This window comes from Capsicum annuum, chromosome 7, assembly GCF_002878395.1.
Source record: "Capsicum annuum cultivar UCD-10X-F1 chromosome 7, UCD10Xv1.1, whole genome shotgun sequence".
Lineage (NCBI taxonomy): Eukaryota > Viridiplantae > Streptophyta > Magnoliopsida > Solanales > Solanaceae > Capsicum > Capsicum annuum.
Window position 1 is genome coordinate 156,949,850 of NC_061117.1, and position 72,089 is coordinate 157,021,938.

Below are 72,089 nucleotides of genomic sequence, written 5' to 3' on the forward strand. Positions count from 1 at the left end.
GTTGAGAATAAAAATAAAGAAACTAAAATTTTAAATCGTCTCAAATTATCGAGTTTATTCGGAAAAGAAAAGAAATGCTAAAACATTTAAAAATTCTGTCAAGTCTACCCAAGTGCTCGGTGGGGACTGGATGGAGTGACAATCCAGCTACTGACGGTGACCTTCTGTTCGTGGCTCTGGTTAGGATCTCATCCTTCCTCACTAATAATGACATGGCAACCATCTTCCTTGGTTAGAAAAAGGAGCTTCAAGCTCTTCGAGATCTCTTCTTCACTATGACCTAAAAAACCGGCGGCATAGAAAGATTCATACAGCGCAGGCAGTAGCCTTTCTGAGGCGATTCCTAGTTGAGGTAGTCTTCTATAGTGCACTTGTATCCCAAACTGTATGTATCCATCTTAAACTGCGGCTGTATGGGCTCAACGATTTCCTGCAGTTTTGCTCCCAAACCTTTCATCATCTTTTTGCTTGTATCTTTCCAAGTCTCTTCTTTGAGAATCATGTCTACTTTCATGGTTTCAATCTCATCTTGGCCTTCGGGAGTGAGGATGGTGTCTTCTGTCATGAAGAGACCTTTCAACATTTTTATTATTTCCTCAGCCTCATTTTCACTATCCTCGAGAAACCCCGCAGAATGGAAGATTTGATACAATAATAGTGCGGAGTCAAATATGTTTCCGCCTTTGCTTGCCTTTGCATTAATTCCATAGCCCAGTCCGCAAGTATACTCCTTCTCCTCAAATTCAATAGGATCAACTATTCCTTGCAATCTGGCATCGAGACCTTTATCCTCTTCGTATCCTAACCAGCTCATATAACTCAAAGTATTTAGAGGTTTCTGAAGTTGCATGCAACTTACTGCATCTTCTTCAACATTCCCAATCCATTCTTAAGCGTCGAGCCCTCCTTGTCCTTTTTCACCCTATATCAACAACTCTTGTAAAAGTATTCGAATCAAATACGTCGATGTAATGTAGAAGGGACCGCACTAGCCATGTGGATCCAAGGTCTCTCAAGAAGTAAATTGTACAAGGCTGGAATGTCCATCACTTGAAAGACTATGGGAAATATGGCAGGGCCCAGGGTAACATTCAGTACGATTTCCCCAATAGTGTTTCACTGGGAGCCATTATATGCCCTTATAACCCTTACTCGAGGTTGGATTCTGGCCATGTCAACTTTAAAACTTGTCAAGGTAGCCAAAGGACAGATGTTTACCCCTGAACCTGGATCAATCAACACACGTGAAATTACCCTTCCTTCATATTGTAAGGAGACAAACAATGCGTCATTATGCAGCCCTCCTTCGATGCTCCCCACTAACTGAAGGGTATGGAACATTTCTCTGTCCAGGTCTTCTTTTCTTTCAATGGTGTATATGGGATGCCCATTTTCCCCATGTATTACAACTTTTTGCTGATCATATTCAAACTTGAGACGTTAGTGAAGCATAGAGGATACTGCACCAGCCACATGAAGGCAAGGGCGCCCAAGCAGCAAGTTATAAGAGGCAGGGATATCCATCACTTAGAAGGTTATGGGGAAAGTGACAGGACCCATCACCATGTCCAATATGATCTCCCCAATAGTTCCCTTTTGGGAGCCATCGAACCCTTTCACGTTCATCTTCCAAGTCTACACTTTGGATATATCAACCTTCAATCTAGTCAAGGTGTTCAAAGGCAAATATTTAACCCTGAGCCTGGATCAATCAACACACAGGATATCATTCTCCCCTCATACTGCAATGTAATGTGTAGAGCCGATTGTGTGCTCTACCTTCGGGTGGCAACTCAATATTATGGAATGAAATCTTATAGGCCTCGAACACTTGCCCTACCATGTGGGCCATCTCCCTGTTTGTTATGGTAGTTGGCACATACGCTTCGCTTAGAACCCTCATCAAAGCCTTTTGATGATTCTCAGAAGTCTATAGTAATGTCAAGATTAATATTTAGGCCGGAGTCTTACTCAGTTGCTCAGCCACAAAATACTCTTTGGCTTGTACCTTCTTCCAGGTGCCATCTTCTTCAACCCCAACGGCGGGTTGCTTTTCCTTACTAGAACTTTCTTAGAATAAGTTTTTGGGCGAGTATATTCTACCTGATCTAGCCACCCCTTGTGCAACGTCTAACTCAGCTATCTTTATTTTTCCCAAAATATTGAGTTCATAATTCTACAAAACTGTATGAGGGTTGTACACGGCTGGGGAAGCTCTCACAATAGTAAAGAGAGCTTTGGGCGTGCCAACCTCGACTTCAAATGGCGTTTGCTTCTGTATACTGATAGGAGTACTGTTTTTCTTCTCAATGACCCAGATAGAATGCTCCAAGTCTACATCATCATCGGCATCGAGCATATTTACCTCATGAGCAGGGAGAGGATTATTGGTGACTTTGGGTTGCGGGTCCTTCAACTGAATCACCTTAGTATCAATCAGTTGCTGAATTTTATTTTTCAAGGCAAAACATGCCTCTATAGGATGTCCCCTCATGCCAGAATTGTAGGGACATGTCTGACTATGTTGATATCATGGGGATTTGGTATCGGCTTGCATGGCGGGAATAGATGCAATATGACCAGCATTTTTGAGTCGTTCATATAATTGATCCAAGGGTTCGGCTAAAGGCTTATATTGCCTTCTTTCAAAGTTGCCTTTGGATTTGGGAGTAACAGGCTTTGCAGCAGGAACATGAGTAGGTTGGGTTGTTTGGACTTGGATGGATTGGGCATTATATATGGGATATAAAGGATTTGAGAAATGTGAAGGCATTGGGTAAGGAGGGGGCATTTGGTATAGTGGGGCTTGATATGGTATTGGAGGTTGTAGTAGGTAGAGAGAGGTTAGATATGGTGTTTTGGGGTAAGATAAAAGAGGTAGAGCAGGGGTTTTATGGGTCAAAGCACTTTTTGAGGACTTTGCCGCCATCACCGACCCTATCTCTTTCTTCTTCTTATTTTCTATTGATACTACAGATGGAGCGCTTAAACGGATGATGCTACCATTCTTAAGATAATCCTCAAACATTTCTCCTATTCGGATATTCTTGGAGAAGCTTTTGTCTGTAACTGTCAATAACTTGTCAAGGTATTGTGGCTCTTGCGCCTTGACAAAGTATTTTTTTATTTGCTGCTCTTCAACTGAAGGCCGAGCTCTCACGGCCTTGGCCCTCCATCTCATGGCATACTCGCAGAAGGATTCATTTAGTTTCTTCCTCATCGCCTTCATGTAAGCCCAACTAGGAGCATTATCAATATTGTACCCAAATCTATAGACGAAGCTAGAGGCCAGGTTAAGCTAACCTGCCCACTTTTTCACATCTTGTTCAATGTACTATATGAGAGCCTCTCTCGTTAGGCTTCTCATAAACAACTTCATTCGAATCTTCTCATTCTTTCCTATACCTACTAGTTTTTCACAGTACACACGCAGATGTGCCTTAGGATCTCCGGTCCCATTGTACAACTCAAACTTGGGAGGTTTGTACCCCTCCGACAGTTCTAAGTCTGGATGGATGCATAAATCTTCACAGTTGAGACACTTCATTCTTTTGTTTCCCTCCAATTGTCTCAACCTCTCAACTACGGCCTGCATTATATAGTCATTCTCCAAGTTATCGAATGTGGGTTGAGGATAGTTGGGTGGAAGGGTTTCAACATAGATTGGATTCTGATTATGGCGGCCAGACAGGTGATGTTGGTATATGTTTGGATGTTGAGGCTTTCATGGAGAAGGATAAGCGGAGTTTTTAGGTTCTTGGGTAGGCATATATAGAGAAGCTGTGGTATTTTGGAGATTTTGGACATTGGTAGAAATGTGGGATTGGAGATGAGGTGTTGGATGGTCGGAAAGAGCTTGGGATTTTGGAATGGCATGGCTATCAGCTTGTAGTTTCAGAGTGTTTAAGTTAAGGGAAAGCTTAGCCAGGTTGAGTACTTGCTCTAGCTCCCTTTGCAGCTCAAAAATCTGTTGTTCCATTTTCAGTATTATTTCATTCTAACCGACGACACTGTCCCCTTCTGAACTAACACCTTCTTTGTCCCCAACATTGTGATGGTCAGCCATCGCTTCTTTTCCTTTGAAACTTGTAGGTATAAGAGGAAGAGCCCCTTTTGATCTAGTATGATAGGCCAGGATGCACAAATCAACCTATGGGAAGGGGAACAAAACAAACAAAAACAACAAAGGTGAAGAAATTAGCGTGTTAGTGATATAAAAGAATGAACCAAATTATCATATAGCAAGAACATTGTTCGACGTTGCCTACTTGGGGAGCCTCTTTTGTGCCAGAGGTAGGCCTATCGTTGTTTGAGAGATAATCATGTCATAGAAAAATATCATTTACTCAAAGACAAACCCCAAAAGAAAATTAAACTTTAATTCATTCAAAATGTTTCGAAACTGCGATAAAATAAATACAAGAGTGTCTAAAAAATATGAATGCTAAACTAAATTCTAAACATGTCCTCTTCTTGTTGCTCCTTCTTGTCAGCTTCTAATACCTTATCAAAACGGTGATGGCTTGTCTACACGGGTTGATGTTCATGAGGGAGGGCAAACTCTCTGATGCCTTCTCTACCATGCTCCATCCATAGTACCCCAAATCCGTCCACCAATGTTTCATGTGAGGTGGCATGCACTAAACCATGCAAAATTTTGGGTATGAAGTAGGTATGGCCATTTAATCTGCAAAACAAAACGTTAGTCTGACCTACCCCCCAAAGAGCAAATGACATTATTTTATCATAATTGTCTCTCAAAATGCACATAAATAGTGAGGCGTTCTTTTCGGGATCATGGAATCCCTTAAAACTTAGGGCCAGGTTTTCTAACATAACATCCTAGGTTTTGAGAGTGTTTATTCCTTAGTAAAGGGATAAACCGTTAGGTTCTAAGAATAAGAGTAGTTTTGACAAGGTCCCCTCAAGCGGATAACTTAAGAGTGGGAAAGCTTGTGGCTGTCGACGCACCTCTGATCGATCGATCCACAAGGTATTTTCCAAAGGATGTTTTAAGAAAGAACGTCCATGCAACCACGCAACCGTTCGTAAAAGAAAATAAGAGAGGTTTTCAAGTGGAGGAGAGTATGAGCAGAATATAGTTATATAAAGCAGTAACACATAGCAACATACAGTAGCATGCTTTAGCAATAGGGAAATAAACACTAAAGCACATAACTAATAAACAAAAAGTAGAAATGGAGAAATAACATATGAAAGAGAAAAGGGGTAGGGACCAATATGTATAAATTAAATCACCAATAAAATAAAAAGTAGACATGGAGAAACATGAATAACACATAAAAAGGGGAAAGGGAGAAGGTACTAACATGTATAAATCAATCACCAAAAGTAGACATAAAGAAATATGAATAACACATAAAAAGGGGAAAGGAGAAGGGACTAACATGTATAGATTAGGCATGAGACGGACAATAAAAAGGACGAAAAGGTAAAGTAATTATAGAACAATAAGACAAAGAAAGCAGTAGAATCCCACATAAGAAACTAATGATAACATAAGAAATTAACAAGAATATTAAAATACATTGCATGCTAAGGATGCAATGATGTACTTAATCTAGTGTTTAACTTGTTGAGAATGCCTAAAATCTTATTGTCTTAATCATGTTAAACACTAGATTAAGTACATTATTGTATAATGTAAACATGCTGTAATTTGTATAATAACATGCTGAAAATTCTGCAAACAGTACAGAAAATTAATGTTAACATGCTGTAATTTGTATAATAACACGCTGAAAGCAGTTTAATATGCTGAAATTATGCAGAAATAGGTTCTAGCAATGCTGAAATTATTTTAATATGCAAAAACACAGTTATGATAATGCAAACACGCAATTTAATACAGATATTTGGCTATTACTGGCATGCTGGAAATATGTTAATGTGCAGTAACTATATGTTAACATGCTGAAAATAGTTTTAACATGCTAAAATTGACTTAAACCTAATGTTTACATATTAATTATGCTAGAAAATATGTCAGAGACTTTTAACATATTGCCCTTCTAATGTTATCATGCTACAAATTATTAACATGCTAAAAATCATGATATTAACATGCAAAAATATGTTAACTATATTGTTGAGATAATACATCAAACACCCCTAAACTTGTAGCCAAAACTTACTTTAGATTCTAAGCTAATCGAGTAATTATTTACCCCCTTAACAACGTTAAAGTAAATTTTTTACCATCCTAATGGCTAACGTGACAATTTTTTAAAAGTCAGCGCGTTAATGTCTACAAAAAATGAAAAAAATGGGTCCCGGCTTATATATATATATATTATATAAATCTAAAGAAAAGAAGAAGTCAACTTCCACTTTCTTCTTCCTAACACCCCCCTTTTCCACCCCAACAACTCCATTTTTTCTTCTTCGTAACAGATTCATTGTTTTTGAAGCAAATAATCACCACAATCCATTTTCCGAACTCTTGAAAAAATAGCTTTCTTGTTTGATCATATCTACATTACAAAAGCACAAGCAGAAAAAGAAAGATCACATATAACTTCTTTCAATGTTTGAGCTAAAGGGTTGTTGAATAGAGCAAAAAGAAATCAAAGGGTTGTTGAATAAAGCAAAAAAAATCATTCATTAAGTTGGTGACATATATCGGAGATGGTCAACCACATATCAGAAATGGTCAACCACACTGAAAATGGCTTTGTTAGAAATTTTTTCGTCTCCAGTTTATCATTCACTTTAAATTGATCTACTTCCCAAATTTGATGAATAATTGGGTGAATGAGTTAATGAATTTGACTATTAAAAACATGGAGGAAGCTAAAATTGAAGGTTGAAATAATGATATTAATAAGGGATTTGACTGTTAAAGACGAAGAAAAGAAATCGGGGTGAGGATGGGGGCTGGGGTGCACTATTGGATGAAGTTATTTATCAATTTCTTGTTAATTTCGAATCAAATTATTGGTGTTAATGGTGAAATAATGACGTTAATAATTTTAATGGTGAAATCATTTTCGGTGAAGACTTTGTGGGATTCTTGAGACTTTGAGATTTTTTTAGTGGTAGTTGTGGCGTTTTTAGCTGATTCGAGGGAATTTGTTGGGTGGTTCACAGCAAAGGTGGATGTTTTTCAGTGAGTCATTAATTGAGTGAAAGTTATTGATGTTAATGATGTTAATGGTGGCAGGGACTGTTGAAACATAAGGAGAAAGAGGAAAGAGGGGGTGGGGGACTGTTGAAGCATAAGGAGAAGGAGGAACAACGGGGGTGGGGTGGGCTATTGAAGGAGGAAGGGGGTGAGGTCGGCTTTATATATATATATATATATATATATATATATATATATATATATATAGTATATATAAATATTTTTTTTGCTTTTTTTAAAAAGAAATATAAAAATAATGTGTGTTGGATTACTTTTAAAAAAAAAATTATAATTTCTTATGTGGCAATGACATGGCACTGAATTGGCAATGACGTGAGGCATGTGTACTTCACTCTCCGTAGTGAGAGTGGTATAATTTTTTTAGGGTGGTAAAAATTGCACTTTAAAGTTGTTAATGAGGGTAAATAATTTCCATACATGTTTAGGGTCTAAAGTAAGTCTTGACTACTAGTTTAGGAGTGTTTCAATGTATTATCTCCTATACTGTTTAGCATATTGGAAATATATTAATCCATTTTGACTAAATTTAACATGCTTAACACACTAAAATTACAATAACATGCTAAAAAATCTAATGCTAATATAATATGCTAAAGATACATTAACATGTTTTAATCTAATATGCAGAAAATATATTGATAGGTTTCATATCAAATTAATATGCTCAATATTGCTAAAATACATACTTAACGTCAAGTCAAGTTAATATGCTTAACTCTGTGTTAACATACTTGACATACAATAAATCATTTACGTCTAATGTTCAACATGCTAAAGCCGTGTTAATATGCCGGAACTGAATCAAATTTGTTAATAAACAGTTTAAGCATGTGTTAATAAATCTTAAATTTATGTGCCTAGATGAATTCACGTAGCACGTATCACACATAACCCAAGTTGTACCTAGCTATATTGTTCATAGCGCGTGTAAATCCTCACCCCACCCCCCGAAGCAGTCCCCAATATTTCTTATTACAACGATAGGAATAATGTTTTTACAATAATATTACAAACCAAATAAAAAAAATAAGAGGAAAGAAAAACAACTAGCTTTAAAGAATACATAGTTTAAACATTCCGGCGACTCTTCGGAACCCCATAAGTGTCTATTTAAACCTGCGAGACAATACATAATAGCAAACAAACAGGAACAAGCATCGAAATATTCCTATAAACATGTTACTAACGTGACGCAGTCAGCACGCACAAAGAATATATAATTGCATCAATTCGAGAACTTACCAGTGAACAGCAGTAAAAGAGATAATAAGAATAATAAAGCCAACCACTTGTAACAGTGAAATACGCAAGATGTTTTTTAGTAAACCACAAAGTAAAATCGAAGAACCTTCAAAATATATATGTTGCCTTCAATTAAAATAGCCAGTAATTCTTTTGTTTGTTTTAGAATAGTGGTAATTGTAAAGTGAAGTCAGTCTGTTAATGAAAAGGGAGGGGGGTTTATATAGTAAGAGGGTTGTTGACTACTTCTTGTTGTATAAAAGGAAAAGATATTGAAAAAAAAAATTCAAGAAATAAAAAAGGGAGAAGAAAATGTATTCAGAATCAATTAAAGAAGGGAAATCAGTCCGTTCCGCCAATCATGCAATAGTTTCCATAAATAAACAAGGGTCTGTCAAATTATAACATTTGAAATTTGCATAAATAGATCCAAGTAAAAAGAGATTCTCCTTACCTATTAAAGGAAATCAAGAAGAGGATATCTAAATTTACCATAATTAATTAACGTGTGAAAGAATATCGATCAGACAAGCAAAGGCAAGGAAAGAAATCAAACATCAATTACTGAGATGTTTTCCTCAAATCAAGTATAATCAAATTGATACAGGATCATAACCAAACAGTCAAACATGTGCACATATTAGCCTTGTTAAAGTTTTACGAAGAAATTCTCGAATTGTCACTTACTTTTTCCATACAAAATTATATTAAGCAGAGACTAATCAGACCAATATTGACGCAAATCGACATGTAACATTTAAGAAGTTAAAGTTTAAAGAATGACCACGAAAAAAAAGGATTTTACGTATGTTAACTAGAAGGCAAACACGACATCGAATCAAAATTCAAACATCGACTTTCACCAATTTCACATCCCATAATCTATCAAAGAAAAAGAAAAATGAGTAGAAAAGGGTAATGTTAAATTGAAGTAAATTCAAACAAAGAACAAACCTGAGACGTATTCCAAGAATCCATCGTGAACTTGAATTTCTCCGGTCGTGGCTCGGAGGCACCAAGGCAGGGGCATTTTCTTCGCCAAAGGAGGAGAGGAAATGTTGGCGAGCTTTCGCCTGCAGGTGGCGGCTGAAAGTGGCGGAAATGAGATGCGGTTATTGGCATCCGGAGCAGCGGCGATCGGAGTGGCTTCCTTGTCAGTGACACTGGAGGACCAGGAGGGGGAGGTCGTCCATGGGGTAAGGACAACAATGGCACCGGCGGCTCGCTGTTTTGCCAGCTGGAGCGATTGTTGGTTTCGACGGCCGGCGGCGACAGATCTGGGTGATGGGAGCGAACTGCTAGGGTGACGGTTAAAGAGCTGTTTATGATGGATTTGCTGGAGAAAAGGACGAGGGGAGAGAGAGAAAGATCGGAGAAAGTGTTGCGGCTTGAGGGTGGTGGTTCTCCGGCTTAGTGGCGGCAGCCATGGCTGCTTTCTTTTTCGAGCAAGAGAAAGAGTGAGAGACGAGGTAGAGAGAGAGAAATGGAGGCGGGCGATTTTTTGTGAAATAAAGTTAGGGTTAGGGTATGGAAATTTAGATTTAAAAGGAAAGAATATGCATATTTGATCTCAGCCGTTGGATCAGTTTTGATCGACGACTTATATTTAAAAGTTGAGAAATAGGTCAAATTATGAATATAATTCCAAATTGATTTGCTTATTTGGCTATAATTGTAATGGACTGAATAAATAGGCTGAAATTGTAAGAAATTGGAAAAATTGGGTTAAAAGGTAAATAAATTTAGGTAAAGTAATTTCAAATTAGGCTGTTATTTAAATAAAAAATAAAGATAGCAACAATAATAATAATGATAATAAGTAATAGTAAATAAGAATAAATAGTAAATAATAGATATTAATAAATAATAGATATTAATAATATTGATGATAATAATTATGATAAATGATAAAAAATAATAGTAATGAATAAATAATAATGATGATAATATTAATAATAAATAAATAATATTAAATAATGAAAAACTAAATTTTAATAAAATTACGTAAAAATGTTGTGTTTGAATGGATAAATATTGTAAAACTATATTAAAAAATAATAAAAATAATTTGTGCATTTTTAAAATATGAATGTGACACGTGAAAAATCTTTTTGATGCAAGAAAAAATACTACGTTTTAAAAATTAATTATTTTGTTAAAATAGCAGCCTAAACATAATATCGGGAGGTCAAAATTGGTTGTCAACACATCCTTTCATATCACTTGATAAATATTTAGATCCTCATATTCTTTTACAATATTGCGCCAATATTATATCAAAAATATCGTCGATGATATATATTTTGTATCAATTCACAACATGACATAACATTTTGAGATCTAATCACTTCATTATTTTCAGGTACCTAACCTCTTATAAGGTTTCATGAATTGTTATATTGTAGGCTCTTCAAGAACACATTTTCTCCTTATTATAATCATTCGCTTCTTTTTCTTTTTTCAAGAATTATTGAATTTAGAATCGATTGATCTACCATTCTTCATGCATGAAATAGATTTTTTCCTTCAGAGACATTCAATTTAGAGCATTTACAGCTAAATATGAGATTAACGTTAGGTCAGCAAATTCTCCTAGCATTTGAATTTAAACAATCTTTTGAATGAGGATTATATTGATAATAATTTGCAACATATTTCTTGGTTGTCTATATCTCCCCTCATGTTAGAAAAACTAACATAAATCTCAATTTACTTTGGAAAATCCATCTTTATGTATTATGGTATATCCACTGATCAAATACTACACATCAAAACTACTAGATGGAATAATTGGCTCCTGACCTTGAACCAATTGAGAGGAGAAAATTAATTATAATTTTTGGTCTAATACAAACAAGTGTTATTTTATGCAATATAACATACTTCACACTAACACATGAGGCTTTGTCCTTATAACCAATAATTTAGCTAATTTTCAGAAGGCATTTAATGTCGAACCAACATTATCAAGATAAATTATTTTGATTATAGAATCTAAAAATTTATAACGCCCCGAATCTGGTACCCGAAACGCTACACGGTACTCATGACCTCGAAGGACCACAAGCTAACCCATGACTAATATCTGTAACTGAGCACTAAATAATACATTATAAATATGCAGTATATAAGTTGTAAGGCCATAAGGTTCAAAACTGAACTAATACTAAATATAATATAATGTCTGTAATAGGGTATAACAATACCCAAAACTGAAATAAATTGTCTGAACACATGATGTAGTCTAAAAGCCTCTAAACTGTCTGACAAACTGTGGAGTTGATGGGACATGTCCCCAACTAACTCTGAACTACTGAAATAATAAAGTAATAAAATAATCATGTTATCCTCGAATGATGAGGACTCACTGTTAGTCTGGCTGCTGAACGTCTGATCTACTAAGTATGCTCGAGAGTTCGTGTTTCTAAACCTATGGTATAAAACACCATAGCGCAAATGCGTCAGTACGTTGAATGTACTGGTATGTAAGTGAGGTAGGCTAAATGCAAGGGTTCATATGCATAAACAATAATAACTGACTGTATAACATGAACGTGAGAATACATGCATAAATATGTAACTGTAACTGAGATCGTGATAACGCAGACTCATGAATTCTGATAACGTAGATTTACTGGTATCTGAGTATTGATACTGGAATACTGAATGACTGAGTCTACTGAATACTGAGGAACTAATGTCATATTACTAATAAAGGAATGACTATTTTTGACAATTCTGATTATGAAGAACTGGTTTGATTAACTGTATCTGACAATCCTGAAACTGAATACTGATAACATGGGTTTTGTATAATTAATATACTATTAATTGAGTTCGTGATAACATGATTACTGAGTCTGAATACTAATAACATGAGTGATTGTATCTGACAGTCCTGATACTAATAAAACTAGCTAGGTTCCTCACTGTACTGATTTGATTGTATCTGACAGTCCTGGATTTCTGTAGAACCGAACTGAGTTCTATTACTAAATTTGGATCTGAAACTGAGACTATGAGAGGTAATCATCTAACCGACATGCCCCAAAACTGAACTGGTGAGGTCCAACCTGTAACCCCAGCTGGAAGGGTGTCAGTACCGTGCCACGGGTAAAGATAAGCTGTGAGTATACCCTCTCTGACAGGGGAGCTCTTCCGTCAACCCCTCCTAGTAGAAAACTCAAACAAGATGTATAAATCCCTAAACGCGTAGGGTTCATCTTAACCTACGCTGGCTACGTAGTTCTGGAACACAAGGATTGCTTCTAAGGATCACACCCTCCACTGAATAATAGGTGAGTCCCCATTCTTGGGTTCACTCGGTGCTGAATCCTACTCCTAACTGAATAAACACTAAATTGATTAACTGAACTGATACTAATGGTATTGTTTAGCAGAGCTAAATTGAGTTCACTGAGTTTCGTTGACTGACGGAATGCTACTGAGATCTGAGGACTGATGGAGAGCACTAAAGTTACTGAGATTTCTGAGAATACTGAGGTTACCGAGATTACTGAGTACTGATGTTACTGAGACCACTGAGATCACTGAGATTACTGAGTAGGACTAGACTGATACTGAATTTACTGAGTTTTCTTGAGTCATGAGACTGACTGAATTCTAAGGATCATAGCTTGACTGAGAGTATCGTGAAAACATGACACTGGCTCTAGGCACACAGCTAAATTGTCAGGTACAAATACCCCCAGGACTCGATAGCATGAAACTGACATGACATGACACTTCTTGAACACATGACCAATATCAACAATTCATAATACATTAATTTGGGAATATTATGAAGCACATGGTTATTATGGTCTTGTACATGAATGGAATTGTATATAAACATGTCATACTTTCATCAACGACATTCCCTCAACCATTCATAATGCACACAATATCATGGAAGTCATTCTTAGTCATAGGGTAAAGCATACACTTATCACTTGGGTCACAATTAAGCTATAATGCATAATTTATATTCTCTTAGGCATTTTATCAAACACCTAGGATGCATGACTTAGAGCATAGGCATGACCATCAAATTAATACAACAAAACTATATATTTCAACTCAATTTCACATGTTTCAGACCACATATTAACATAGGTTCATGAACACATAAAGATTCCAACTTGGGAATCATACAACCATAATCACATGAACATAATTAACCCACAACAAAATATTCACAATACAAGATTTAAAACTTGTTTCTTGGGCTTCATGGATGAAAGAATCCATGAATGAATACTGTGCATACCTTAGTTCTTGGTTCTACGAAGATTGACGAAGAGATTCTTGAATTTGAATCTTGAATTCGAATCCCCAATTGAAAACCCTAGCTTATTCTTGAGAGAAACTTGAGAGAAACAATACATTTTGGGTGAATTATGGCTGAATCACGTGTTATTGGGTATATATAGGGGTGAGAAATCGACCCTTTTAATCCTTAGATGTGTATTTTAATTCTATGAAAATTTCCCGACCTGGACCCCTGGCGCGACGCGGCGCTATCGCGCCGTGTCACTGGAATTTGACAACTCTGAATTTGATCCTTGGTGCAACGCGCCATAATTGCGGAGGCTCACTGGATTTTGACGATTGCCATTTTGGCTGGCTCCGCTATTTGTTGATGGCTCAGGTGGCATACTGTCTTACTAAAATGACTCTAACTCTTCGTCTGGGTGTCGAATTTGGGCGAATTTGATATCGATGGAAAGCTTATTCATTTTACCACATGTTAAAAAGTGAAAATCTTAAAAATACCACATGTATAAAAGTGGATTCATCTTTGAAACAAGTCTTTAACATTTCTGAGACGATTTTAAGCTAGGTAGAAGTACGGGATATTACAAAATTATGCTCTTAACTCAATCTATATTAAGCAAGTAAATCTATGAATGTCAATTACAGGTTGAAAATAAACGTATATGTGATCATCTTATATTGATGCATCTTAATTTGTATATCACATGATATGTGAACGGGCCCATATTCACCTTTTATACTTTTCAGATTTAAGGAATTCAACCCCAACATTAGTTGGTCCAGCCTACTTATCATGAGAACAAACAACATGAACAATTCTTAAAGAATCTTCTAGTTCTTCAATATGTACTCAATATACACATCTTCGAGATATTACAATTGTTCGTGTCAACTTGTGAACTTATTTTTAGTAGTAAACTCCAAGTTTATCATAACATGTGTTTTTCTTATTTTAGTACATTTTAAATTTACTATTAGATAAAGAGAAAAGACATAAAATGACTATTGAAGTTGTCCCAAATTTGTAAAAAGATACTTCAACTTTGCGGGCGACCAATTACACCACAAAACTTGTACAAATCCTTGTAAATAGACCATTTAAATGATATTGAGCCTATGCTGTCACGGTTATGAAGCGGGTGAATGAAGAAAACTGGCAGCAACCAATAATTAGAAAATGCCACGTGTAATTAAATTTGACAAATATTTTAAAAGCCCTTCTTCTTCTTTTTAAAAATCCAATTTCCCCAACCTCCATTATTATAGCCTTAGAGCTTGATTTAAAAAAAAAAGTTACTCCCTTCTTAATTCAATCTCAACAAAATCAACCTTAAAATATATACGATTTCTCATTTATGTTCTAAATTTTCTTACTTTTCAGTCTTTGAAATTTTAATTTTGTTTTAGTTTGCTTAAAATTTTTGGAAATCAAGTTTTATATTCTGATTAGGTTTTGAGGAAAAAAGTTCAAGCAATTTATCTTTTTCTATTTCTCTTTCCTATCTGGTTATTACAGCTGACTTTAGTAATAGAAATTATGATTTTATAATTATCTTATCAAAATTGAAAAAGAAAATTTTTAGATTTTATCTGGCCCTATTGAATCGATTGTTGCAGATTTGTTTTGAAAAAACAATGTTAATTTCTCATATTTCTTATTTTTTCAAATATCAAAAAAAATATTTTAATGCTTTTTTTTCTCTTACAAAAAATGAAAACTGAAAGTAGTAAGGTGGTGGGAATATCTCATTTGAAGGTAAGTTGAAAAATATGGTGATTTCAATTGCAAGTTTAGTTTGGTGGTAACTTGAGTATTTTGATTTTGTTTAATTGATGGTAATTTGAGTATTCACATTTTGATTCTTCAATGGGTTTGATTTTCATAAATTAATTAGTGGTAGTTTGATAACTATTTGGTCACCCTACATCAGAATTGGTGATTGTTTCAGTAAAGGTGAAAAATGAGGTGGTTATGGTGAAGAAGACGAGGAGAAAAAGAACGAGAAAAAAAATCTTTATTAAATGAGTTAAATTTAAATAAATAAATAATAATATATAAATGGAAGTGTATTACACTTGCTGACTTTGAAAGTAAAGCTGGTGAAAAAATATGTCAAAAAGGAGTATTTATAATAATTTTAACTAGTTTTGTGGGGCAATAGGACGCCCTCAAACTTTAAGTGTCTTTTTGAAAATTCGAAACAACTTCAGTAGTGTGTTTATGTCTTTTCTCTTAGATAAATAAATTTTAGATTTACTACAACATGAATATATTTCAGATTTACTACTTCGAAAGTAGATTTCAAAATAACTCTTCTCAACTATTCTACCTCTTTCGAAGGTGAGTTGTGATACCACCACAATCAAGTGCACGTTTGTATTGATAAATTTTACTAAATATTATCACATTCACCTTAGGAAATGGATCTCTACTTAAAAAAATCAAAATTCTCATTTCCCAGGAATGGAATGTAATTGTACCTTTAGCCTATCAAATTTGATAACTTATAACCTCTTTAAGATATTGCTACTTCAGGAGGAAATCAAGACATACATATAATGTAGAGAATTTTTCTCTAATATATCTTATAACCATAATAATTGTATGAAAATATTATTACCATATTGTAATATTTGTACATTCAATCACTTGTCTTCTTTTAGACATAATATGCACTGCTACAACATTCACTTCATAGAATGGAGCCTGTTCAATGGGACATGTCTCATAATTTTCAATCAAATACACATTATTTTGCCTTAGCCATCATTATACCATCAATATGGTGCATTGAGATTCAAACTCAATGTCTTATCCATATAAAGATGTCTTATGCTATAAATTGATTAAATTTGAACTAATTAAGTCCCCCTTGGGGGAGGATTGAATTATCTTATCGTCATAATGCATCGGGACTCTACCACAATGTCTTACCCTTTTAATGAGATAAGACTAAATCCATCATCATACCTTTTAACAATATTGTTCTTCAAGAACAAATTTACGGCATAAATAATTTCGAACCAATTAGGTTTCCTAAGATCCAAGAAATCCAATAGAGTTGTATCAGTTTAATAGCAAACTCGTGATGTCCAATATATTTGAACTCGTCAAAATTGAGTAGGACAAAATTAAAAAAAAATAGTGAGATAAACCCTCAAAATATAAATTACAATATTTCACATAGAACATAATTAATGGGATTTGCTAAGTTAGTAACAGGTAAGGATAAGAAGATTAAATTGAAGATAGTTAGAGATTCATGTTGATAACATGTCATGAAATATAAAGCAAAGAAGAAGAAGAATAGAGAGAGAAGAGAGAGTGGCTACCCAGGCCCAAAACAATAGCCCTGAACCTGAGCACGGGTACTTTGAAACAAAAAATATTAATTTTAAAACTAAAGATATCGACTTCAAAAGTGAGTTGGACACCTTTCCTTGATTTTCCATTTCTCTCTCCTCCGCCGCTGGTACTCAAACGCCAGTACCTCTATCATCGGGGCAGGAAATTCACATCAATCAAGCAAAAGTCGTTTCCCATAACTTTTCATTAAATGCTCAACAAAATAGTAATGATGAGGAGACCCCAAAGGTCTCTTGCTGTCCTATTCCATCCCACAAAAGGATATTCAGAACACTTTCACTGACATTTTCCATTCTCCAACTTCTGGAGCTCAGGGGAAAAAATAAGCACATCAAATCCCAACCAACCCCTAAACTACATAGTCCTCATCACCCAATCTCTTGGGATGGATCATAAGCCAGTATCATGGCTGGAAATATGCATGTCCCAACAGGTGGTTACACTACACCTGACTCTAGACTGAAGACCCATATCTATCCTGAGTCAGAATCCATTCTACCTATCTCAGGTAGTAATGAAAGGTCTGAACCAGGGACTACAAAATTATGAGCAGAACGTCTACATGACCACACTGATGAGCTTGATAAGTCAAAACTTCCCAATCAACTTCTCTCCAGAGTTAATCTCGGCGAAACTAATAAACATGAGCAACAACCTTCTGTTCTTCCCACCCAAGGTCCAAGGGCTCTTAGCCTCCAGACCTCTTTTTGTCAAGGATGATGGAGACCTCCCCAGACAACCATGACTCCAACATCATCAAAATTCTTCCAATTATCCCTAACACTGGATTTAGAGGAGAGATCAAAAACCATAGAAGCCTTAAGACAAAACAATCGAGAAATGGAAAACATTTTAGCCACTCTTAAGGTTCCAAAGGTAGAGGTGCTTACTCTAGACAGGCCCTTCAATCACGCCTTCGAGGACCTTATTAGCGAGATGCTCCTTATAATCTTTCCTCAAGATCTCAATAAAATAGACCTAGAGATACTACTCCCAAGTATCAACATCTTCTACTCTACCAAATGAGACTATTGTTCAAGAAAAAAAAGGTTATGATAGATGTTGGAACCTCCCATCCCTTGGATAAGGGGAAGGTGATTCTACAAGACCTTAACATACCTCTAACACCCTTAATAATGAACAACATAATATGGAATGTTAGGGGTATGAATAATGTAGAGTTCAAAAGACACTACAGGTCCATGATCAATATCCACAAACCCATCTTTGTTGCCCTTCTAGAAACTCGCATGAAAGATCATAAATCCATGGCTGATATCCTTAGATTCAGTAGTCTCATCTAATTCCCAGTCATTGGCGACTCTGGAGGTATTACTATTATGTAGGACAATACCAACATTACCATTTAAGACATCGCCATCTCTCCCCAAGCCATTCATACTACTATTAAGGTTAGCAATCCCCCCTTCTCTTGGTTCTTTAGTGCCATCTATGCTAGTAATACTTGTGAAGAAAAGCAGATTCTTTGGGACAACCTATTGGTGTTTGCTAACTCCATTAGAAACTCCCCCAATAGTCCTTATCTCATTGGTGGTGATTTCAATAAAGTTCTAAGAGCCTTAGAGAAATTTGGGAGCAACCCTATCAATACCAATCGAACTACTACCTTTTGGGACTGCATTAAGGAATGCAACCTTATTGACCTTGGTTATAAAGGTAGCAAATTTACTTGAACAAATAAAAGATAGAAGTATAGAAAGAACCTCATTCTGGAAAGATCAGATAGATGCTTAACAAATGATCAATAGATCACTCTCTTCCTTAAAGCTACTATCACTTATCCTCCCAGAACCCAATCTGACTATTACCCTCTAAAAATCAACTTACAAATGGATCTCTTGATCTTTGATAAGCCCTTCAGATAGAAATAATATGGTGTTCCCACCCTAATTTCATTAACACTATTAAAAGTTTCTTTAGTAACACTTCATTCCTCGCCTAGGCCATCATTGACTTTTAGATTAGGGTCACCAATTGGAATAAGAATACCTTCGATAATATCTTCAAAAGAAGCAAAAAATCCTGGGTAGATTGGTTGGGATCCGAGGATCCCAAATTCCCCCACAGCCCCTTTTTTCAGGAACTAGAAGTCAACCTCACCAAAGAATTCAGTTCTATTCTCCTCCAAAAACAAGAATTCTAGAGGTTGATGTCTAAAATTGACTGGTTTGCAGAAGGGGATTCCAACATTAATTTCTTCCATACCTCTACTCTCAGTAGGAGAAGGAGGAACAGGATTAATGTTATCAAGGATGACAATAATAATTGATCTTATTCCCCTGAATATATCAAGGATAAAATCCTTGATTTCTACACCTACCTCTTTACCGGTGATCACAACTACTCTTTCTTTAAGTGTCACAGAACCCCCCCCCCCCCCCTAAAGGCTCCATCAACTGTGAAGATCATTCACTCTTGGAGACCCCTCCTTTCATCACGAAAATCAAAAGAATTGTCTTCTCCTTCAAACCCAGGAAAGCCCCTGGACCGGATGAGATCCACCCCCTCATCTACTAAAAATATTGGGATACCCTGGGGACTCATGTTATTAAATTTTGTATGGATACTTTCCAGTCTTGCCTTTTGGATAAAGAAGTCAACACTATTTTTCTTTGTCTTATCTCCAAATGCAGTAATGCCTCGAACCTTAGGAACTTTAGACCCATAGGAATATATAATACTCAGTATAAGATCATCACTAAGATCATTTCTAACTGGCTCAATCCCTATCTGGATACTATAATCAATCTTAGTTAATCTAGTTTCTTTTCAAACACAAGAACCTTTGACAATACTATCATTGTATAAAAAGAGATCTCTACTTTAAGAAGATGAGAGGGAAGATAAGCAACATAATCCTAAAAATTGACCTTGAAAATGCCCTAGACAGAATTTAATGGAGCTTCATCAGACAAACTCTCTTCTTCTTCAAGGCCCTCATCACCCAACAACCTCAGCCCCCTTATTATGTCTTGCATATCTTCCTCCTCTATACCTGTCTTGGTGAATGAAGAGAAAACTCCCTATATCAAAACTCCCTATATCAACCCAACTAGAGGCATCAGGCAGGGGACCCTCTCTCCACTTACTTCTTTATCATGTGCATAAAACTTCTCTCAAGAAGATTGCTCATAAAATTAATCTTCTCCATTGGAACCCCATCACCATCAGCAAAAAAGGCCTCCCCATGTTCTTTGCTGGCGACCTTATCCTTTTTGACAGGGCTAATGAAGAAAATTACAACACTATTAAAAACACTATGAATAAATTCAGTCTTCATTCCGACCAAAAGAATAACTTCCCCAAGTTTAAAGTTCTCTTCTCTAATAACTGCAGCCTTGATACAAACGCCAATCTAGCTAAGATCTTGAACATCCAAGTTTGAGAGAAATTTGCAAAATATTTGGGTTTTCCAATTTTCTAGAATAAGCCTACTAGCAGAAACTTCCAATTCCTTTGGGATAACATTCACACTAAGCTAGCAGGGTGAAAAACTAAATTCCTTAATGGCTGGCAGGATTACTCTTGCCAAATCTTCTCTAAACAGTATTCCTACCGATATTATGCAATACATCTCCATCCCCACTAAAATCTACAACATATTATATAGGACCCAAATGAATTTCATCAGGAGTACTACTACTGAGAAAATAAAGGTTCACCTTCTCAACTAGGACACTATCACTCTTTCTAAAAGGGATGAGGGGCTAGGCATTCAAAAGGTATCCATAAAAAATGAACCAGTCTGGCCTAGAGGTACCACCACTAACCTCACAAATATGGGCGTCAATCTTAAGGAACAAATATTCCTAATATACTGGTCCCCCCTCAAAATTTATTCCTTTAAGACTTGGAAGAACATCTAACTTGGATGGTCCAACTACATCAAAGGCTCCTAGTTGATTGTCCATAATGGTGAGAAAATCAACTTTTGGACCGATAGATGGGTCCCCAACCACCCCCCTTGGCCAACATCATCCAAGGTCCTCTTCCCCAGAATCAAGATAACCTTAAGCTTGCTACCATCTAGAGTAACCATTCTTGGGACTTCACCAATATTTCCTTCCAAATCCCTCAACTCATAGTTAATAACATTGCTAGCTCTTTTTTTCCTAACATCAAGTCCAAGTTGGATCATCTTATCTAAAGGCTCACTAGTAATGGCCTCTTTACCGGTGGGAATACCTACTTTTTCCTAGATAATAACCAGGCTAAGACCCCATTCGGAGTCGCTAGCTCTTTTCAATAGATCTGGAAGACACCTTGCCCCCTAAGGTTAGAATCTTCTTATGGTTGTCTCAATACAATTGTCTCTCAACTAGTCTCGGTCTTTCCAAAATAGGCATCAATATACCCCCTAGCTGTCATAACTCCAATCACCCTTCTGAAGACATCATGCATATTTTCTTCCAATGCCCTCAAATCACTAACTTCTGGAACTTTACCCTGTCTAATGGTAGCCATGAAAATCCGGATATTAGCCATTTCTACTCTTAAAACTGGATGTCACCTGGAGCAAGCTTGCTAATAAATAATTTAATAAACTCCTTTTGTGGCATGAGCTCCTCCCCTTTCTCATTTAGGCTATCTAGAAAAATTAGAACAACAACCTCTTCAATAATAGAAAAAACAAGCCCAACTTCAGCTACACTCATGTTGAGTTTTTGGAATACAGTCACATTGTTAATGGAAATAAGCCTAAACAACAGCCCAGGATAATCCACATCAAATGAAACCCCCTAATATTGGTCACTTTAAACTTAACTCAGATGGATCTTGTCTGGGGAACCCTCATCAAGGAGGTATCAATGGGGTGATTAGAGACTCTAGAGGAGGATGGGTAGTAGGATACTCAAAATCTTTCCCCATAGCTACCAACAACCAAATGGAACTCCTGACCCTTATCGAAAGTATAAAAATAGCTGAAAAGAAGAGTTTGGTTCCCTTAAAATTAACATTGACTCCAGAGAAGTCATCTGAATACTCAAGAAAGGCAATCTATATTATACTGCTCTATGTGATGATTGTAGGTTAAGACTAAGAAGGCTAGGATGCACATCAGTAACCCATTGCTTTAGAGAACAAAACGGAGTGGTCGATGCCCTGGCCAAATATGGAGAAACAGCTACAAACTTTCAGGACACCTTGCTTTTTTAAGTTCCATCGGTGTGTGCCCGAAACACATTGTGGGCAGACATAGCAGGAGTATTTTTTGAAAGACAACTCAAAAATTGTAACTTTGAAAAGGGGAGGACACTAATGTCTTTGTTTTGACCTAGACTGATCCTGGGAGTTGTAACAAACTACTTTTATTTTAGTTGATTACATCTCTACTCTACCAAAAAAATATTGTCACACATACAAAGAAGCAAGAGTTGAACCTTATTTTAAATAATATTTATAAATTTTAACGCTGGTTTGAACCTGAGCTCAATACGAGTCAAATAACACTAGTATACACATAGAATATATAAATTGATTCAAATTTAAAAAGTATAAATTTAAAATTCAGAATAAGTTGCTTTATAGTTGTTTCTTGAATAAATTTTTAAAAGTAGTAATATATATGTTAAAAAATTAAATTTACAGTTTAGCGGGGAACTCAAGGCCTGCGATTATTCCTATTACTCTTTATGTCAAATAGAACCCGCCAAGAACTAACTATCTAATACTAAATACAGATGTTACTTTGCTATCAAAGCCTAACATTAGGGGACTAGGTGGGGTCTTTTGTAACTACAGGGGGATTGGGTAATTAGTTTCACTGCTTATACAACTGCGAAGGATATTTTTTTCAGCTTGAAATTCTGGCCTTTTTGGGAGGTTTGCACCTTGCTATCAGTCACAACCTCAAACCTCTGGAAATAAATGTAGACTCCAAGCAACTCAGTGATATGTTATCAAACATAGACAAATGTACTGACAATTCTACACTTCTGTTAAATTGCAGGTACCTGCTCCTATAACTGGGTAGTCCAGTGGTTACATATGTCTACAAAGAGAAGAACAGACTTGCTGACGGCCTAGTAAAGAAGGACATCTCTACTACATTACCATCCAGTTTATCTACCAGTACTTTAGTCACGGCTGCTACTACTAATTTTTGGATGCCTCCTCGGGACTTGATGATTTTTTTGAAAGCTGATAAATGGGGAGATTATGCTACTATAAGTGTCAACTCTGTTGGGGTTTTTCCACCTAGTACTTATGTAAATAGTCCTATTACTTTGGGTTTAGACTCTACTGGATGGTTTGAAAATATTGCACCTAGTGCAGATACTATAGTGGCTATGCTATCAAATGCCTCTCTGTAGTTTTTGTTATGATGCTAAATAATATTACTATCCTTATTATCAAAAAATGTTTACTAAACTATTAGTGACGAGAGGTAATTAGGAACTGCACTCCCACTTGGCTATATAAATGTACAGTTTACATGTAGTTAATGTGCACATTAGTTATTAGTATTTTTTTTGCAAAAAATGATAATGTGATTAGTTTTTTTTCTTTTACATTATTTTTTAGTTGAATTTTTTGTGGTGTTAACACATGATATTTTTGTCTTTGTTATTAGATATAGATATATTTCTCTACATGTTTATGACTAAAGGTAAAGATAAAAACAAACAACTAATTTTGTCTTGACTTTCTAAAATGACAAGTATTATGAAATATCTATGTTAATAAGGACGACCATGTATTTAGGAACAAGGTAATACTATGAAATATCTATTTTTAATAAGAGTGTGTTTGAATTGACTATTTTTTACCAAAAACACTTTACTTACGGCTTAAAAAGTTAGAAAAAAGCCAAAGTCAAAAATCAAAAGTTAATTTTTATCAATTCTTGGCTTTTATTAATTTATAAGTCACTTAAAAAAAGTTAATTCAAATACACCTAAAGATGACAAGTATTTCAAAATGAAAAGAATATGTAATTAAAGCATTTCTCTGAAATTTAAACTAAATCATTATAAAATTAGAGATCTAAATTGCAATATAGAAGGAAAGTATTACAGGGCATAAAACTCGAAAATGGGTTTTAGATTACTAGTTTTGGTGTACGGGTCTTATGCGTGTATTTTACTTTAATGAGTTTATTATACTAAATAAGATATTTATTTAAATAATAAAAAAAAATACAATAATCAAATTCAACGTCTTTCTAACATGTGAAGATGAATAATTTCTTTAGTTAGTATAATTAGTTATATAATAGTTATAAATATTTATGATTCAAATAAGGTAGGTGAAATACATCAACAACTCCTTAAAGTATATATGGTCATATTCTAATGGCTAAAGTGCATAATGTGATTTGATCTTCGATGTGATATATATTTGTTGTAGCTATTTAGGCATTTTCCCATAACTTACTGGTTTTTATGATAACAAATATATTTATTTACAATGATGCGTATTTTGATTTTGAAACGGTCCATTCACTGAGAATTTAACAACCCATTTCAATGTTTTTGCTACAACAAAATCTACCTTGGCATCATGAAAGATTTATTTTTGCATAATCAAGTGTTAATCATATAGTTTAAAGTTAAGCAAACCTGCAACATAACATCTATTCATTCAAATTCTGCATTTTCGCGAAGTATCACCTTTACTGCTTCAAACAGCTGCGCATCGTGCTTCCAATATAAATTTTCTCTTGCATTCCAATTAATTTGTCATTCAATATCTTGATATTCTCTAACTTCACGAAGCTTTCTTGTGTGTCCATGTTCCAATGCTTCAATCTCTTTGAATAAAGCTCTCCTAGAAGAAGCATAAATTCATGTCGTCAACAACGTAACAACATACCTGTAAAATTCCACAAGTAAAGTCTGCGGAGGGTAAAGTGTACACAAACCTTACCACTAGCTCAAATAAGTTGGAGATGTTGTTTCTGAAAGAGCTTTGACTCATATATAGCAAATCCAGATACAAAGAGGAGAATGACTATTTATGAGAATCATAACAAAATAAATTGTCATATCTAAAATCTTTTAGCCTTTTAACAATGTTATAAGTCTCAATGAGAATAAATTTAAATGGATAAGAGTAAGTCGCTAGAATTCTATATTAAAAATACCTGACAAAAAAAAAGAAAAATTGCAGTAAACATAGGATGATACCATCAGCAATTGAAAAAGTATGAGATCCAAATAAGTTGTCACGGTGATAGGTGTCCATCAGCAAGGTAAATGAAAATTTCACAACAAAGCGTAACCAAATCAACACTGATGGAAGCATTTGACTCCAAAGCCAAAGCTTCTATTATTGCAGGAAACAAATCTTTACAAATAAAGTCCCAAAGCTCCATATTAGTTGTTGAAATAGCCAAGAGGGATTACAGCTACACATTCCACCGAATGAAGAAACTTTAGTTACAACTTCACCATTTGTCCATCTTAGAGCTTTTAAATGGCTGAAAGTGCTATGCTTTGGTGCATCAATATGAATCAAAACATAACACCTAAATCTAAAACAAAGAAATCTAAACATGTTAAACTCCTAAACAAAGAAACCTAAATAATTCTTAAATATGAAAGAAAGTTTAAAAGGAAGAATGGAAAGGTGTTATAAATTTTTAGGTAAAACAAAAGTCACGTAAGAATAATTTAATAAACAAAATCTAAATTGATTTTGAAGAACCAATTTTACATATAACAAAACTTTATTTTTTCGGTTATCTTTCCATATATTTATTTATGAAAAAATTATATATACACATGCTAACTTTGCGTTATTACATTACATCCCATGTTGAAAAAAAAAATTATAAAAATCTCAAATTATTTACTTAAATCTCTACCGTTTTTATTTTCTCTCTCTTCCTTTTTATACATTCCAAACAACCATATTTTGCTCCAAATTATGCTCCATATTTTTCTCCTAAAATTCTGCTACTTTTTTCTCTCCATTTATTTAGTATGTCATCTATGATTATGAGTAGCAGCTGTAATTTCAATTTTACCTTCCCTTTTTCCTCACCATTTCACTTCTCCTTAACCACAGATTCCACTTTCTCTACTTAGAATCCATAAACCCAAAATTATTTTTTTTCTTTTTCAAAAAAAAATTAAACTCAAATTAATCAAATAAACACTCTCAATAATAAAACAAAATCAAATTGAAAAAACCCTTTGATTATTATTTTGCGTAATTCTTTTTTTTTTAATTTGAATTTTTTGTTGAAGGAATTTATTATGTATCGATCTTAAACAATGATGGCTAGGAATGTATTCAGATTTCGTACGGCCCTTAAAGGACAGGGTCAATTATGAACTTGTTGGTGTTAGGCATTGTGGGTGCTTATTATGCTGTCTTTTTGACCAACTATAGGGGACGAAACTAAAGGCCAAAGCCAAAGAAAATATTTACTGGGGTTTTTCCTTTCACTTATTGAATTTTCCTTTCACTTATTTGTTAATGATTAAAACAACATATTACTAATTAATCTGACATTATATTTTGAACACATAATATGTTTCCTATTATGTACCTTTGCTTATAAGTGAATCTTACATTGGACTAAAGACTAATACGTTTTAAACGTATGTATTACATAACAGCATACATGTTGTAAAACGTTTATTACTTGTAAGAAAATTACAGAAATTGTTAATATCATGCACATTTATAATGTATGATGTTATATCATACATTACGAATGTATAATCAAATATTATACATTCGTAAGTCTACTGGAATGACACAGTTTCACTATACATTGCTTTGAATGTATAACAACTTATTATATATTCAAGCGTTTACTAGAAAAAGACACATTTATTATACATTGATTTGATTGTATAAAAACATATTATACATTTGTAAATTTACTGGAATCATACTGTATATAATTTTTTTTAAAAAAAAATTGAATTTAGTTAAATTTTCGTTATTGTATTTATAACCTCATACATGTTAAAAACATATAATGCTATATCATACATTTATTATATATTAACTATTAATGTACAATATTTTAATACATCGTGTATTTCAGCAATTACTTACTCCTATAGAGGGTAAGTTACATAGTTAATGTGCATTTATAATCATGTTCTAACTTCAAGTTATATGGTTACGAACTATGATATAGAGAAAAATCATAAAAATTTTATACTAATATAAATCATTGATTAAAGAAATTAACATCTATAATCAATAAAAAAATATATATTACTTGCTCCAGCATTCAAAAAAAAAACTAATAAAAAATGTTTATACAACTAAAACCATTCAAAGCATCCGCACATAGAAAATCATATTATATTCTTCATGATTCCTTTGAAAAGAAACCGCAAGTCCTGCGATTGTGACCGACTCGTCCACATTTACTGAAATTACAATTGCGTCACTTTTATATGACATATCATTAATTTTTGACTCCCAAATTCCAGAATATCGCAATAATATGGGGATATTCATATTGATTTTAGTAGTTTTGAAGAACGGATGTGGAAGAAAGTGATTGTTTTTGGGCTTTTCATATCGTAAATCACAGGAAAAAAAATTATGTATAACAAAATTTTTAAAATTCAAATATTAGTTACATTTTCTATCAATAAATGACTTAATGTTGGCTAATTACTGTCTTTAATTAAGGAACTGTAAAATAATTAAAGATTCTCTTACCTTAAATATAGGATTAGCTGTTACATCATACATTCGACTAATATATAATATGTGACCGAATGTATGAGTATGTTTGCAAAAAAATGGAGAGAGAAAACAACAAGAGATTTTGTGTAATTATTTTCGTTGTCTATGGGATTTATGTTGTCTACACTATATTTATTTTCCTTGTCTAGGTAGAAGGGGTAGAGGCAGGTACGATATTTCCATTCATATTAAGTCCATATATTTTGTCTTTTACCATATATTTTAGGATTGTTTTAATTTTTTAATAATTAAATAATAATTTGATAAAATAGTGAAGAAACTATTTTATCTAAAGTAGAAACTTTTAGTGAAGAGCAAAAAGTTTGAATCACTTTTCTAAGTGTCTTCACACTTTTAATATATTATTATAGATATAGATTATATATTATAGATATAGATATACCCACAACAAGTGTGGATTAAAAAAAAAAATTATAGCCGCCATACAGATACCATTACTTATTTTAGATTAATAATCTCATATTTTTCTTAACTTTGTGTCCAATTAAACTATTTATATAAATTAAAATGAAGAAAATAATGATATTTAAAAAATGAGGGACTAATTTTAAACGATTTTTATTTTAATTTATTTTCTCCCCAAAGTCTAAAAGTTGAACCATCAGAAAACTTGAGAACCAAATTACATCATAGAAAAGTTTAGGACGATACATAGCCTATTTATATATTTTTTTAAAAACGGAAAAGGGTTTAATATACCCTTCAACTATTAAAAATGGTACATAAATACCCTTCTTCCATCTTTAGGCTCAAAAATACCCTTTCATCCATCTATTTAGCTAAAAAATACCCTTAGGGGTCGTTTGGTAGAGTGTATAAGAATAATGCAAAATATGGTGTATTAGTAATGCTTGTATTAGTAATGCTTGAGTTAGTTATACTTGTATTTTTTCTTATGTAGTGCTTGGTTCGATGTATTAAAAAAAACATGAATCACATAATTTCTAAAAAAAAAAAAAACTTTTTTTACATAATACCCTCAATATATATGTTAGAAAGGATGCGGAATTTTTTTTGAGGGGTAATGGGGTCGTTAAGTATGTTAATGCATGCATTAGATCTATTGCATTACTAATGCCATAGATTTTAAGGTATTAGTAATACACATCTCAATACACAATAGATGTATAACTAATGCCTGCATTAGTTATACATAGGGTAAATAAGTATATCAAACAAGGTACTAATAATACACATTAAACTAATGTATGTATTAACATTCTAATACACTCAACCAAACAATCCCTTAATGTATTAGAAATGCCTAAAAAATGTCCTTCTTCACCTATTGATTCAAAAAGGCCCCTCCATCCACCTATTTGGATAAAAAATGCCCTTAACAATAAATTTAAATGCAAAAATATCTCCTCCCTTTAACAAATTCTGATGTGGAATATAATTTTTTTTAAAGCTATGGACTTGAAAACATATTATTTTCTAAATTTTTTTTTGCGTAAAACATAAGAATTTTTGATGTTTTAAAAAATATTGTAAAATATAAGAATTTCTTATGATTTAGAGAATTTTTTACTGTAGATTTCCATTAAAGAATCGTTAATAAAAAAGGGTAAATGTAATAATTTATTACGTTTAGCCTATTTTAATAATTAATTATAGGATGGTTTATTTTGATCAATTTATTCATATCTTGATTTATTTTGATTTCGAGTTCAAAATCAAACTGTGAAATACTATATTCGTGGTTTCAATTAGGATTAAATATCCTACACATATGCTCACACCGTATTTTGCTACATAATTTTAAAATGAAAAATATTAGACGTTTTGAAAAAAAATTAAAAATTCTCGCTATATAGTGCAAAAACAAGCACTAATAGCAGTACTTAATTTTCCCACCCTTATAATTAACGTGATGTTGTTTCCCCGTAATATTTCACTTTCATACCTTGTAATAAAACAATAATTTATTTAATCAGAGGATTAAACTACACCAATATTATATTTCCCAGTTCGATTTTAAACTCGAAACCAAAATAAGTCAAGATATGAAAATTGATCAAAATAAACCATCCCTATAATTAGTTATTAAAATAGGCTAAACGTAATAAATTATTATGTTTACCCTTTTTTATTAATGATTCTTTAACGGAAAATCTATAGTAAAATTTTTCTCTTAATCATAAGAAATTCTTATGTTTTAAAATTTTTTTCTAAAACATCAGAAATTCTTACATTTTACGCAAAAAAAAGTTTTTTTTAGAAAATAATGTGTTTTCAAGTTCACAACTTAAAAAAAAATTTATATATTTGTTAAAAGAAGGAGATATTTTTGAATTTAAATTTAATGTTAAGGATATTTTTGATTCAAATAGGTGTATGAAGGGATATTTTTGAACCAATAGATAAAAAAATATATTTTTGAGTCATTTTTAATATATTAAGGATATTTTTAAACTAAATAAATAAATGAAAGAATATTTTTAAACCTACAGATGAAAATAGAATATTTATATATTATTTTTAATAATTGAAGGTGTATATTAGAGTCTCTTTTAAAAATAAAAACTCATTAAAAAAAGCCTTAAATATATACCCACAGAAAGTCACGAGTCCCCTCAAAAAGCCTCGTCGTTTCGCACGAAAACCCTTAGTTCAATTTTCTGCCTCGGCTGAATAGGGGATGGAAAGAGTAACAGAGAAAGAGTGTGGTAGCAGTACTAGTAGTAGTAAGAGCAGTAAGCCAATTCCAGATTCAGTAATGGAAGCAGTGAAGAGAACATCGAAGAACATTGATGATTTGAGTAGTAATGTAGATGAATTGTTGTCTCTTTATGGTGCTGATGCTTTTCCTGAGATGGGTCCTCTTCAACAGGCCCAATCTTTGATTTTGCTTGCTAAAGCGACTACTACTCTATTTGCATGTAATTTTTTTAGACCTTTACTTTTTTAGGTGTGAATTTTGAGATGTTTATTTTGTTTGTACAAGTAATTATTGACTTCTTTTGTTTGTTGATTGGTTGATTGGTTAGGTGAGGCCTTTTGTGTTTGAATTTTAAAAAAGTTTTGAGTTTTTTTTCGTTGATCGAGTCATTTTTTGGGTATGAATGTTGAGATGTTTATTTTATTTGTGTAAGTAAATATTTGAGTTTTTCTGTTTGTTGATTGGTTATAGGGAGGCCCTTTTCGATATGAATTTTGAGATGTTGTATTTTGTTTGTATAAGTAAATATTCAACTTTTTTGTTTGTTGATTGGTTACAGTGAGTTTGATTGGTGGTGGGGATGGGGGTATGAATTTCGTTGGTAAATATGAGTTTTTTCGTTTGTTGATTGATTAAGTCTTTTTGTGGGTATGAATTTTGAGATGTTGATTTTGTTTGTATAATATTGAGTGTCATTTTTGTTGATTGGTTACTGCGAGTCGTTTTTTGGGTATAAATTTTGCGATGCTGATTTTGTTTATATAATTAAATATTGATTTTTTCTATTGTTTATATATTTTTATATGTGGATTTTGTTTGAATAAGTAAATACTGAGTTTTTTCTCTTATGATTTGTTACAGTGAGGCTTAGATGTAAGGGGATCAACCCAGATGAACATCCTGTCAAATTAGAGTTTGTATGTGTTCTTCTCAGAGATTCTACTTTTGCGACTTTATGCTGTTACTATTATTTTTAATTTGCGGGATATTAACCTTTTGGTTCGGAAACAGTCTCTCTACCTCCTCGAGGAAGGGGTAAGGTCTGCGTACACTCTAGTCTACCCTCGTAGACCCCACTTGTGGAATCTCACTGGGTTTGATGTTGTTGTATAATAACCCTTTTGGTTGTGATGGATTAAGCTAAAGTTCTTTGTTAGAGAGGCTGATTAGTTGATTTATTTGGGGTAAATCTTATAGTTATTGTCTAACTTTATTATTTGTGGCTCTTTTAATTAATATAGGAACGTCTCAGCTTGTACCAAGAGAAACTGCAGGGATTGATGGACTTGAATAAAGGTAAGTTTAAATCTTTGTATAAAATGTTGGGTGATGATGGAATAGATTAAGCTGTGCCAGAAAGGCTAGAAAGTAAGGGCGCGATTGGCCATGAAAATTGTAATTATTTGAAAAGAGTAGTTCTTGCTTTCAAAGTGAAAAATGATATTTAAATATTGGAGTTTTTTTTGGCCATGTATACAAACTAGAGTTGTTTTTTAGATTGAAGAAAGCTATTTGGTGTTTCAATCTCCTGAAAATTCCAGAATTTTATTGCCAAACGTGAAGAAATTGAAAATATTCATGGAAAAATTGCCATGTTAATGATCCACTAAAAGTCTAAATAGCGCCCACTTCTGATAATATTGTTTCTGACCTGTAAAATGAAAACAAAATCATGCTTGCCTCCTGTAACATGATGGTTACTTCTCATTGATCATCTTGATTTTGAAGAAAGGGTTCTGCTATAGAGATTGAAATGAGTTCTGTTTGTTCAGATATTATGGTTATTGCTGAAGTTTGCTGTTTAGAGAGCTTGGTTTGTTTCCATATGACATCAATGACAAATATTGAATACTAACTATTCTCTATTTGTTTCTTAAGCGCCATTGCGACCATCAGCTAGGATAAATCCACAAGCTGCAACTCGATTTATCGAGCATTCGTTGCCTGATCTTACACCTGGTAACTGCTAAACCACTTCCAACTGTGTGCAAGTTCCATTGCATTTGGTTAGTTTTTAAAACAAGCCTGTCTTGCAGAGCAGAGAAAAAACATGATAGAAATCAGTAAAGGTGATGGGCCTAGGATTAAGTGTGTGGAAAGAATTGTTCATAAGAAGAGGAAGTATCCTGAGCAGCAATCTGTTCGAACTGCTACCCAGGAGTTTCTTGAGAAAGCTGCCCGTGAGCTTCTTGGTGAAAACCAGAGTGGTTTTAAGGGACCTTTACAGCTGCCTGAGGTTGATGGTGAAGACGTACCTATGAGCTGATTTTCTGGTAGATTTTGAACTCATTTCTTCTAGTTTATAATCTATGCCTCTATTTTATGGGTCTTGGTAGTTGTGCCGCTGGCTGATTGTGTTATCTTCTCAAACATTTTTGTGATTTTCCCAAATTTCAAGTGCATGGGTATATGATGCTTCTATTGTTGTGTGGGTATGGAATAAAGCTACTCAAATCTACCTCTTGTATTGTTGAATTTGTAGCTGAGATATAGATTAAAGTTTATATATTTCTTGTGTATCATTCTTTTAAAAAAATATATTTCCAAGACTAGTGGAAACATATTAGTGGCACCATTGTTTTCTCTATGGGAAAATTCGTGACATCTTCCATACATGGCCGGAGGAACTGTCTGATGCATCTTCATGTGGACCAAGTTTAATACACCATTCCATAATTGCTGATCTTTCTTGAGGAGCTGTAGGTTTAGTTTTCTATTATTGTGCCCGAACATTTTGTACAGAACAAATCCGATTGAAGCGTCTAGTGGGATAAGATGATGACCAAAATTTATGATTGAAGTGTCAATTTTGATCTTTAAACTTTGTTTTGCTTATGACAGAATTATCTATTTTTAAGCGGTTTGTTGCTCTAATCTCAAGGGGAGTTATAGTCCTTTCTTTCGTAGTCTAGTGGAAATGCTATGTCTGTTAGCATATAGTTGGATAAGGTGATCGAAATTTATGATAGAACTGCATTCAGTTTTGAACTAAAAATAAATGCTCTAGTCTGTGGGGGGTCCTTAGAATTCCTTCCATTCTTGAGCTAGTGCAAATGCTATGTATTGTTGCCTTCTGGTTTATTTGGCTTAGGTTTGTTCACCTTCTTTTTCATAGAAAGGATTGGACTCGGATTAAAAGGTGATCTGCACTAATTTTCATGTAAGTTGAAAGAAAAAAATTGTTTCTCAAGGTTAGCAGCTCGAGGCCAGTGGTTATTTGACAAATTATCTTTTCAAGTCTGATCTGAGGAATAAACCCTAGTGATCTTACTTGGACGTAGAACTGTCAATATGTGCCGGCCCAGCCCATCCGGGCTAGTCCACACGGGCTTTGGAGTTTGATGGATCAGGCCGGGCTGACCCTTCAACATGACAGGCCAGAAAATAGCAAGTGGCCCACGGGCCAACCCACTTTTTAAATATATTATTTTTATAATCTTAATTTGAATTTTAAGTTGTTAATTACATAAATATGTACAATATAATATTACATGAAGTTACTACTTGTTAATCAAGTCTCAAATTTGCAAAAAAATCCAAATAATCTGTGAAATTACATAACTCTTGACACCAAATTCAAACCAAATAGAGATGTTGAAAAACAAACGAAACTGTTAATGAGTAATAATATAACTAGCTAAATAATAATATTAACCTATTTTTGTTTTAATTGATCACAATAAAATGCAAAGAAATGTCAATATTTAGTCCATTAAAAGTGAAAATGAACTTCTCAAAAAAAATTCTCAGGGCACTTATGAGTTACATCGTGTTCAACATTGCCATATTATCTTCATGAAACATATTTGATTCCTTAAAAATTTAGTATTTTAATTATTTATAGATTTTATAAACATATTTAATATTGAAATATCTATGATAGTCCAAATAGACTTTGAGTTTGGACTCTTTTTTTAATTCTTAGTACTCTATCCTATTTTGTAATCATTTTTTGTTTGGCCTACGGGTCAGCCCACCCCATATTGCTCAAGCCCCACAGGTCAATGGGCTTATGCGGGCCGGGCTAAAAAACTCAGCCTCATCCAATTACAGGCTGGGCCGGGCCGGGCCAACCCAACGGGCCTAGCCCATATTGACGGCTCTACTTGGACGAATTATTGCAAAAGTTTGTATCACTTTTAGGCCTTCGTTTTCCTAAATAAAATCATATTACATCAGCAACTATGGCTCAGACCCAAACAAGTTAGGGTCAGCTATATGAATCCTCATTTCTTCATTTGAGCTCAAATTATTATCATCATAATAACTAAAATAAAACTGAAAATATATGTGAAAAACATATATCCATGCGTACTTCTACTACTACTACTAATAATAATAATATTATAAGTACCATACGAGTCTGAAACCTATCGTCAACTAGAGTCGGCAATTTCAGCTCATATTTATAAGATCACCCCATTTAACCCATAATTTAATTGAGTTGGATCACTATATTTTAGTTGGGTGAATATGGGCTTCAACCTATTTTTAACCGTACAAATATATTATCCATATACGAACTGACTTTTGAATACCCAAAATCAAAGTGTCGCTATACGCTTACAGTTTGCCATGCAAATTCCACTTTTTAATTTTCTCAATGGTACTTCACCCAATTCACTTAGAACTAGTCCAAGTTGTGAGTCAACTATGACCAAAATATAATATCCATTGCTTGATTAATAATAGCTGCACACAAATCCCAAAATATTTCATCCTTGAATGATCCAAGTCTAGTGTTGTCATCCTTTTTTTCTTCCTTTAATCTGTCCAAATCCAAATCTAAACATTCCCTAGTTAGGAAGGCTTTGTATTAATTTATTAAATTTAATCACTAAATTAATCATAATTGTTGTTAGTTGTATTTGGAAAATCAATATAAATGTATCGTATCAAAAGTTGCTGAATAATTAAAACGAAAATTCATTATTCTCAATCTAGTGAATTAATCATGAATATTAATCAAATTATTAAGCAAGTATTTTATATTAGAGTGGTTTATTAATCACAATGAATATTATGCTATACTGTATAAAAATTATTTTTTACAGCTGATATTTACTCCTAGTACTTCTTCAATGAAGCTAATTTAATTGATCAAAATTTAGAAATGATCCGTCAAGGGCATCGACTTGCGTTACATGTATTTATTATAGTGAGTTTGTATACAATTCAAAATATTGGTAATTAATAAGACCAACACAAGATTATTAATTAACACAATCTTTATGTATTAGACAAAGAAAACTTAATATGGATAAATGAATTTATTCTTTTTCCCATTCCATGTCGAATTAAGGAAAAAAAGTAGTAGGACAGGAGTAAAGAAAGCCTTGAAAAATAAGAAAAGCAAATGTTTTGTAATTATAGTGTTAGATTGAGAGGGATCAATCATAGGAAAGCTATACATTTACTTTTCCAATTTAGGAGATTAAAGTGGGTTAGGACCATTTTACCTAATCCATATCTTACCAATTCAATCTACTTCAGCTCAATCCATTTTCAATCCACCAAATTCGCCTCTTTGCCACCATTACCCTCAACTAGTAGCTATCATAACCTATATGGATCTTTTTTTCCCTTGTGTCCTTTCATTAGCTAAGTTTGTATAAAGAAAATTTACTTCATTAGCTAAGTTTGTATAAAGAAAATTTACTTACCTACCAAAAATAAAAGAAAGAATAAATAGAGAATTTTATATCACATTCGGCAAAGTAAATTATGTAATCTCAACATGTGCCTAAAAATCCTTCTTTCTATCGTGGACTTCGCTCGTTGCTGTTTTACACAAGATTTTCCTTACCATCTTATCACCACAAGATTTTCGCCACTCTATCGCAGCTCTGAGGTAGTGGTATGTGGACTGCGTACATTTACCCTCCCCAGACCCCACTTTATGGGAATATACTGGGTGTGTTGTTGTATCTTATTACCATAAAACACGAACTTCCTCATCACCAATTCATTAGTGGGTTTCACGACTAAAATTACTCCCAACTTAATTTTGTAGTTGAAATAATTTCAGGTTCAGTCATTTAGGTTGAAGAAAGTTACTGTAGTATTGACAGTTTACTAGATTCCCATTTCCGCCTAGCTAAAAAGAAGGAATGAGTAAGGATAAAAGGTGTGTCACATGAATAAAAATCACAAGGACAATTTGGAGTTTTCTCCATTCCGATGGAAAACAGAAAAACTGTTGAAAGGACGGGGAGATTCCCTGTGGAGTTTGTGAGCAAGGTTATCTCTTTTTGTGTTTCTCAACTCCATGTGGAGCTGTGTCTGAGGGTATTCGTTTTTTCTGTCTTTAAGCAAAAAAATTTGATCTTTATCGAGCATCTCGTATATTGGTTGAACGCCGCCTTCTTCATAGAAGTTGTCGGGTTTACCCAGAAGTCTGAATTCTATGGTAGAGAAAGTTGTAATAATAATTGGGCCATGAGACTTTTTTAAGTATTGCTTGCTGATAGAGCTAGGTGAGGAGGCAATACTTGTTTTCAGGTCAAAGAAAGGGCTGGCCCGTAAGTTGGCCCCTTAAAAACCTATTCTACTTCAGTACGACCGTTCGAGAAGTCCCTTTGAGGGAGACTCCCATACAATTCTTGCGATTCTTGCGAGAGCTGGAGAAACGTCTATGGGTCAAGCACCATATCTATATAACTGCTTGCCACCTACGCTCCACCATCCATTCAAAGTTTAGGAACCTAGTAATAGTATCTTGATCAAAGAGCTGACGAAGAGGATGAGAGAAAAAAGGAGTATTGGACGCGGTTCAACCAGCGGAGACTCTTGGAACAGTTAGAGTAAGAAGTCCCCTAGTGAGCATCTTATGGGGGCCGTCAAGCACATACAACAAGGACCAAGGGAGATCTCGTTGCATAGCTTAGGTTAGCGCAAGGTGCAATCAGAGTTGGGTTGGGCGGCGATACTTGTACTTAGGTCAAAGAGAGGCTTGACCCGTACACTGGCCCCTTAAAAACCTGTTCTACCTCGTTACAATCATTCGGGAAGTCCCTTTTGAGGGCGACTCCCATACAATTCTTGTGAGAGCTGGAGAAGCTTCTACGAGTAAAGTTTCGTATCCGTTTAACCGCTTGCCACCTACGCTCCGCAGTTTATTCCGAGTTTAGGAACCCAAGTTATAGTATCCCGATCAAAGAGCTGACAAAGGGGATGAGCGGAACAGGGAGTCTAGTGGATGCGGTTCAAGTAGCGGAGACTCTTGGAACAACGGGTAGACGATGGAACGAAGAACAAAACTTTACGACAGCTTTTTTGTAGACGTTCACTTGCATCACATACACAAGTATAGACAGGGTTTGGGAAGGGTCAGATCTCAATAGTAATGATTTTTTTTATTTTACAATAAATAATTTTAATGATAAGGGAATCAACACCCATATTCAAAGTGGTATACCAAGAAGTAGAGAATCTAAACTGAAAGAGAAATTCTACACTAAAGACTGCCTATCTTCAACCAAATTGGAACTTCCTGGTTGCATTTAAAAAAGAAATGAGTAAGAGACTGTTCTTCAAATATAGAAAATCATGCTTTCTCCCTTCAATAGTTGTCCTAGTTCTCTCTTCGTACAAGCCATATACGTGTCACTGGATGTCTTCTTTTCCATCTTCTAAAGACCCACTTCTTCTAAAGGTTCAACTAAAACAATACCCCTTTGATAGTGAGTGGTATCACTCATTTTAGTCCGAGCGTTCTTCATAGTTAGGTACTGACAATGTAGAAGGGTGATGATTAGTGACTTCACTCGAATTCTTACACATAAAAACCCAATTGACATATGTGGTCATCCCCTTCCTCAAAATTTTCAACTTCCAAAAATCATTTCCCTAGCTGCCCATCATGTGAAGAGGCACACTGTCTCGTTCTGGGGATTGAATTCCGTTCCGTGATTTCCCAATCTTGCAAACACAAGTAACAAGATAAGTAATGCTACGGTTTGTAATTTATAGTACATAGCGACCCTTAAGATCTATAATAAGTAAAATAGTTGAAAGAAATGTTCAATAATTCTTTTTTCAATAATTCTTTTTTGAGAATTAGAAATGTTCAATAATATTAGATCTGTATTTAGAGCGCTAGGAGGTCTGAAGATATGAATTGGTATAACTATATAATCTTGGATGGATGATTTTTGCTATGTCCTTTTTTTCCTTATGAGGTGCTTGTGGTTTATTAATGAAACATCCTGGGGATGCAAAATAATCTGTAGCTCCTATTCGCAACTTAAAGAGAAAACAAAATCAAGAAACACTTTTAAGTTATTTATCGTGTTCGATCTGCTTTAACAATAAGGTCAGGTATTTCATTCTGAACTTGGGAGTGGTGGTGAATTCCCCTTCAAAGCCACTCAGGTTTCTTCCTTCCATAATGTCATGGAAAATCACCTGCGATAATGACTGGCCACTATTTATTTATTTATCTGTTCCATTGGATCTTCTTTTGTTGTTTGAAGCATTATACATTGGACCGCAAAAGGGAACAAAACATGTTCAAAATAATTATGATCTTTTGTTTTACAATAGTGAAGAAAAAGGTGGTAAATCTTTCTGAGCTGGAATGGTTAAATAACAACTACTCGCTTCTTCCCATATTAGTTGAGCACTTTTCATTTTGCGCGGTGCTTAAGAAATCAATAAATGGAATGATGAATTTTATTACTATACACTTAAACCATATTAATAGACATAAAGATGAGTTATGAAAAATATTCATAGGGCATATGAATAGATATTATTGAGACTTCTTCACATTTGAATTGTTCACATTTATTTACTTTGAATGAGTACCAAATGTACTCCTCCAGAGTGGGTTGGAGTAATAACAATACAAAGTAATTAATGAACTTTTTGAAAAAAGAAATTTTTGAAACTTCTAAATTTGTTTATGCTTCCAAAAGTATATTAATTGTAGGGATAAAATAGAATTTTTTTAATTAAATTTGTTTTTATTTAGTAAGTGATCAAATAATTTGGAACATATATTTTTAGTAAGATGACCAACTACTATGGGACACACGGAGTAATCTTATTCTTAGGACATTTTACATTTCCTATGCATGTGTTAGTGAGTTGGTTAGGCAGGAAACGCCTTACACAAGAAAACCTTGAGAAGAGCGGACAAGTACTATGTAGCAATCCATCCATCCCATTTTAGTTGGTCATTTTACTTAAAATATGTCCCAAATTATTTGATCACTTACTAAATCAAGATAAAGTTAATTAAAGTTTTCTCATTTTATTCCTACAATTAATATTTTCTTTAAAAGCTTATCAAATTTAGAAGTTCCTAGAAATTCTTTTTTCACGAAGTTCATTAATTATGTTGTACTGTTATTACTCCAACCTATTTTGGAGTACGTTTGATACTCATTCAAAGTAAGTCAAAGTAAGTAAATGTGAGGAAGTCCCAATAATATCTATTTATATGCCCTAGGAATATTTTCAATAACTTATCTTTATGTCCATTAATATAGATAAAGGGTATAGTAGTAAAATTGATCATTCCATTTATGGTTTCTTAAGCACCATGGCAAGTGCTCAACTAAAATGGGACGGAGGAAGTATCATCTATTACTGATGAGGTACATTAAAATTCTAAACCTAGTCCAGAACCTTCATGAATGAAAAATCAATTTTGCTACTTATAGAAAGAGAAAGTCAATTTGAATTTTGCTATTAGTTGTCAAGTTTATCTTTTACATAATTCTATAATACTTAGGTATTAAGAAAATGAGTTGTCAATGAGTTGTGTATGAGTTGTCAATGAGTTGTACAAAGGCTTTTGAAGCCTATAAATAGAGGTAATGACCTCTAGCTATGTAGTTTTTAGTTCAACTCTTCTATTAATGAAACTGTGTTTTCTTTTAAGATCTTGGATTAGATCTTGTATTTTAAGGGCTTTGGATTAAGCTCTTGTTATTCGTGGATTCGGATTGTCTTTGAAGCATTATCTTACAACACGTTGAACTTGTTTCTTCAACAAATTGTGTGGTTTACTTTATTTAGCACATTAGAGAGTTCCTCTAAACTTGTGCTACATCAGTTTGGTATCAGAGCAAGGGAGAATCTTACATCAAGGGTGAATAACCTAGAAGAAAGATTGGATCAACAAATCACTACTTTTCGTGAAGAACTCACTAGGTATCAGAGCAAGGGAGAATCTTACAACGAGGGTGAATAACCTAGAAGAAATATTGGATCAACAAATCGCTACTTTTCGTGAAAAACTCACTAGGAGGTTTGAAGAACTTGTTGCATTAGTGAGAAATAATCAAGGAGGTGTTGCCAGAAACCGGAGACAACATCGAGCTCAATATGTGGAAGAAGAAGATGATGTGGAGGAACATGATCTTTATGCACAACCAAGAAGAGGTCATGCAAATAGTGGAGATATGTACAAGATTACGGCCGAAATCCCAACTTTCAATGATAATGTGAACATTGAAGGGTTTCTTGATTGGATCTATGAGGTGGAGACATTCCTTGAGATTATAAACATCCCTCCAGAACGTCGAGTACCATTGGTGGCATATAAATTGAAAGGAGGTGCTGGAGCTTGGTGGAATCGTCATCAAGAAGAGCTTCATTTGAGGGGTGAAAATCGTGTAAGATATTGGCCACAAATGAAAGCACTTCTAAAGGCTAGGTTCTTGCCTGCAGATTATGAACAACTCTTGTACCTACAGTTCCATAACTGTGTTCAAGGTAATAAATCTATGTCTGATTATACAGAAGGTTCTTAAGATTACAAGGTGCAATCTTTCTGAAAATGAAAACCAACAAGTCGCAAGGTATATCAATGGTCTCAGTGATTCTATCCAAGAACATCTTGGCATACAACAAATTTGGTCAATAGATCAAGCTCAAACTCTTGCCTTGAAAGCTGAGAGATAAATAAAAACCAAGAAGTCTTATAAAACCATGTCTTATTCTCGCCCAGAAAGTATATCAAAAAGTTCTCCACGCCAAGAGGAGGGGAAGTTTATTCCATCTAAAGCAAAGAAAGATGAAAAGGCACCATCTTCTAGCAAAAATAATGATAAGCAACCATCTAATACGATCAAGTGTTACAAGTGCTGCGAAGAGGGACACATATAAGCAACTGTCCAAGAAGGAAGTTTGTCAACACCATTCGTTGTGATGAAAGTGATGAAGAGGTGGACAACTGTGAAAGTGAAGGTGAACCCGAATTATGTGAAGAAGAGGGAGAAAAAATAGTATATGTGGTCAAACGTCTTCTATGCTCAACCATGCAACTTGAAGAGACAACGAAAGAAGATATTCGAAAGCAAATGCACTGTGAATGGAAAGGTATGCAAGTTGGTAATTGATAGTTGTAGCTCTGAGAATTTACTTTCTGAAAACATGGTTAAACACTTAAATCTTGAGACAGATGATCACCCGAATCCATATACTATCAGATGACTCAAGAAATGAGTGAAGATCAGGATCACCAAACAATGTTGGTTACCACTTTCTTTGGGTAAGTATTATCGATCAAATGTTCTAAGTGATGTGGTTGATATGGATGCATGTCATGTTCTTCTTGGAAGACCCTAGCAATATGATGTGAACACCACACTTAAAGGAAGAGACAATTGGTATTCTTTCATTTGGAACAAACGAAAAATCATTATACTTCTAAATAAGACTACTAATAATGCCTCTGAAGTAGAGGAGAAGAGTATGTTAACCATCACTCAAAATCCAAAGGAATTTGCTCAAGACTTTAGGAAATTCAAATTATATGCCGCATTAGTCATCAAAGGAGATGAGCAACCAACAAAAGAAATTCCAGTGGAGTCTGTTATCTGTATACCAAAGCATACTTGGAGAGCCTCAACATCTGCCTCCATTGTGGAATATTCAACATCAAATAGATTTTGTTCCGGGTGCTTGTCTTTCCAACCTACCACACTATAGGATGAGCCCAAAAGAGCATGCAATTCTAAGGGAGAAAGTAGAAGAGTTATTCCGTAAGGGACATGTTAGAGAAAGCATAAGTCCATGTGCTGTACCAGCACTACTTGCGCCAAAGAAAGATGGATCTTGGCGGATGTCCGTGGATAGTAGGGCTATCAATAAAATCACTACAAGGCACAGATTTTCTATCCCACGAATGGATGACATGCTTGACCAACTTAGTGGAGCAAAGATGTTTTCGAAGCTTGATCTGAGAAGCTGATATCACCAAATACGAATTAGACTCGGTGATGAATGGAAGACTGCATTCAAGACAAAAAAGGGGTTGTATGAATGGCTAGTTATGCCATTTGGACTTTGTAATGATCCTAGTACTTTCATGCACCTAATGAATCAGGTTCTTCGTCCATTCTTGTCACAGTTTGTAGTGGTCTATTTTGATGACATATTGATCTATAGCAAAAATATGGAGGAACATTTTGAACATGTCAAAAAGGTGATGATGTATTGAAGGAGAATGAGCTCTATGTTAACTTGAAGAATTGTGTATTCCTCAAAACAAAACTAGTTTTCTTAGGCTTTATTATCTCAAGTGAGGGGATTCAAGTTGATGAGTCTAAAATAGATGCAATAAAGGGATGGCCAACTCCGAAAACTATCTCTGAAGTGAGGAGCTTCCATGGTTTAGCCACTTTCTATAGAAGATTTGTGAAGAACTTTAGTACTATCATGGCACCAACCACTGAATGTTTAAAGGGAAGTTCAAATGGGCTTAAAAAGCTGAAGCTAGTTTCATGGAGATTAAGGAAAAGCTGTCACAAGCTTCTGTATTAGTGTTACCAGATTTCAACAAGACCTTTGAGTTGGAATGTGATGTTAGTGGAGTAGGCATTGGGGCTGTTTTATCACAAGAAATGAAACCTGTTGGTTTCTTCAGTGAGAAGCTAAGTGAAGCAAGACAAAAGTGGAGTACTTACCAGCAAGAGCTGTATTCTGTTTATAGAGCATTAAAGACATGGGAGGTCTATTTAATGCCTAAAGATTTCATTGTCTACACTAATCATCAACCCTTGAAACATTTTAGAAGTCAAAAACATGTGGATCGCATGTTAGCAAGATGGGCAACATACCTGGAGAGATTCAATTATCTTATTGTCCACAAGTCCGGAGTAACTAATCGAGTGGCAGATGCTTTAAGCCGACGTGCAAGTCTCATGGTTTCTTTTGAAGCTGAGTTACCAGGAGTAGACCAAGTATGACTAACATGTCCAAGTACTGCTTGAACAAGCGGTTCATCAAGTCCATGAAAGCTGCTGGGGCATTGGTAAGACCAAAGGGCATAACTAAAAATTCGAAGTGACCATACTGAGTACGAAAAGCTGTTATTGGGATGTTACATTCTCTAACTCTGAGCTGATGATAGCCGGATCTGAGGTCTATCTCAGAGAAATAACTGGCACCCTGAAGTTGGTCAAACTAGTCATCGATTCTGGGAAGAGGATACTTGTTCTTGATCGTAACCTGATTGAGTTGACGGTAATCAATGCACATTCTGAGAGAACCGTCTTTCTTGCGCACGAATAAGACTGGTGCGCCCCACGGGGAAACGCTGATGAAGCCCTTATCTAAGAGATCCTTCAACTGTTCTTTCAGTTCCTTGAGTTCTGTTGGTGCCATTCTGTATGGCGGAATAGAGATAGGCTGAGTGTTTGAAAGAAGATCAATACCCAAGTCTATTTCCCTTTTGGGAGGAATTCCTGGAAGATCTTCGGGAAAGACATCTGAATATTCATTCACTACTGGGACTGATTCGGGACTGGGAGCCTCGGAACTGGAATCTTTAACATGAACTAGATGATAAACACATCCCTTAGATATCAATTTCCTTGCTCGAAGGTAGGAAACAAGCTGACCACTGAAAGCGGATACACTACCCTTCCACTCTAGGACGGGTTCATTCGGGAACTGAAACTGAACTCTTTTGTTTCTGTAGTCGACTGTGGCATAGCAGGAATGAATCCAATCAATCTCGAGAATGACATCAAAATCAGTCATCTCTAACTCGACTAAATCTGCTGACGTGACTTTCTGAAATATCATAATCGGGCAGTTCCTGTATACCCGTTGAGCTATGATGGTTTTACCCACTGGGGTAGATACTGAAAAGGGTTCTGCTAGAATTTCGGGATTGGGTTCTGCTAGAATTTTGGGATTGACTCCGAAATCAACTGCTATATAAGGAGTAACAAAAGACAAGGAAACTCCTAGATCTAGCAAAGTGTAAACATGGACATGAAAGATCTGTAACGTACCAGTAACTACATCAGGAGAATTTTCCTGATCCTGCTGGGTCTGAAGAGCATAGAGACGACTAGTAGCACTGGAAGTGGGACCCTACTGATTTGGGCGACCAGACTGAGCTGAGGAGCGATTCTGTTGACCTTGAGGACCTGGCTGCGGACAGTTTCTAACTCTGTGGCCTGGCTTGCCACAACCGAAACAAATGCCACTACTCGCTCTACAAACAGCCTGATGGTGCTTACCGCAAGTCTGGCAAAGAGGATAGGTGCGGGCACTGCTAACACTGCCCTGGGACTTAAAGCCTGGCGCTCTATCTTTGTTACCTTCTCTGAACTTAGGAACTGGAGCACTGGCTGTAGAGGGAGCTGGAACTGATGACTTAGGACGAAATTGGGAACGGTTTTCTCCTTCTGACTTAGGCTGAGCGAAGTTGAAACTACCTGTCTTCGCTCTCTTATTCTATTTCTCCCTCTGCTTAATATTCTGCTCCTCTATCTGCTGAGCATGAGTTATAAGCTTGGCTAAGGTCATGTCACTATTCAACATGGTGGATCTGCACTCATTAACCACGCTGTCGTTCACCCCTGAAGCAAACTTACTCATTTTGGCTCTACCGTCTGCAACCACATGAGGGGCATATCTGGCTAATTGAGTAAACTTTAAAGAATACTCTTTCACCATCATATTGCCCTGCCTGCCTGAGGTTGATGAACTCTAGCACCTTAGCTTCTCTAAGCTCTTGGGGGAAGAATCTGTCTAAGAATGCAGTGACAAACTCCTCCCACTCTATAGGACCTGCATCATCTACCCTTTCAGACTTCCATTTTTGTACCAAGTATGAGCCATATCCTGCAACTGATATGCAGCTAGCTCAGCACTCTCAACAGTAGTCACCCCCATTATGTCTGTCACTTTCTGAACTTGATCACTTTCTGAACTTGATCAATGAATTCCTGAGGGTCTTTATTTACCTTAGACCCGAGGAAGGTTGGAGGATTCATCCGGGTGAAGTCTCGAATCCTCGCTGCAGCTGAGTTGGCCACTGGGTTGGCCGAAACAACTGTTGACCGTTCATTATGAGCAACGACTGATTGAGCAAGAGTGGTAAATGCGGTCTTGAACTCCGCATGAGAAACATGATCGCCTAAAGGTTCTTCGGGCTGAGTCAGCTGGGCTGACTGATTTCTTCTCTTAGGAGGCATGTTCTGAAATAAAGAGAAGAAACGGATTAGACTGAGAGATTGACTTGTGATTATGCTCACTGGCACGACATGAATACTGAAAGAAGGGAAACTGTTCTTAAACATCTCATAGCCTCTTGCATATAAATGTGGCGCGTAACACACCCATGCACATGACTCTACTAGATGCGGCTTTCAGACTTCCTAGGACTTTATTGAACCTTAGGCTTTGATACCAAGTTTGTAACTACCCGATTTGCTGAACCGGAACGCTACACGGTGCTCATGACCCCGAAGGACCACAAGCTAACCCATGACTGATATCTGTACCTGTATACTTCATAAGATAACCTAATAATGCGAAAACATGCACTGAAAGGCCATAAGGTTCGATCATGAACATAACTGAATAACGTAACATCTGTGTGAGGTAATAGAATACCCAAAACAAAATTGAAGTCTAAAACATGATAGTCTGTATCTAGTCTGAAAGCCTCTACTGTCTGAAGAATCTGAATAAGGAGTTGATGAGACATGGCCCAACTAACTCCAACTTGTAAGCTAATCAATGAGATACTAGAAAATCATTATGTCCTTGAATGATGAGGACTCACTTCTACTCTGACTGCTGAATCTGGAATCTACTGCTGATCTGGAACTCGTGTCTCTGAACCTATGTTGTAACATAAAAAGAAAGGACCATAGCGTAAATGCGTCAGTATAATGGAATGTACTGAGTCTGCATGTGAGGTAGGCTATATGCAAGGGTTTGCATGCATGATCAATACTAACTGATTGTCTAACATGAGCGTGAGAATGCATACATAAATACGCAACTGTAATTGACAACGTGATAACATGATACTAATACCGTGATAGCATGACTACTGAGTTTGGACACTGATAACATGACATAACTGATAACATGAATGACTGTATCTGAATATAACTGATAACATGGGTGACTGTGTCTGACAGTTCTGAATCTGATGGAACTATCTGAGTTCCGTACTATGTCTGAGTTGACTGTGTCTGACAGTCCTGAAATCTGAAGAACTATCTGAGTTCTACTACTGAGACTGATTGACTGTATTTGATTGTCCTGGTTCTATAACATGAAACTGTGGGAAGTGGTATCTAACCGACATGCCCCAAATGTGCTATAATAGCTGAGCTGGGGTCCAATCTATGCGCTGATTGGAAGGGTGTCAATACCGCCCCACGGGTAAGGACAACATGTGAGTAACCCTCATGTAACAGGTAGCTTTAGCGAGAACGGTGGGAACCCTCACATAACAGGTTAAGCCACCTCATCTACCCTCCTATAGCAGGCTACGATGTCTCAACCTATGCTGGCTACATAGTTCTGGAATGCAAGGATTGCTTCTAGGAATCACACCCTCGTATAACAGGTGAGTCCCCATCCTTGGGTTCACTCGGTGCTAATTCCTACTCCCATCTGAATAGACATTGAACATGATTTACCGAACTGAACGGAGCATGGACTGAGTTACTGAATTTTCGTGGCTGACGAAATATTACTGATACCTGACAACTGACTGAGTCATGAGATCATGGAGATTTTTCCTGAGTCATGAGACTATCTGAAGTCTAAGAGTTCATAGCTTGACGGAGAGTGTTGTGAAAACATGACATGGCTCTAGGCGCATAGCTAATGTTTCGGGTACAAGTACCCCCAAGACTCGATAGAAGGAAACTGACATAGCATGATTTACTTGAAGGCTTGACTAATATCATAATACATACTACATTCATAGGAGCGTTTCATCAAACATGTAATAGGCATGAACTTGTACATACATGAGGATTTCATGATATCATGCTAGTTAGACAATATTCCTTCATCTAGGCATTTAATCAAGCATATGACAGGCATGGTACATGTAAACATCATTATTCAATTCTAATTTCATCATTCAAGGGTTTAAATCTAAGGGTTGCATGATTCTATGGCTATAGTAATTAAACCCACATAGAAACTATCAACAATCATGGAGTAGAATCCAATTTCACATTTATCAAACATGAACATGAGCAGCCAAAACATGAAAACATATAGAAAATCCACAACTTGAGTTTAGAAAAGGGATTCTTGAACTTCATGGACGAAAGGAGTCCATGAATGAACACTATGCATACCTTAGATTGTGATTTCGTGAAGATTGATGGTGAAACCTTCTTGAAATTGGACCTTCTATGAAAACCCTAGCTTGAGTTCTTGAGAGTATTTGAGAAAAACATCAATATTTTGGATGAATAAGGGCTAAATCCCGTGTTTGGAAGCTTATATAGAGGGGCAAATTGACCCTTTTAACCCTACACACGTAATTTAATTTTCAGTAAAATTTTTCGAATTGTGCCCTTGGCGCGACGCGGCGTTATTGCGCTGTGTCACTGGAAATTGACAATTGGGAAACTGCACGGTGGCGCGATGCGGAGCTATCGTCTTGCCACCTTGTCTGCGACCTTCCAGCACCGTGTCACTGGAAATTGACAATTGAAAAACTGCACGGTGGTGCGACGCGGAGCTATCGCGTTGCCACTTTGTCTACGACCTGGAAGTTTGGCGCGATGCGCTAGTATCGCGGAGCAACACTGGAAATTGACAATTGCCATTTGAGCTATCTCCGCGACGCGCTAAAGGTTCAGGTCAAACACTGTCTCACTAAAAAAGACCTAACTCTTTGCCCGGGTGTCGGATTTGGGAGAATTATATATCGATGGAAAACTTATTCAATTTCCCACGTGATAGGAAGTGAAAATTATGGAAATACCACGTGTATAAGAATGAATTCTTATTTCAAAGCAAGTTCTAACATCCTTGAGATGATTTTCAAGCTAAGAAAAAAGCACGGGTATTATAGTTTAATTGATGAAAATTAGGGAATTCCCCCAAAAAATATTAAATACAAAAATTTGGGAGTTGAAAATTTCCGTCTATATAACTTCTCTATTTGTTTAGAGGAAGTCTCGAGTATCAGTTACTGCTATTCTTCAATTTCAAATTTCTTGTTGTATTGACTACTTATTGTATTATGTGTTGTTACTGCTGTTCTCTTCATTATGTTTAGCATGGCTGCTTCACTACTATATTTTTTATTATTTTGAAAAAATTCACTACTGTATTTTCCTTCCCGTACTTGATTTTATTATGGTTTACTTGAGCCGAGGGTTATCTGAAACAACCACTCTACCTTCACAAGGTAGGGTAAGGCTGCATACACACCACCATGCCCAGACCCCACTTGTGGGATTACATTGGGTATGCTATTGTTTTTGCTGTATTTGCTACTTCAATAAGCAACATTGGTACTTGTGCTGAAAGCATGTGTGTCACTATGTTGTTACCTGCAAGAGTGTCTGATTACATGTAAACTAGATCATCTCTAAAGTTCTAAAAATTACAGTACATATACACGCCTCGTATGATCAAAATTTAGCTGAAAGTTGTTTGTACTGGTCAAACGTAAAAACAAATACATACTGAATTGTAAAAAACTTGAGAAAAGAAAACAAATGTTGCCAGTTTTAGAAAACCTTGAGAATAGAAGTTCATCTTTGTAGTAAGAGAGATATCATTGGGAGGCATCAAGAAGATGCAAAATAGATACAAAAGCAGAAGTAAGAAGTAGTGCTAGCTCCACTACAAATATAACAAAACCAAGTTTAGGGAGCTAACAAAATCCAAAAAATTAATTGGGCCATTTACATGAGTAAGGGTACTTTTAACTGTAGATGTTGGTTAAATGGTTAGCCTTCAAAGCATGTGTCGGAATTGAAATTCTATGGTAGTTAAAGGTAGCAGTTGCAGTTTAAGGTATAAATTTGTTAAATTGGACATATTTTTTTATGGAAAATATGTATCACCGATTTATATTTTTAGCATATATATGGTATAAACTATTTATATTTGAATAATATAATAAAGATGTACACAATATAATATATATAATCAAATTAAAAATGAGAATAATTTGTGGCAGTGGTAAACTAATCTGCTACAACTTTATTAATTCCATAAATATAGAAAACGATTATCCATTATTAATTACACGATTTTAATTCCTTAAACGTCCGTATCACAACAAAAAAATTATTATTATTATTATATTATAGTAATTAGGATCATTAGTAGTAAAATAATGTCTTAAATAAGGGAGAAAATTAATTAAGGGAGAAAAATAAATGATGAGAGAGAAAAAGAGATATATATTAATTAGTAGTAAAATAATGTCTTAAATAAGGGAGAAAATTAATTAAAGGAGAAAAATAAATGATGAGAGAGAAAAAGAGATATATATTAATTAGGATAGCATTAAGTTTGAGATTATAATTATCTTATTCTTTAAAACCGCTATATACGTAATATTGAAAAAGTAATGTTATAAGGAGAGTTTTATGTAAAAATTTAAAAGATTGGGGTTATATGTAATAATAATAAAAGTTGGAACTGGAGTTGGAAAATTGGGAAAACACCAAAACCTGTTTTCCCTTTCCAGAAAAATTTTCCGGAATTATTTTCCTAATTTTCATGGCCAAACACCTCAATTTCCAACTCCGGAAATATTTTCCGGAAAAAAGGGAAAAATTTTCATGGCCAAACAGGCTCTAAGTATACGCACACTAAAGTGCAATGAAGGTTCTGGCAGATGAAGCTACTATGCGAAACAGCCGAAACTAATAGAGGGATGAGTGGGTCTCTGTTCAGCCAATAGCCAGGTGAACTCGATAAGGAAAATTGTGGGAGATGAAATGCACAAAGAGGTAGGAAGTAGGACAAGTTGGCTTCGGTTTGCTTCATTCAAAGATTAAACTGTAGGGTACCTGTAGAGATATTACTGTTTGCAGTGTGTGCAGAGTCCATTCTCTGTGTTAGCTGGATTAGTATCACATTGTGGATGGGTTACAAGATTGCTCATAAAAGTCAAAAAGTGTGGGACCATATGATTAGATATTACATGTTATTCTAGGAAATCCCTCAATGTCATTGCTTGCCAAAGAACTAGGGCTAATGAAGAGAGGATGTTGGTGGTTGAGTTTCACGTGCTTTATTATGCTGAGCTAACACAAATTTCCTGCCATGTTGGCTCAGGTAATGATGAAATGTCATATAGCATGAGTAGATTACTCTCGATCACTAGTAAACTGCTTTACTTGGTCCCTTTTTGCAGCCCCGTGGAGTGGCTAAAGAATTTTTTTTGAGTAAAGGATAACTTGAAGTTGCTAAAGAATTACTATGGTAAATGGTAGCCGAAATCGACTTGATGATTTCTTAGATGTTTAGATTGAAAGAAAGGGAGAGCAGTGAAAGTTGGAATTACCATGATTTTGTTGAATCTGGATGAGGAGGGGTAAGGGGAGGAATAAGTCCATTGACAAAAGTCAAAAGTTGGTGGAAACAAAGAGAAAGAACCAGTTCTTTGAAGTTCCCTGTGATGCCGAAGGAGACGTTTCCGACTGCTGTTTTTTCTCATCTCTCAAAACATCTTTAGATAATGCAAATATAAACATCTTTAGTCAATAGCTTTTTGAAAATAATAAATAGCAGACATATAAACTTCTTTCTTTTCTAAAGTACTTCCTCCCTGTGGGATTACACTGGGTACGTTGTTCTTGAATGTTGATATTTTATTATAACTTCTCTTAGTCTTTATGTGTTGAGTTCTTCTAGGATCATCTTTTTGTGATACTCAATTTGCTTATGAGATAACCAGTTAGAATTAATTGTTATTTATATCTTTCCATATACCTTTGCAAAGAAAAGAAACTTGTACCTGAACAGACATACCATTTTTCTTAAGAAAAAAATGTGCGACTATATACGGCTGTATCATGCTTTTGGTTAACCATTCTGTGAATTCTACGGGCACAGAAATTTTCTTTTGTCGATGGAGCCATGGAGGTGCACCACCAGATTTAGTGTTGATGAGCTTTTCAAGCGCCTTGTTCGAGTTCCAGACAATGAAGAAGATTCTCAAATGATACGCAAGCTTTGCAGTAATTTCTACTTTTGCCGCTAATCATTGATGCAAGTTATAATTTAATAGAGTTTGCTTTCGGTATTTAGCTATGAATCCGAAGTTGCTCCTTGTTTTGTGTAAGGTTGTTTATTGTAAGAGAATAAACAGTTTAGAAAAGGATCAATTAGCTGGCAGTTATATGTACAATAGTGCAGCAAAAACTCGAAAATATCTTTTTGTAGTTTAATTTATTTTCCATGGATCCTTCTACAGTAGGAGTAATGAAGCTTGTGTGGTCAGGGTATTAAAAAAAGCAAGCGTATTTCAGGTCCAATTTTTGAGGATATTTAGTGTATCTAGAATGTGTTTTACATTAATAGCATTCATAGACTTGGTTGTGAAATAGTGTTCTTGATACTCTGGAGGTATATACCCATTGATGAAGTCCTTGGAAAACATGAATATGTAGTCTTGGTAATCGGTAACACTGTTTATGTATCTTTTACCTGAAAGAAAAGTATACTATAGGCTAGTTGGTTGTGTGAAATATTGTCATAATTTGTTTTGCTGCTTAGTACAAGGTATTTCTGTCTACCAGTGGTACTAGTTGATGCCTTCTCACTTCTTTAGTTTCCTTGCAATGCGTTAAATATGTCAAACTAATTGCAACTACGAACATAAATGTAATGGGGAATTTTCTGATACAAAATTAGGTAGTTGGATTTAGGGTGTGTTTGGTATGAAGGAAATGTTTTCTTATTTTTTCATTTTTGGTTGGACAAAATATTTGGAAAACATTTTCTCTAGGAAAGCGAGCTCCTAAAAATGAGGAAAATGATTTTCTTGGAAATAGTAAAATCAAGTTCCAAAGTTCAAGCATAGTTGTTTGTCTTTTGTTTCATGACAATGAACTTTTGATTTTTACTCGCTCATCAAGAAAACGAATAATGGCACGAACTCTCAATGTTTCTCTCTCTCTCTCTCGAGAATACACTAGAAAGTAGAAAGAGTAAAAATGTTTATGCCAAGTAGAGTAGTAGAGTCTCTTTGATTGTTTCCGGTGTCTTCTCTTTTATACTTGAGTCTTTGAATATTTTAATTGTTGCTTTTCCTCATACAGACTAATAGTGATCTTCTAGGATGTGTAGAAAATATTTTCTTAAAAAATAAGTGATTTTCTTACACTATTTTCTGGTGTTTGGTTAGTCAGAAGAAATTGTTCCAAGGCTACTAATGCCACCATATCTTACCATGACCTGAGACCCCAAACTCCCGACACTGAATTTAGGACCCGACCTTGACAATCAATTCGAGACTTGACCACGACCTGAGAACCTAACTCCTAACACAGGGTTTAGGGCCTTGTGTCAGGAGTTAGGGTTCAACCTTGGGTCGAGAGTTTGGAGTAGGGGTCGGGGCTCGAAAGCTGGGGTTAGGTTCTGGGTTGGGTCCGGGGTTAGGAGTGAAGGTCGGGTCTCAGATCAGGAGTCGAGAGTTAGGGTTGGGTGTCGGGGTTGCGTTTCGGGTCAAGAGTCGTGAGTTGAGACACGACCCAAGTCGAGAATAGAGAGTTGAGGTTGAGTCTCAAGTTGGGTGTCAGATTCAAGGTTAGTTTTAGGGTCGAATCCTGAGTCGGGTGTCGAGGTCAGATCTTGAGCCAGGAGTCGGGAGTTAGGGTAGGGTTTTAGGTTGGAATTCAGAAGTCGGGGTCGGGTGTTGGGTCTCGAGTCAAGTATCGGGGTTGGAAGTCGAGGTCGGATCCCGGGTTATGTAATACCCCAAAGCCCATGCATGTTTGTAGTGGTTTTCCTGTGCGATTATGATCATAAAATTAGGCTATTTGACACTTAACAAGGTTGGAAAATATTTGAATTAAGTTTTGGATCGTAAAAGGACACATGGATTGAAAAATAGGACCGTGCACAATGATCTTGGGCATATCTGTACTCCCGCTAGTCATGTTTTACCCCATTTAGCTAAGTATTGAGAATGATAATGACTTATAGTTGCTTTTTTTACTTGTATTGATTTCATATTTCGGATAGCAAACTAATTAATGTGATTAGGTGTTTTGTAGGTAATGGTGGTGGAAATGGACCTACAAAAGCATGGAAGAAGGTTCAAAACTGTTTGAGTAACTTTGGATGAGTTTCGGGCAAACTACGAGTTGGTGCTATGGTAGGCGCATAGCCCCAAGCCCCAAAATTCAGCTAGGCCACATAGGCACCTGGAGAGGCACATAACGGCAAGGTACAAACTCCAGGTAGCCTTTAGAGGCGCTACAGGAGGCGTTAGGCGCCCAAGGCAAACCCAGAAGACAATGCCTAGGCACTACAGGAGGCGCTGGGCTCCTTAGGTGGTCCCAAATTCATTTTTAACTTAGAATAAGTCTGAAACCTAATAGGATTTGGGTTACTTTTCCCATTATTATATATAGTCCTTTCCCATATTTTTGTAATTGTAAGGGTTACACATTATTTTTGGAGGCTAATGAACACATAGAGAAGTGTATATCATTAGGTTCTTTCTTCTCTTTAATTTCTTAGTTCTTCCTCTTGATAAAAACATCAAATTCTCGTGTTTTCATTATTAGTATAAAAGAGCAGCCCGGTGCACTAAAGCTACCGCTATGCGCAGTGTCCGAGAAAGGGCCCCACCATAAGGGTATATCATACGCAGTCTTACCTTGCATTTCTGTTAGAGGCTGTTTCCAAGGCTTGAACTCGTGACCTCCTGGTCACGTGGCAGCAACTTTATCGGTTACTCCAAGGCTCCCCTTCATTCATTATTAGTATAAGTGGTTAAGAAACCTAATTCTCGGATTGAGGCTACAAATATGATTTCTTAGCTTATACTCAAGTGGGTTAATGTTAATTATCATATTTGGTTGTTCTTATGTTCTTGTGCTTACTATTCTAGAGATTCACGATCTTTAGAATGCATCTATATATATCTTTTGTGAGCTCAAAAGGATTAACATTAGGTTAGAACAAAGGATGCAAGGGTTCTCATCTTTAAGATGATTAAATATTAGAAATCACAGTTAGGATAGAAATATTACCTATTTTTCTCTATTTGGCTCAAATATGGAAAGAAATATAAATACATTTGAACTAGTTCCCATATCTCCGCTCATCGATGTCGTTGTGATGCTAATTTAAATAGGCGATTAGAGGCTCGAAAGATCATAATCATGATATTAACCCCATGAATCAACAAACAAGAAAAATAACTTAACCAACGAGATTGTACAGCTTTGCGTGATTGTTCAAGATGCCTTGATCATGATATGCTCCTAAATATTGTCTACAACATATTCAAATTACGTTATAGTTCATTGTTATCTTTAGAACAAAATAAAACTCAACTCACTTTGGTTAGGAATCACACTTGCTTAATATTATAGTATTGCTAGAGTTAGATTGCTTGCTAAAAAACAAGTCCCTATTGGTTGATATTCGCCTTGCAAGAGCCACTTTATTACTTGCACAACCACGTACACTTGCGTGAGTGTTTGAATGTAATAAGTCTTTAGCGCCATTCCCACTGAATTGAAAAATTAGCAACTCTTTATTTTTAGTTCTACTATTTTCTTTGATAAAGTCCTGACAACTTGGTCTTATGTATTGAATTTGCACGTAGAGGTTTAAACCACAAGTAAGGTGGAAAGGGAAAGGGATTTGGTTACCACATCCCGAACCCGAGAGAATCTCACTTCAATTGAGAAGAGAAGCAAAACTTCTTTACCCAATTCCACAAGCTAAGACTATTCCTGCAGTTATGTCCAATCAACAACCAGCCCACAGGACAGTGCACAGAGTGGCAATCCCACTAGAAGCTAATGTTACCTCAAGAATCCACAAACTAAAACCAAGAGATATATTTGAGTTAAAACAAAATATGGTGAAATTATTTAACAGCAACGGGTAGTTTACATGCTTTTCACAGGAGGATCCTTAGTAATATTTACAAAACTTCTTGGAGATCATTGGTCTCTACAGACTAAGTAAAGCTCATTCTTTTCCCATTCTCACTTTTGGGAGAATTAAAGAGATGGTTGAAGGTAGAATCTTCAAATTACTTCAAATTCTATCACCACATGGGACAACCTTACTAGGAAGTTCCTTATTCGATTCTTCTCATCTTGTAAGAGTGCAAGGTTGAGGAGTGGAAGTTTAAGAGCTTTAAATAGAAGCTTAACGAAAATCTGTATCAATTATGAGAGCGATTTAAGGATCTTCTCAGAGATTGTCCACATCACCAATAGTCGAATGGAATGTTGGCCCACAATTTTGTGGAAAGTCTTGATCTGAACACAAAAATTTTGTTAGATTCAGATGTAGGTGGCCAAGTATTGGATACGACATATAATGAACTCTACATTCTTCTCAATTGTATTACATAAAGTAATCTTAACTGGTATGGCAATGCATCTTGAGGTATGGTAGAAAAGCTGGAAGGTGTGATAGAGGCAGATAGTATTATCACTATGACTGCTCAAATTACATTATTTTAAAAGCAAATGATTGGGCAGCTTAGCAAGTTGAGCTTGTGATAGCCTCAGGCCCAGGTTAATGCAGTTCAATAGGTACAAACTTGTCGTGAGATTTATGGTAGTAGTGGTCACTCTTCAAATTTATGTGAAGAAAATTAATGAATTTTGTGGGCAATGCAAAAAAAAAGCCAAAATTATTGTAATTGTTGTGACTTTTGCACACCTAAGCGTACGTGGTCAAACAAGTAGTAAAGTGACTTCTTTTGAGAGTCGAGTTGTCGTACCTAAGGGACTTGAAGTTAATTATTCACCAATTCTAGTATACTTTTAAATTTAACAAGTGTGAGTTAGTAACAAGAATATAAGTTTTGTAATTATAAACTACGTAATAAAATAACAACAATATGAAATTTGGATAGTCAACAATATATGGAGAGCTTCCAGGATTGAGATTTACTACACATTTGCGCATAACTTTGATTTCCAGCCGGTATTGGTATTTATCACGATTGTTGATCTACGGGGTTGATATTATAACTAGGAATGCTCATATTCTAAGTCATCTATCCAAATTAATGTTACAACTACATTGTTAAGCGGGGATATGAGTCTTTAATTTAGGTGCATTAAGCTATTATCACGACCCAAAAATCAAAGGTCATGATAGCACTTGTCGCGACAAGCCTTGACAAGTAAGCCTATCACCCAAACTAATATAAAATGAGAAATCAACACCAAAATCAAGCCAAGAACCCTGTAATAGAGTCGAACCACATATATAAAGTAAAAGAGAAAATAAAATCAAGATACCAATCAAATCCCAAAACCTGGTGTCACAACGTAAGAAAATAACTAGTACAACTTGAGATCAAAATACATAAGATGTCCAAAACAAGAACATCTTTGTCTTTTAATACAAATAAAGAAAATCTAAATAAGGAAAGAGAGTAGTCAACTCTGGATGCATGAAAGCAATCGCTACCTCGAAAAGCTCCAAATATCGCTCGAATAAAAAACTGTAAGGCGCACTCGAACCTTGATCTCCATCGAAAGAGCACAATAGGGGTAAGTACGCTCCACTTGTACTCAATAGGTATCACAGGTTGACTGAGAAAAGCAGGAAATAACGCATAAGAAATACACACTAAGGGCACGTAACCTGCAACCAGAAAATATCCCAAATGGTAGCTGATAAGTGGCAAGTTTTCCACTCATTTACATCCAAATTTATGCACACTATGATGAAATAATTATAAATATGTGACAAATTCTTATTGAAGTGTATTAAATCCCATGGTTTTCATACTTATAGGTAATTGAGATAAAAGGAGTAAAGTAAGGTGAAAAGGGAAGCAAAAGACCAAAGTGATTGCAAAAGTTAGAAATCATAAGTAGGGATCGGCCCTCAGGTACCGATATCACGGCCTGAGGGTTTCTATCACGACAAATCTAAGCCAAGTCAAGTTACATTGATCATAGGGGGATCATCGTGATAACGGTAAATGGAGTGTGATCACGGTGAAACAGTAATTCTCTAACGACAGATTCGTAAATTCATGGAGCTGAAGCCCAAATCTCAAAAGGGCAAAACTTTGCACAATTGAGGCATCTAGGAACCAATTTTAATTTGGGAGAGAAAAACTATTGTCTATTTTTAGCAAAGAACAAGTGTAGTAAAATTCTCAAGATAATTTAGTTGAATTTGTTATTGAAGTGAGTATTACTCTTGTTTTGATTTCCAATGGAAGCATTGAATGTTAACTTAGGTATATCTCTTTCCTCTAATATCATGAGTAGCTAAGTTCTTGTCTTGCGGTTATGCTTGAATAGGGTGTTAATGTGTATGAGTGTTTATTGGTAGTTTAAATTCATAGTTAATGGTGTTAGGTTTTACTATACTCTATGTTTGAAGTGATATTGTGGGTGAAAACCCCAATTTCCTTGGATCTTACATTATTCTTGAAAGAGGGATGTAGGTGATGAATGATTGTAAATAACAAATTGATTAGCTTCTTCCTTAGCATTGTATTAAAAATAAGGATGTTATATGGATTTGCTATGTTCATAGGCATTATCTCATAAACAGGATGCCAAATTGAGGTATTGGATTGATCAATTCGTCACACTCATGAGGTGTTCGAAAGAAGCCTTGAGTGAAATTTTGGTGTTTTGTTGAAAGACTAGAACTAAAACCCTTAAACCCAGCCTACGCTAGACTCATTAACTAAAATTGGGACTATCTTTTAACTACTCGTACATGAATTACCCCTAGAATAGATTAACCCCAACTCTCTCTATTGGTTTTGCTCATCACTTTTTTGCTCTTATATTAGTGTTGTAGTGAAAATTTGTTCAACAAATGTTTAAATTCACAATCTTCATTTAATTTCATGGTTTATCTTAGTTTTACATTATGGGTTAACTCCTAGTTAACTCTCAACATATATAGGATTTGAAAATGAGATTGCACTTCTTGTGGATACGACCCTAACTCTTCTTGGGTTTATATTGACGACGACCGCCTTGCACTAAAACAATGGTGTCAAAAATGGCACCTGTTTCCAGGGAGTGAAACTTAGTTTTTGCTTGTGTGGTGTTGTTAGTAACTTTGGGTTCACCCGTAATGTCTTTATTTACATTGTTTGTTGTTTGTTGTTTTATTAGGTAATTTTCATAGTAATCACGACACCATGAGCCACAAAGGAAGCAATGAATTCTCATTTGATGGACACCTCAAGTATGAGGATCATCTTCATGATCCACGACACGCGAGTGCAATTCGCATCCCACCGATCAAGGGAAATGGAGTGTTCCATGTCATGAGTGTCATGCTCCACATGTTACAAATAAAAAGTCTATTCTGGGGTCAAACACATGGAGATACCAACTTACATTTGAAAAACTTAATTAAAGTATGTACCCCATTTGATATTGCTCATATCGCTCAAGAGTCTATTCAATTGAGGATTTTCTCTTTTTCCCTAATGGGTAAAACGATTTTGTGGTTGAGATCTCTACCCTTCGGATCTATTACTTCTTTGGTCGAGCTTACGGAGGCCTTTTTAGATAGATATTTCTCTCCGTATAGAATGCTTCAACTAAGAGATGAGATCACAAATTTTCCTCAACTTAGTGGTGAGCCCTTACATGAGGTGTGGCAAAGGTTAATGACAAGCTTATGCAATTCTCGAACCATAAAGTACCAGAGAAGATTCTCCTCCAAATATTTTATAGGGATTTGGACTAACTCAACAAGACGGTGGTGGAGAATGCATCTGGTGGTTCTCTTGTGAGGTTTTCATATGATGTTGTGGAAAATATACTTGAGCAAGTCACTAAGAAAAATTAGAAATGGCATACTTGGGATTCTGAAGTAGCCATAGGGTCCCCCGCCGCATTTATGTCAACAAAGAGCAAAGAAAGAAGGACAAAGAAAGGGATGAAGATATGGCTAAGGTGATAACCTAATTGGAGCTCCTTACTAAACACATAATGGGAGCACCTACAAAAGCTATCAATTCTGTGGCCTCTCAAGGTGCTAAAGGTTATGATGAGGATGAATCCAAGAAAATCAGTAAAGATATAACTATGTTTGCAATTATCTGGAGGGGTCCCACCCTGCCTATCAAAGGTAAGGCGAGAATCAAGGTTGGATGACTAAGATCGAGATTGTGATTGGAGTGATAGAGAAAAGGATAGAGATTATGATTGGAAGGACAAGGAGGAGGGTTATGATAGATATGTGCTCCCTCATGATCATGTCAAGGACAAAGAATCAAGCTTGGTGGACATAGATAAATTCAAAACCAAAGATGTGCTTGCTTGAATTTTGATGAGGGTTGAAGGTTCTGATAAAGTAGTAAGGGTGATGAAGAGCAAATTTTCTCAACTTAACTAATTAGCTATTTAACATTCGGCTTCCATAAAGAAATTAGAGACACAAGTGGGACAAATTTCTACCCAACTCAATACTATGCCAAAAGGAGGCCTACCTGGTGACATAGTGGTAAATCCTAAGAATGAAGTCCATATCTTGGCAATTATTACTAGAAGTGGTAGAAATCTTGGTGAGCATGTGATTGAAGTTGAGGAAAAGTCTCTATATTATCACATAAATGTAAAGAGGAAGCGGTTTGAATTGCCAAGTGTTGGTGCTTCAAAGTCTCTTGAAGAGGGTGACAGGGAGCTAATGATGGTTGAAGATAAGGGAGGATGAGGAGGAAACTCCTAAAGTGATTGATGGAGACAAGAAAATGGTGAATGACCCTCAAAGCATTCCATTTCCCCTAATGAAAATTTCTCTACCCTTTCCACAAAAGTTGAAAAAGAAAGATGACAATGCTAAGTTTAAAAAGTTTATTGCAAAGCTTAGCAACCTCTCAATCAATATTCCATTGTTAATGGCCCTTCAAGAAATTCTGGGATATGCTAAGTCGATGAAAGAATTGATGTCAAAGAAAAAGCTTCTGGATGGTGAGAATATTAAAGTGACCCATAGTTATAACGCCATTATGTCCAATGCCATAACCGAAAAGAAGGATGCCCCGAGTGATTTTACAATCCCTTGCATATTGGGACTCATAAATTTGACAAGGCATTATGTGATCTTGGTGCTATCATAAATTTGATGCCATATGCAGTGTATCAAATGCTTAAGTTGGGTGCTCCTACACCCACCACTATGAGATTATTGATGGCGGATCGCTCAATTAAGAAATCGGTTGGGGTCCTATATGATGTATTAGTAAATATTGATAGGTTCATTCTCCCAGTGAAATTTTTGTGCTAGATTATGAAATTAACCATGAAATATCCATAATCCTTAGGAGACCATTCTTGGAAATCGAAAGGGTATTAGTGGGTATGGAACATGGAGAAATGATATTTCGGATACATAGTGATGGAGTCTCATTTTGGGTATACAAAGCTGAAAAGCAACCAAGTGGGTTATAAGTCATCTTGATTATTGATGTTGTTGATGAAGGAAAGGACATTGGGTCAGCTCAGCACAAATACCCAACTTGAAGATTGAAGAACATCGTGATGCGATGTTATATTAGGTGCTTGATGGGAGGCAACTTATCATTTATATTAAATTGGCCCGTATTTTTTAAAATTTATTTGTTAGAATAGATTTTGTTTGTTTAGATTGATCCATGCAAATGAGGTGCCCAAAAGGGCGAATTTGAATGATTTTGAGTTAGGGAAAATATGGTGAAATTGAGTTATGGGCTGAGCAATTGAAAAATCGGGAAGCAAAGCTAGCCTTGGTTACCATGATTGTGGTCACTGTGCCATTGAGATCGCGATTGTCGTGTCATCACGATTACGATTATCTGACCGTGATCGCAATCGAGCCAGTTTCAAATATGAACTATCACCCACTTTTTTCCTATACTTTCTTTCAAATTACTCTCAATTACACTCATTTTTAATTGTGTTAAGAGCATCCAAAAGTGTATTGCATCACCCTTGCATTCCTTCATCAGGTATGTGCTTCGATTCTCCTCTTTTATGCTTATGTGTGGGCCTTAGAATGCATGTTTAGGGCAATAGCCTAAAATTGTGATTTGTATGCTAAATCTTAAGTTCAATTGTGTTTGTTTGGTGTGTTTGATGCTGTTATTGGTGTGTGAATTGATGGGGAAGTACTGAGTACCCTAAATTATTCAAAATCAATAGGAATAGCACGTGCACACCAAGTTTTTGGTAAATGCTCAAATGAATTCCTTGTTAGTTTTTCTTTGTTTTAAGGGCATAATTGAGTGTCTAGGGATTGTGTTTATTATTCCTAATTTCAATTGTTAGTTATGAACACAAATTGGGATATAAAATGGGAGTTTTTAGGGCATGATCATTCTTGGCAAACAACCTCAGGTACCACGATCGCGCTCACCTAATCACGATCACAGTTTAGTGTCCCACGACCGCTATATCTGAGAGCTGTGAGGCAACCAGGTCAAAAACTTTGAATTCTCAGTTTTAGCCCAAATTTCACCAAGGAACCATCTCTTTAGCTTAACTAAGTCACATAGCATAGTTTTTAAATAGTGATGTTGGTGCTTAATGCTGTGGCGTTGTTTTCAGGTTTTCAAAACTAAAGGTGGCAGACTATGACCAAACTTGCTTCATAGACCTTTGTCAAACTTTGTACCATGCAAAACTACCCAAGATAAATCTACTCTCAGAGTGAGGCATATGTTTGGACAAGGTTTCAGAGAGGTCCCAATATTTCATGATAGATTGGTGGCCACTGAGTGGAGATTCTTCACCCCAGATCCATGCTGGGAAGATAAGAATTGGGTGAGGAAGTTCTACACTAACCTCAGTGTAGTATATTTCTCCAACCCCGTTATAAGAATCTGGGGATAGAATGTTCACTATAGGGCCGAGCAAATCAATGATACATATAGGCTACTGGATACTGCCATGGCAGAATTTGAGGCAAAGGGTTGTGAACCAGAGAGCTGGCTAGTTGAGAAATGTGTCCTAGAAGAGAGGTCCCTTGGACCACCACGAAGATGGGGATATAATTGCAAGATTCACAGTTAAGGCTAAGATTTGGTTTGATATCATTTGTAGCCTAGTTTCCCCATACACTAACATGACCTATGTCCTAAATACGTGAGCTTAAATGGTTGCATGCATCTTGGCCAACATTCTTTTGAATGTTGGGCATATTGTGCTTTTTGACATATGGTATTTCAAGACCAGGGGCGGCTCTCTATTCTTGTTTCCTTCTTTGATCACATAGTTATGCTGGAGAGCTGGGGTGGAGGAGTATCCCGGAGACACTTGGGTCCGCCTGAAAACCCCCATTTACCCTCTTAAGATTTGGGGTGAGGGTGCATGATGTGCTATAGAAATATAACACTTTCGATGCTTAAAACTATGAAAATATGCAAGTTTCTTCGATTGTTTTTGTAGATATGATGCTTTTTGGATATCTTTTGCAAGAACTAGGTTTTGGAGGCAAAGTTCAAGAAAAAGATGAAAAATGGAGTTTTTGGCTACTTACTTAATCATTTTCAGGTATTTTTGATACTTTCCAGATGTAAGTGACCAAAGCATGTGTTGAAACTTGAAGTTTTGAAGCTTGGTTACATAATTTGGAAGGCCTGACACTTACCTATGTCTACATGTGGACCATTTATAATATATGTAGTCCGTATGTGACTAAGGTAAGTACCCGAATTGAAGATCCAGAGAGTGAATTGGTGGATTGACAAAGTAGGGGAAGTGCTACGTTGTTCTGAATCGACACCCATGCATATATTATATTATCTTCACTTTTATAGCTATCTTAATGTGTGCAAACATTAGGATCCTGCCTAGATTTTTACTACTTGGTCCATATGTTATTTTGAGTCCTGAATCTTTACCATAATTTAGCATATAGAGCTTGAGAGACATCAAACACAGACCTAAAACCAAGGCCTCCTTTATTTTTTGGAAGACATACTTTACTCCATGTTGTCCAGTGCTTACTCCTACCTAATTTCTTATTGCTCCAAAAAAATTTAGCAAAACTTTTATGGAGTTCCTTAATGACACAAACTGGAGGGACAATAGTAGATAACACAAGAACAGGAATTCTTTGTAAAAGACTAGAGATTAGAAACTGCTTACCTCCATAGGATAACATCCTACCTTTCCAGGACTGCAGTTTGCTGTTCACTTTCTCAATCAAATCAGCATAATGATCTTTCCTTTTTCTTGTATGGGTGATTGGGCATCCTAGGTATTTTATCGAGAAGATTCCCCTTTTCATACCTAGAAAATGTTCAATCGTCTCAGAGGTACTTCTTGTAGCATTTTTGTGCATATAATAAAGATTCTTCTCAGTGTTCACTTTTGACCTGATTGTCTTCCATACTCCCTTAGAATCTTCATAATCATCTTCAATGATGTTTTATTAGTTGAGAAGAAAATGATTGTGTCATATGCATAAGCTAAGTGGTTTGAATTTGAGCTCCACTTAGGCATCCCATAACCTATAAAAGGATCATTCTTGAATAAAGAATTTAGGGCTCTTGTCAAAACTTCAGAAGAGAGAATAAATAAAGCTGGAGACAATGGATCCCCTTGCTTTACACCCCTAGTAAAATGAAAAAATCCATGAGATTTTCCATTTATCAGAACTTAATAGTAATTGTTTGCAAGTAAACTCCATATGATATCCACAAAATATTCAGAGAATCCCATCTTTCTTAACACCTTCATGAGAAAGAACCATGCCACTCTTTCATATGCTTTGGCCATATCCAGCTTGATTACCACATTAGCAAATTTACCTCTCTTGCCAATATCTGTGACTAATTCTGAGGTAAGAAGTACATTTTCAATTATACTTCTATTTTAACAATCCCCGACTGATTAGTAGAGAAAATCTTTGGAAACAGAACCTTAAATCTATCATGAACAATCCTTGATAGAATTTTATTCAAAAAATTACTCAAACTTATAGGTCTCAGATCTGAGAAAGTCTGAACTAAGGCTTTCTTGGGAATTAGAACCAAATTAGTGTTAGTAATTGATTTAGGCAGACAACCTCCTTTGAAAAACTCCTGTACCATTTTCATAATATCTGGCCTTACAATATCCCAGCAAACTTGATAAAATTTACCTGAAAAACCATCTGGCCCACAGGTGCTTTCGCCATTGAGGTTGAACACAACCTTTTTTACTTCATCATGTTTTGGAATTCTACATAATAAATTATTTTCTTCCACAATAACAAATTCTAGAATGTGTGATAATAGAGAAAAGGATGTACCATCTCTTTCTTGAGTGAATTTCTTCTGGAAGAAATCTATAGCAGAATTAGCAATTTCCCCTTCATCTTCCAACCAAGATCCTTTTTCATCTTGAATTTTATTTAGCTTCAACCTCAGCCTTCTTACTTTCACCACACTACAAAAGAATTTTGTATTTTTATCACCATTTTTAAACCAATCATATCCAGCTTTGTGTTTCCTATATGATTCTTCTAGAGCAAGGTATTTGTTGTACTCAGATTTGGCCATTTGCATAATTCTTCTATTTTCAGCAGAAGGCTCTTCATGAAAAAGTTTATCCTTGATTCTAGAAATATCTTCTCTAATAATAAGTTATTAATAAATGTCCCCATATGTCTCTCTACTCCATATAGTCAACACCCTTTTAATCTTCTTTATCTTCTTCTTAAAATCTAGAAAAGAATTAGCAGAGTAACTTGTTTCTTAATTTACCTCACAATTTCGTTAAAAGACCCATGAGAAGTCTATAAGTTAAGAAATATGAAATGTTTTCTAATATTAGGAGCATCACGACTGCAATAAATTAATAAAGGGGCATAATCTGACCCATTTCTAGGTAGATGTTCCACTTCTAAATGAGCAAATAAATCCTGAAAATCAGAGTTGAAGAGAACTCTGTCAAGTCTTTCAAAGATAATATCATCACTTGCCCTACTATTCCACCAAGTGAATAGGCTTCCCTTAAAATTCATTTGATCAAGATCGCATGATTCAATGAAAGATCTGAAGTCATCAGTGTCAGCATCTATGACAGGCAATCCTCCTAGATTTTCTTCACTATTTAACACCACATTAAAATCTCCACCAATGATCCAAGGCTGGTTCATATCTTGGGTAATATTTGATAGATCCTCCCATAAATTAAGCCCAATATTACTATCATACTTAGTATATACACAAAAGAAATAAAATAGTAACCAGAAGCTGTATCTTTGGAGTCTTAAAGATAGTTGCTGATCAGTGTCACTAATGACTGAAATCTCATCGCCCTGATTTATAAATACCCAAATCTAACCATTTCTGTTGTAAAATGATTCCTGTATTCCCAATCTATTTTTGTGTTTGGTGATGGTACTCCTATGCTAAAAAGGTTTAAGTAAAACCACAAAAGAAAACTTGTGATACCTATGAAGCATTTGCACCCTTTGAAATGCATTTTGTGTCTTTACTGACCTAATATTCCAAATAAAAAACTTGATCATTTTTTTGATTGATGAGGTCTCACTTTCCTCTTTGATTGCACTCTAATAGGTAGAAGAGCATCTCCCTGATGTTGAATATTCCCCTTTTTGTTTGATTTGAGGTCTTTGAATGACTTAGGGGGAAAAGTTACATCCTTCAAAATGAAATATTTAATTACAGTATTTAAATCATCTTCATCTTCTTTGCTTGTTATATATTCCAGACTATTATCCACCTTATGAGTAACTATATCATGTAAAGCTTTATTAGGGGATTCAATATCACCTAACATCATTAGTGACTCATCTATTTGCATAACTATTGGTAACTTCACCAATGCAATAGGATCAACTTTATCGACTGACATTATGTCTGAAGCACTTTTCTCTCCTTCTGAAAGCTGACTCTGAATATTCTCTATGCTTCTCTATTTTGCAGGTGTCTAAAATACATTATTGTTCACTGTATCACTAAGTTCATTTAAGATCTCAACTTCTGGTTCCATATGCATTGTAGGACTATCAATGTTCTGTGAATTACCTTGATGAAAAGCTTTTGTAAACTATTCTCTAGTAGACATTATCTTTCCCTCTACTTTTTCTTGTATATCTGCTTTAATTGTGATGTCTTTCTTACCTATGACTTGATTAATGGTTGTTTTGCTTTTATTTTCCTTTGTTTATGCTTTTGATTTTGGTATTGCTATTCTGCTCTTAGCTGCCTCTACCTCCTCATTTACAGTATGGAAATTAGTATGATCATGGATCTAAGACTCATTTTTGGGTTCCACTTCTTCCTGTAACACATTAAAACTTTTAGTCATTGGTATGGTTGTTTTATTAGAGTTATGTTCTATAGTGGGGGCTCCCAAAAATCCATCTGTGTTTCTTTCAATCTTTAATATTCTTTGAGTAGGATTCCATTTTGATTAGACAATTTTCCCATTGACATATCTCTTTTGCATTGGGGTCTTCTCTTTATCTTGAATAATTTCATCCTCTTGCTCATCACGAACTGGTTTTTTCAATTAGGGATGTAAACTCCTACATTCACTTTCCTCGTGTCCTTGGAGTTTGTAAGTATGACAATACTTTGGAAGTATGTCATATTTGATTTTAACTTTTTGCACCTTAGCAGATTTAGTTCTACTATTCACAACCTCAATTTCAACAAAATCTGGTAATTCAACTGCTAAGTCTACTTGTACCTTGACCCTCACACAACTAGGCCTAGTTTTATTAATAGTAGCCATGTCAAGATGTATTGGTTTACCAATTGCAGTAGCCAAAGAAAAAATAGATTCTTTCCCAAAGAAAGTAGGAAGTAAATTGGGGAAAGTGATCCATGCCATAGCCTGAGTTGTCTCTTCTCCTCTTTTGAAATTAGTATCGTCTATAAGAGTCTTCATTTGATTATCAATCCCATCTTTTGCAATTATGCAGTAAACATTTTTATACAAAATATTAACATAATCCTCCACCTGGCTGAATCTCATTAATGTATGTCTATTCCTGAGAAGACCTGTTTTACAATCCCCTTTGATATTACATTGCTTTGGGATTTGATTTCTAAGATCTTCAATCTCCAGCCATCCATAGGAAAATTTTCCTATAATTTCAAATTGTAATTCCTCCAAAATGTTCATTTTATCAACCTCCTCCCCGTCCATGTTATTCTGGGAACTCCCTCATAATATGTGACTGCCTTCATTTTAATTGCTCCTATGACAGGTTGTAATGTTTGTTGTTGAGGTTTAATCTAATCCACATACTTCACTTTGTTACTTCTATCACTTTTTCTTTTATCAACCTGTTCCTTGGTACTAGTATCATCGATAGGCAAACTATTAGGTTTGGAAGGCAAATCAGGTTTATTTGGTGAATTTGGGTGATATAATTCAGGAAAATTTGATAGGGATGTAATGGTAACAATCTGGACAGCCTTTTCTAGTTGACCAGTGGTCAGTCCGGCCTTTAGAAAGATGGTAAAGACGACTAGGTTTTGATAAAGACAACAACTTTTTCTGGTACTACTTTATACGTAGTTGAAGTACCACTCAATGCATTAAGCTTTTGTCTAGTGTTCGCTTGTGGGATTACGCTTTGTGAGCTTAATATGATGATATATGGATTATATAAAGGCTGAAAATCATTTGAAAGACACTACAAGACAAGGGATGAAAGGACGGAGGACGAACACTTAACCAAAATTCGGAGGACAACTTCTAGTAGCACCATGTGATTTACGTACGTCGCATACTCCATTCCATAGAAATATAGAGTGCAACACATGGTATACTCTACCCCTAGGTGTTTCAAGCTAATTCGACTCCAACACGGACTTGGCTTACCCTTACGTTATAAATACAAATTGTATCATGTTTTTACACTTCTTTTGACATATTTTGGAGAGCAAAGGGCTACTACAACTTTATAATTAGGTTTTTATTATTCTAATTTAGTTCATTCATGTTTTTAGTCGTTAATTACAACCTTGTGATTACAATTATGACTATGCATGGCTAAATATCCTTTTCCAGGGTTGAACCCAAGAACATGGTTACTTTTATTTTGAATTAAGTTCATTTAAATTTGCTTATCATTATTGGTTGTGTGTTTATATTTGATTTAACTATTTTAAGGATTCACGACCCTTGAATATATCAATTGTCAACTTTTTGATATCGGGAGAGGGAATAGGGGATAGAATAAGGAGATGAACAAACTTTGGGTTTTTATTCTTTTATGAAATAAAGAATTGAACTTAGCACCTAGGACAGGGATGTACTTAGGTGCTGAACTTGATTCAAATATAGGATGATGGATTTAATAATCTAATTGGATCATTACATCCCCGCTCAATGTTGTAGTTGTAAGGTTTAACTTAGGTAAAGAATTAGAGGTTGGAAAACCATAATCATGCAAATAACCCTACGAATCTATAACTAGGATAAACAAGTTAATGAATGGAGTTCAACAATATAATATGATTGTTCAAAGTGATTCAACCCTGGGTTTTCTCTTATTGATTGTTGCAAGATCTTTATAGTGAACATTGTTTACTTTTCTCTAGTTGTAAATTCCAAACTCTCTTTTTAATTATGCTCACATCAATTGAATCAAAATTATGAACTAAAATAGAATTGTTATCAAATTAAGTCTCTGTGGGATTGATACTTTGCTTCTTGAAGGACACTTTACTACTTGATAACACCACATATACTTACATGTGTGCTTAGGTGCTGTTAGAACATCTTTGTTATGAGGGCACATGAGTCATATTGCTAGATGATTATATATTTTGGGTAGTGTAACTTGTACATATGCATGGTTTTTTGTTGCTAATGTAATTTCATACTTTTATCTATTATGTCACATTGTTGCACTTCACGTTTAAACACAGTTGGTTTTAAAAAGTTGAGATAGGAGAGGGTATTGTGATTTGAACTTAAAAGTATTGATTGACTACCTTGTTTTATTTTATTGTGTTTTGTTTCCTAGGGATATGCAAACATTCTAAGTTGAGGGTGTTTATGTGCTATAGAAATATAGCACTTTTGATGCTAAAAACTATGAAAATATGCAAGTTTCTTAGGTTGTTTTGTTAGATATGATGTATTTTGGGTATGTTTAGTAGCAAACTAGGTTTTGGAGGCAAATTTCAAGAAAAAGATGAAAAATAGAGTTTTTGGCTACTTAATCATTTTTGGGTATTTGTGACACATTCCAGATGTACGTGACCAAAGAATGTGTTGAAACTTGAAGTTTGGAAGCTTAGTTACAAGATTTGGAAGTACTTACACTTACCTATGTCTACTATGTGGACTACATGTAGCACATGTGGTCCATATGTGACCAAGGTAAGTACCCGAATTGAAGATCTAGAGAGTGAAAGAGCTGAAAAAGAATTTATGACACTTACCTATGTCCATATGTGGACCGCATGTAGGTAAGGTAAGTGCAAGAAGTACAAAGTCCTAAGAGTAGATAGTGCAAGAAATTATTCTGGCACTTACCTATGTCTATATGCGCCCAGTGGTAGGCCACATGTGGCACATGCGCCTACTGGCAGGCCACACGTAGGCATAAGTAAGTGGCTACTGACCCTTTTTCTCTTTTTTTTCTCTAGGATTTAATTTTTAGGGTTTCCTCATGTACTATAAAACCCCTTATGTGTTTTTTAGTTGAAGTTACGCACTTTTGATACTTACAAACATATTTTGATTCTGAGATCTGGTTTTGGTTTTGGAATTCTCTTGTATTGATTTTGGTTGATTAGTTCAGTTAAAGTTTTTGGTTTTCAATTCTGTATATTGTGATTTCATCTTATACTTTCAATCATAAATGTTGCTGATTATTTCACAAGCATGAGCGGTTAAAAACCCTTAGCTAGGGTGGTGGAAACCCTAATGAATTGACGAAGTAGAGGAAGTGCTAAATTATTCTTAACTGATACCCATGCATGCATTGTATTATCTTTTACTTTAATGAGATATCAAGTGAGATTAGAGCAATCAAGGAGCTTGTGTCTAGGCTTCCCACAGGGACGGAAGGGCATTCTACCACTAGCTACTTTTATGTTGCATAGTTTGACTCTGAGCAGTTTTTGGAAGACTAGAAGGAGAAGGTGCCACCATCTCTAGGATTAAGAAGGCCTACTTATCCTTAGCACATTTACATAGGGATCTACAATATTCTCATGATAAGAGAAGAAAAAAGGAGAAGAAGAGAGATAAATTTTTCTCTAGTATGTGGAAGGGGGTGAAGGGCATGTGAAAGGTTCTGAAGCCCAAAGAGAGAATTCCTTCTCCTAGGGCAAATTCTGAGTATGAGTTCCTAGATACGTGGTCAGACTCTGATGATGCTGAGGATGCTAAGGAGGCAACGAGTGAAGCTAACACTTGATGCAGATATAGGGAGCCTCTTTTACTCTTTTTATGCTTTATTAATATGCAGTGAGGACACTGCAAGCTTTTAGTTGGGGGTGACCGTCTTCTTATTTCATTTGATATTTGATTTGGTTTGTATTATTTGGATATTTTTATGTTTATTTGGATAATGCTATTTTTATTTTGGGTTGTAATATTGGGCACCTTGATGGTGCCTAATTTTGATGGATTAGTCACTTGTTTTCATTTTTTAATTTATTTCAATTATTAGATTTTTATCTTGTTATAATAATGATGTCGGACGACCCTTTTCCTATGATAAATTGAGTGGCAATATTCTTAAGGGAAAAATCATCGTGTTTTTGAGCTATAGATGAGGGGAAGTCTAAGTACCCGTGGTATTATAGATTTAGGATTGCCCTTATGCCTATGATGAAGTTTGAGTAGCTATATGGTTTGCCTTTGTAAGCTAAAATATGAGATGACGGCTTGATTTGGTGCTAACAATAGCAAATCTTGTTCGGTGAAAATACGAAACAAGCACCCCCCTCTGTCCCATTTTTTGTAAAAATCAAGGGCGTGGAGGTGGATGGTTTTGTATCAACACTTTCCTCTTTTTATTACTCCAAAGTATTTAGTTCCGTGCATGGCAAATTTCTTTTTTTTCTCTAGTAGGAAATGCAGTTAAGCCCCTTTGAATAGTTTGCATCCTATGTGTGGTGAGCTTAGTCATTTAATGCTCATTCTTACTTGTGTCATCTAGAACTTGCCCTGATAGTCTCTTAAAGATAATATTAATTATGCATGGTTGGTAAAATGATCTTAGGACTTCTTTCTGAACATGGAAATCTAATTTATCCCAAAAATCCTACCCGTACATAGATTGTATCCCTAGTCACC

At 35.3% G+C, this 72,089-nt stretch overlaps 2 protein-coding genes across 3 annotated transcripts in view; one reads left to right on the top strand and one right to left on the bottom strand.

The window, feature by feature from the left end:
* Positions 1 to 3,595, bottom strand: part of LOC124885798 — a 4,991-nt gene extending 1,396 nt beyond the window's left edge. The window contains exons 1-5 of the mRNA XM_047394044.1: positions 3,375 to 3,595; positions 2,975 to 3,269; positions 2,252 to 2,443; positions 1,219 to 1,416; positions 372 to 838 (exon numbers count right to left, since the gene is read on the bottom strand). Coding sequence (XP_047250000.1) covers positions 372 to 838; positions 1,219 to 1,416; positions 2,252 to 2,443; positions 2,975 to 3,269; positions 3,375 to 3,595 — 1,373 coding nt within the window. The remainder of the gene's footprint in view (positions 1 to 371; positions 839 to 1,218; positions 1,417 to 2,251; positions 2,444 to 2,974; positions 3,270 to 3,374) is intronic.
* A 26,691-nt stretch (positions 3,596 to 30,286) lies between these two features.
* LOC107877869 (nuclear nucleic acid-binding protein C1D) lies at positions 30,287 to 54,364 on the top strand. 2 transcript variants are annotated; one of them, XM_016724649.2, is made up of 6 exons: positions 30,287 to 30,640; positions 31,282 to 31,337; positions 31,662 to 31,716; positions 32,299 to 32,379; positions 32,457 to 32,693; positions 51,739 to 52,229. In XM_016724649.2, exons 1-5 carry the CDS (start codon positions 30,400 to 30,402, stop codon positions 32,684 to 32,686), a joined length of 663 nt encoding a protein of 220 aa, XP_016580135.1. In that variant the 5' UTR covers positions 30,287 to 30,399; the 3' UTR covers positions 32,687 to 32,693; positions 51,739 to 52,229. The 2 variants fall into 2 exon arrangements, with proteins under 2 accessions (XP_016580135.1, XP_047249765.1); XM_047393809.1 differs by lacking the exon at positions 51,739 to 52,229 and adding an exon at positions 53,904 to 54,364 and having other exon boundaries at positions 30,310 to 30,640.
* The last annotated feature ends 17,725 nt before the right edge of the window (positions 54,365 to 72,089 follow it).

Bases quoted from the DNA above. Each gene is read 5' to 3' on its own strand.
- LOC107877869 (XM_016724649.2), top strand. From the start codon at position 30,400: ATGGAAAGAGTAACAGAGAAAGAGTGTGGTAGCAGTACTAGTAGTAGT. The intron at 30,641-31,281 runs GTAATTTTTTTA...GATTTGTTACAG, and splicing joins GACTACTACTCTATTTGCAT to TGAGGCTTAGATGTAAGGGG. The intron at 32,380-32,456 runs GTAACTGCTAAA...CCTGTCTTGCAG, and splicing joins GTTGCCTGATCTTACACCTG to AGCAGAGAAAAAACATGATA.